This window comes from Ipomoea nil, unplaced genomic scaffold, assembly GCF_001879475.1.
Source record: "Ipomoea nil cultivar Tokyo-kokei standard unplaced genomic scaffold, Asagao_1.1 scaffold0987, whole genome shotgun sequence".
NCBI classification, from domain to species: domain Eukaryota; kingdom Viridiplantae; phylum Streptophyta; class Magnoliopsida; order Solanales; family Convolvulaceae; genus Ipomoea; species Ipomoea nil.
The window spans coordinates 383,114-440,790 of NW_017617415.1; the positions used below are offsets into that span (position 1 = coordinate 383,114).

Sequence of the window (57,677 nt, forward strand, 5' to 3'; positions counted from 1 at the left end):
TATTTTTGAAACTAAGAAAGAGAGTATCACAAAGATGTATAGAAAATAGTATAGAATAAAAGAATTATAAATTTGGTGATATAAAAGTAAGATTAACTTTTTAAGTGTGAGAGGGTATTACAAGAATAAAGATAATTTCAAATTTCGAATAAAATTAAATAAATTTAACTTTTTAATTGAAGTCCATTGACATCTTTAGTAAAATATCATTTAAAGTTTTTAGGTGAACTTGATTGTGATGGATTGAGAATACTTCGAACCTGATTTTGATGGATTGAGAATATATGTCTTTTCAAATTTCTGAAGGATCATTGGAAATACTCTCTTCCATTTGATGTGTTTTTTTTTTTTTTTTTGAAAGTTACTGGTTCTATTACATTGTAGTATCTGTTCATATACTTTCTCAACCTACTGAAACACAAAGAACCAATAACGCCTCCACTGAGGCTCGAACTCATAATCTTCCAAATGGAAGTCCAACCCGGGTACCATTGGACCACATAGTCCTGGTTCCATTTGATGTGTTTAGTTTGAGTTTTTTGTATTTTTGATCCTATAACTATAGTGTCACTAATAATTTTGATTCATGATTTTTAAAATTTGTAAAATTGGTCCACGACTATGACTTTCTTAGTAAATTTAGTCCTTTCGGTGCATTTTCCGTTCAATTTTTACCGAAAAGTTTTACTCCACATTTTAACATGGGTAATATTGTCTTTTGGAAAAATGACACTTTTTCCCCCTGAGTTATATGCTTATAACATTTTTTTCCCCTGAGTTATTCATGCATCCACATTTGCCCTCTCAATTATTATAAAAGTGACGATTTTCCTCCCCTGATATATTAAATGAACGTTTCTACCCTTAAAATAAATATTTTATTTATTTCTCTTCTTCAACAAAGTATTGCTTATACGTAGGGATAACCACCCACTATAGCAATCAAATCAAAAATTTTTGTTATGATTCAGAATCATAACTCAATATTGGGTTTCTGTTTATTAAAATCGTGAACCGAAAAAAAGAAAAGAAAAGAAAAAAGGAATCCTGAACCGTGAACCGGAGGTTGAAATCGAAACAACTACTAGCATTAGTTTAAAATTAGAATTATAATATTTACAAATAGTGTATGTTTTTTTTTCGCATTTATTCTGATTCTCCCATATAAGTATATATAACCGCGATTTGGTTTTGATTTTGAACCGTCAATTCACGGTTTCAGATCCAATTTGAACAGCTGGTTCAAACTTTCTTTTAAATTTTTATTTTTTTATTTTTAAAATATTCTAAATTCAACAATTAATGTATTTTATTTTTTCAATTCAGAACATACATGAACTGGCAGTTTTGGTTCATGATTTTAATAAACTCTAAATATCGGGTTTCGGTTCTAAATTGTCATCATAACCTCTCTGTTTGGTTGCTATAGTGTCTGTTCGATTTGAACCAAATCGTGGTTATAATTTGTTGGAGAAGAAAAATAAATGAAATATTTATTTTAAGGGTAAATATGTTTATTTAACATATCAGGAGAAAAAACTGCCACTTAAATAATTAAGGGAAAAAAATGATAGAAGTATATAACAAAGGGGGAAAAAGTTTCATTTTCTCTTGTCTTTTCCATCTCACAAACTAATGACATAAATAAATAAATAAACAACTAACAAATTTTGGCGTTTAGCGAGGAGGGTGAAACTGAAAGTGGAATTGGAATTGGGTGACTTTTATTTTCAATCACCGTATCGTACCACTGGCTATGTTTAATTTATTTATTTATTTATTTATGTCATTAGTTTGTGAGATGGAAAAGACAATATTACCCATGTTAAAATTGAGAGTAAAATTTTCCGACAAAAATTGAACGAAAAATGCACTGGAAGGACCAAATTTACTAAGAAAGTCATAGTCATTGACCAATTTTACAAATTGAGTTTTTTCCACTTTTGGTCCCTTGACTTTACTTGTGCTGACAAATGTGATTCATGACTTTTATTTCAGACAAAATTAGTGCCTAACTTCAATTTCTTTTCCACATTTGGTCCCATCCGACCAAGAATCCGGCCAACCCACCGGAAATTTACACATCTCTTGTTTTTCTAAGGGTAAATTAGTCTTTTCTTGCCATGTAAAAAATAAAAACTAAGAGATATTTAATTGCTTCATTGTTGTCTTTGCTCGGCGGCGCCCTCTGAGCTTTGAACTTTTTGCAGAACGTCGTGTGGATGTTCAGAGCCTCTTCACTGCCAATATGCCGCTCCGACCTCGCTCACAACCCGCATATCAACCGCCCTTGGTTTCGCTCTCGGACCTTCGCTACGTACGCCTCCATGCACTCTTCCGTCAGTCCGCAGCACTCGCATTTCGCGAACAACATCACTTCGTTCATCTTCGCCGCCGTCGCTGTCGCCGGCGCCTCTTTCCTCATCATCATCATCTTCGCAGCCATTCTCGGTGAATTCCACATCCAAACCGCTCTTCCAAAATTTACGCACTGCATAACAACACAGAGTATTCAAAAATCAAACACAAAATCAGAATCCTCTGATAAATTCCACGAATCAAATATATATCCCGTAAACCTACACTCTAAACTTCTCAAATCTACATGCAAGTTTACACTATATCTGCAAAATTACATTATACATACATTTAGCAGACAATCTGGAGAGAATTTGCAGCAACGATCCTCGTTTTCTGTTTGAAAATTAATTTTTTTTCTCCCACTCGCCTTTTTCTTCAACAATCTTGCCGCCGATGATCAGGAGCTTGAAGATCATATACATTTCAGAGAGCACTGTATGGCTTCTCGCGATGACTCTACTCCACCGAACAAAGCTTTTTTCTATCACCGCCGTCGAGGAGACGCAAATATCAGTTAGCAGAGAAGCTTCGGGAAGAAACTGGCAGTGACATTGATTTATAGGATGAGGATGAAGGTATAAATAAATAAATAATAGGAAGCAACTTTAATTTGACGAGAATGAAGCAATTAAATATTTCTTAGTTTTTATTACGTATTATTTTACAAGGGCAAGAAAAGACTAATTTACCCTTAGAAAAACAAGAGATGTGTAAATTTCCGGTGGGTTGGCCGGATTCTTGGTCGGATGGGACCAAATGTGGAAAAGAAATTGAAGTTAGGCACTAATTTTGTCTGAAATAAAAGTCATGAATCACATTTGTCAGCACAAGTAAAGTCAAGGGACCAAAAGTGAAAAAAACTCTTTACAAATTTTAAAAGTCGTGGATCAAAATTGTTAGTGACACCATAGTCGTGGGGCCAAAAGTGTAAAAAACTCTGTCTAATTTAATTAAAAAAGTTTGAAGTTTGGCTGAAGTTATTTTTTATTTAGTATTAGTACATAAATTTTTATAACATTAAAAATACTAATAAACAAAAAAATAAAATTTAAAAAAATATTAAATAAAATGAATAAAAAAAGAGTTAATTTGACCAATAAATAATAAAGTGTAAATATTATAGGTAAAATGAGACATAGGAAGTAAAAATTTCTGAACACCCTTGCAAACATAAAAACACTCTTCTTTTGAGCAAATCTTAAATCACCAATAATTCAAGGGCATTTGTAGCAAATGAACAATTTATTCTTCTTATTCTTTTTTTTTTTTCCAGAAAATACAAACCAAAATTTTTAAAATAAAAATATGTATTTAAGTTGAAATATTCTTTGGGAAAACATAAAAAAAAAAATTTCCAGAAAATACAAACCAAATTTTTTTTTTAAACATTTTTTTTTCTTTGGGAAAACATAAAATTATTCTCGAAATGAAAAAGGCAATGAGCAATACTCTCACAAGTCACACCTCACGTATAGTTCCTCTGGCTTTTTCTTTTAATGGGTTTACTGTTTCCTTTATATATATATATATATATATATATATATATATATATATATATACATATATATATATATATATATATATATATATATATATATATATATATATATATATATATATATAGACTTGCACTCGGGTGCGAACTGCTCGCCCAGGCGCGAAATAGGAATGGATTCTGTTCGTCCACGTGTCCAGATCTAATGGATGAGAAACACTGATTTTAAAAAAAAACGCAGTGACATTTTCGTAAATAATTGAACATCGAGGTGCAAGTAAAATGTATTACAAGTGCATGTAAAATGTATCATAGGTGCAAGTAAAAATTTACACTGAGCATCAATACTTAGTTGCACTTATAGTTCTAAGTAGTTGCACCAATAGTTCTAAGTAGTTGCACACATAGGTATAAGTAGTTGCATCTAGGTGTATGAATGTTTGCGAGTGGTTTTCAGGAGTATTACTACCCGCGAACTCAGATCAATGAATGTTAACAAGGCAAAATTACATGCACTTATAGGTGAAAGTAGGTGAACATCTAGTTATAAGTAGTTGCACCTATAGTTATAAGCACACCCAGGTGCATGAATGGTTGGGGAAAGTGAATGCTAACAAGGCAAAATTACATGCACTAATAGGTGAAAATAGGTGCACTTATAAGAGATTTTACTTGCACTTCGATGTTCAATTATTTACGAAAATGCCACCGCGTTTTTTTTTTAAGTTATTAGATCTGGACACGTGTCGCGCGCTGATTCGTTCACATTTCCTTCCTGGGCACTTATTCGCACCTGAGTGCGTCCCTATATATATATATATATATATATATATATATATATATATATATATATATATATATATATATATATATATATTCTTCAATTTGGAGAATAAAAACCCACTTTTTTGTTTTGGTATTATTATTATTATTATTAGTCATTTTACATGTAATTAATTAAAATCAAACAGATAATTTAAAAATCACATTTTTTACAACTAGTTACTACTATCATGTGGTCAAATCAGATAACCCAATCAAGAATTATCTATTAGCCATTGAACTATACGTTAAAATGCAACTAAGCCATTGAAGTATAAAAAAGTAGGGGAGTGCATAATTCGGTCAAAATTCTGTTAACTAATGCAACTGATAAATTTTGGTTAATGGTGAAGAATTTTTAAAAACTTAGGTTAATGGTTTATTCGATTTCTAAAGTGTCAATTAACCAAATTGTTTACACACACAGGGGAGGGCCAGGACCAAATTACAATCTAGTCCTCTTGTAAAATGTGAAGACTAATCTTAGTCACCGATCATGATTCATCAATGGTTGAGTGTTTTAGTAAAAGAACATAAAGTTAATTTTATAATTCTTGTAAATTTTCAAGTTTGAAATATTTAGAAAACGATCCCGACCTTTTTTTCCCCTTATTTTTAAGTAATCATCGACCGTTGATCTATTTAGATAGATGGATCAGATTAGTCATTACTTTTTACGTTAGAATTTACGCTATAATAAACATGCCCTCACTATCCATTTAACTTTTGAAATAAAGTGCGAAGTATATATATATATATATATATATATATATATATATATATATATATATATATATATATATATATATATATATTTTAAGTTATTGAATAATTAAAACTTAAAAATGTGAAAAGATTATTACTATTAGGTTATCCAGATTAGAGATAATTCTTCGTAGATTAACCAGAGAATAGGAATACAAGAGATATCTAAAATAACTATCTCTAACAGCCCTGACTAATAGACTAGACTCACTACACACCACATATTACATAACTATATTACATAGATATAACATAACAATAATAATAATACTAACACACCCCCTCAAGCACAAGGTGTGGAAGACACAACATTGAGCTTGTCACGCAGAGCGCAGAACCTTGATGTAGACAGCGGTTTGGTGAAGATGTCAGCCAGCTGATCAGTGGTCGAAACATAGTTGACTACAAACTCTCCTGAAGCGACCTTATCGCGTACAAAGTGATAATCAATTTCCACATGCTTTGTCCTAGCGTGAAACACGGGATTAGCACACAGATATGTAGCTCCTAGGTTATCACACCACAATGTAGTCGGGCCCCCTGAGTGTAGTCCAAGTTCCCGTAATAAAGAGACTACCCACGTCACCTCGGCCAACACATCAGCGAGAGCCTTGTACTCTGCTTCTGTGGAAGATCGGGCTACCGTACGCTGCTTCTTCGACTGCCAAGAGATAAGATTAGATCCCAAATAAACAGCAAACCCACTAGTACTCTTTCGGTCTATCGGACAGCTAGCCCAGTCAGAATCTGAGAAAGCGTGGATAGCGGAGGAGGGTGACGGAGTGAGGCACAACCTGTAGTCAAGTGTCCCCTTAATGTAGCGTAGTACCCGCTTAACTAGACCCCAATGTTCGACCGTGGGTGAATGCATATGCTGGCAGAGACGATTGACAGCGAAAGCAAGATCAGGCCGCGTGATCGTCAAGTACTGTAAAGCGCCCACAATACGGCGGTATTGCGTGGGATTATCAAACAACTCATCAGACAGGATAACCAACTTCGTCACGGCTGCAGGTGTGGTAAGTGGTTTGGAATCAATCATGCCGGACCGCCCTAGGATATCTGACATATAACGCCGCTGTGAGAGTATGACACTATTCTCTGTTGTGACCATTTCAATGCCCAAGAAGAAGCCTGGTGCGCGAAGATCTCGTATCTTAAACACTGTAGCGAGCTGGTGTAGCAAAGTACTGACCAATTTAGAGTTAGTGCCCATCATGATTATGTCATCGACATAAACCAATAGAAATACCTGTGAAGCCCCTGATGTATAATAAAAGAGGGATACGTCAGTTTTGGACGAAACGAACCCGGCAGATAATAAGAAGTCATGTAACCATTTAAACCACGCCCTCGGGGCCTGTTTCAAGCCATATAGGGACCGTTGTAGATGACACACGTGTCCCGGTGCAGTAGGGTCCTCATACCCTGGAGGCTGTTTCATGTATACGGTTTCTTCTAGACGGCCATTTAGAAATGCATTATGGACATCTAGCTGACACAGAGTCCACTGACGTGACACAGCTAATGAGAACAACATGCGAACAGTCGTTGGTTTGACCACAGGACTGTAAGTGTCAAAGAAGTCCTCTCCTGCTACCTGGTTAAACCCTTTTGCTACCAATCGCGCCTTATAGCGCTCAATGGACCCGGTGGCCGTGCGTTTGGTCCGAAACACCCATTTGCAGCCAATGATGTTCATATGGGGTTGCGGTGGTACCAAACGCCAGGTGTTATTATGTAAGAGAGCATTAAACTCTTGGTCCATAGCTTCGCGCCAATGAGCATGACCCACTGCCTGGGAATAGCAAGTCGGGTCAGCCACCACATTTAAGGCATGGAACTGCTCATCCGTACCCCGTGTCATGTGCCGAAGCCTCATGACATGATCCCGACTTTGAGGTTGAGCCCGTGTTTTGCGTGTCCTGGCTGGTGCGGTGTGAGTAATAGCCAGCCGTGGGGGCTCCTGAGCAAGCGGTACTGGATTACCACTGTAGGAGTCAGCATTAGAGGACACGGGGACCTCCGTTGTAGTAGGTGATTGGGCAACAGGTATAACCGCCCAAGGCAGGGGTGGTGGTGTACACGTTTGTGGTGATGAGCCTGTAGCAAAGGGAAATGTAGATTCGTCAAAACGAACATGTCTGCAAATATAGGTCTTTCCACTTGTCAAGTCTACGCATCGATATCCCCTAAATGAAACAGGGTAACCTAGGAAGACACACGAGGTAGTCTTGTACTCAATCTTATGCCTATTGTAGGGGCGTAGATGTGGGTAACAGCGACACCCAAAGACTCCAAGAAAAGTGTATGGGGGATTGACTTTGAATAGTTTTGAGTATGGGCTTTCGAAATTTAATGCCGAAGAGGGTAAGTAGTTGATAAGGCAAGTGGCTGTTTCAAAGGCATAGTCCCAATATTCATGTGGAACTTTACCTCCGGCGAGTAGAGCGAGGCCAGTTTCGACAACATGTCTATTGCGCCGCTCTACTTTGCCGTTTTGTTCATGCGTATAAGCGCAAGATTGACGGTGATTTATGCCAAGATTTTGGAAAGTGGTGTGGAGTTTTCGGTACTCACCCCCTAGATCCGACTGGATAGATTTGATAGAGCGCGAAAATTGGCGCTCTACCAGAACGCGAAACACATCAAAAACTTTATATAAATCTGATTTTACCCGAAGTGGATAAAACCAGCAAAAACCCGAATAATCGTCTACAAAGAGGCAGAAATAACGAAAACCACTAACTGATATTATGGGAGAGGGACCCCAAATATCAGTGTATACTAAGTCTAATACATGTTGACTAGTTCGTGGTACGCTGTCTAACTTGAAACATGACGATTTTCCTAAATGACAAGAATTACAAGAGTCAATTTGGCCATTTTTATTATGTGACACCGGACAGACTTGTAACACTTTATTTAAAGCTTGCTTGTGTGGGTGACCGAGTCTTTGATGCCATATTGTGGGAGTAGCCCGGGAACTGACGAACGCGAAACTCGACCGACACACCGGAAGCTTGTATAGCCCGCCCGATGTGGAACCTCTAAGCAGAACCGCCCGAGTTGTGAAATCCTTCACAATGAAACAGTTACTGTGAAATTCAAAAAAGACATTATTATCTACAGTAAACTTATGAACAGATAATAATGGGACCGAAAGACTAGGAACGTGTAATATATCGTGCAATTTCCAAACCTGCGCCATTGCCCACCCGTAACACGTCCGAACCACCGTACTCCTCGGACTGCCCCATCATCGCCGCGTCAGGGGTAGCGTGGGCTGTTGCACCAGTATCCGGATACCAAGTGTCTGCCGGAACGGGATGCGGGGCTACCGGGGTGTCGCCGGAGATCGCCACATGGGCCTGCGCCGGCGGTTGGGTGGTGTAGCGCTTGTAGCAGTACACGGTGGAGTGACCATGCGACCTACAGATCTGGCAACGAGGTCCGCCCCGGCCACCACGACCACCACGCTGTCCTCCGCGGTTTCCGCGTCCGCCACCACCACGCTGCTGGTTCGACGAATGGCGACCACCACTGCCACGCGAACCTCCGCCTCGGTTGGTTCCGGCGTACAGCGCCGTGTGGGAAGCCGTAGCATCAGCACTCGGGAAATCATCCACGAGGATGAATTCGTGAGCCTGCAGGAACTCCGACAGACTGGATAACGTCACCGATGCTCCGGACGCCGTGAGGCTGGTGGCTAGCGCCTTCAATTCCGGTCGGAGACCCCTAATTATATATAGGGTCTGCTCCATCTGTGACAGAGGACGCCCGGCCTGGATGAGGGACTCGACAAGAACTCCGGCACGCGCAATGTAGTCGGCGATGGTGGCGTTGCCCTGTCGAAGCTGTTGGAACTGCCCAAGCAGATTGATGCAGCGCGCCTCGCTGGTGGAATCGAGCGCAGACGAGATGGCAGCCCAGATGTCAGCGGAGGTATCCCATCCGAGAGCGAGGTGTAATACCTCATCCGTCATCGCAGAGATGAGTAGCGACACTATCGTCTGGTCTTGCTTGATCCAGGCGTGGTACGCCGGATTCGGAATCAAGGACGCCGGCGTGGTCGATGCGGAACTGCCGGTGGTGGATGGCGCCGGGATCATCTCTGGTGGGCACGGGTGGCTTCCGTCTACGAAGCCGGTGAGCTCCTGGCCGCGAAGAAACGGAAGAAGCTGCATCCTCCAGAATATGAAATTTGTGGATGTAAGCTTCATGGTGACATAGTGATGTGCATCGGTGAGAGCGTTGTCGGCAGCCGGCGTAGGAGAACCGGCGGCGGAGTGAGTACGCTCGGAGGAGTTGGTCGACATATTTGGGTAGGGGAGGGAGATTTCACGGTGGAGATAGGAAGAATTTGGTTGTTTCCGATAACCTGTCGTCTGATACCAGATTAGAGATAATTCTTCGTAGATTAACCAGAGAATAGGAATACAAGAGATATCTAAAATAACTATCTCTAACAGCCCTGACTAATAGACTAGACTCACTACACACCACATATTACATAACTATATTACATGGATATAACATAAAAATAATAATAATACTAACAATCCACACCCAAATTGTAAATCTAGGTGGCAAGGGCCACCTAGCTATAAAGATTACTGTTTTTTTTTTTTTTTTTTTTTTTTTTTTTAACTTCTCCACTTGCAATATTGCAAAATATGAAATTGTAAATCTAGGTGGAAAGTGCCACCTAGAAAGATATTAGTGTTTTAAAAAAACTTTTCCATTTGCAATATTGTAAAATATGAAATTTGATTTTATGAGTCGTTTGATTGAAGGGATGGAATTAGGTGGAACTGATTTTTTTTTACCAATCAAACGCCACGTTAAGGTTGCAAATGTACTTTTTTGAGCCATCTTTTTCATTTTATAATATTGTTGTTCTTGTTGTTCTTGTTGTTCTTGTTGTTGGTATGCAATGTGAAATTTGAAAGTGAGTTGAAATGGTATGCGAAGTGAATAGTAATGAATTGAAAATGTAATGATATAGTAATATGACTCACTTTTAATTGCGAAAAATTATTGCATAAATGTAGATCAAATAGCTTTACAATGTTTGGACTATCTTTTTAGCTAGATAACTTTGGGTCAACTAATGATGTCAAATTATACCATGGATTATGAGTCATGTACCTTGTATCGTGGACAATAGTTCATTATTATAATATTGTAAGTTCATTATAAACTTAGATATATCAAATATAAGTGTAAGTTCATTATAATAATATTGTAGGTTTATTAAAATGGACATCAATTTATTAATTAGCAATTAAATGTATTCGTTTTTTTTATATAAATAAAATTATGTTAACAAAATATTTATATATTTTGAAAATATCTCATTGAGATTTTTTAATGACACTCATATTAATATACTTTTTTAAGTATATCGATTCAATAATTATGTGTTTAGTTATAGTAGTGGCCTAATGAATTTGTAGTCCAGATTCATGATGATATTTAATGAGTGATTACATAGAAATGACTTGCTTTCTATTTGAGTCTTAGTTGTTTACTGATCGACTTGTAATATTTTGCTAAAATGAACCTTTAGTATTTCCTTAGTTGTAATTGCATTATTAATATTATTATCTAATAAAAACATAATAAGTCTCAATCAAAGTTATATCCCTCATTTATGTGTATGTTTTTAATGCTAATCATTTTGTACATTGTGCTTTTAGAGTTGTACTATATAATTTTTTTGATAAAAATACCCCTTTCGTTATAACTTCCGTTATTTTCTATTACCATGCACATGCATCCACCATATATTTTCTTATATTCTTTAATGATAATAATATTTGTAGACATTATATATTGGATTATTATAATAAATAAATATGATTTCATATAAATTTTAATTAGTAAGAATTTGTTAGTTATTTTTAAAAATATAAATATCAGGCATATGTTTTTGCGCATAGAAAAGACTAGTTATTATTATAAAGATTAACCTTCCATATTGTATAAATAACCTATTTTAATAATGTGAAAATGAACATGCAGTATTTCATTAATGAACCTAATTGAGATCCATTATTATAATGTAGTTGTGTTATAATTGTGAAAAGAAATGAGCAAATACTAATTTTGGTCCTACGAGTATTAGCAAAATGATAGTTTTGGTCTACATGTTTAATTTTTACCAATTTTCGTCCACGACTATTGTTTTAGTGCCAAAATTCATCACGTCCACCACCTCGATCTTCGTTTAAGACATGTCAAAATATGAAGTTATTAAGGGTGTTTTCGTCCTTTTCAAATTAAGATAACAATTTGAGCATGAATAAATTAAAAGGATTTAAACCCTAAGATCGATCCTAATTTGCAATTCTCCTCTTCAAATTATGATAGAATGAGGAGAAGAACTGCGAATTGGGATCGATATTAGAGCTTAAATCTCTTTATTCATGCTCAAATTGGGATATTAAATTGAAAAGGATGAAAATACCCTTAAAATTTTAGATTTATGCATTTTTTAAACGGAGGGGTGACCGGCGTGATGAATTTTGACACTAAAACAATATTCATGGATGAAAATTGGTACTAAAACAATAGTCGTGAATAAAAATTGGTAGGAATTAAACATGTGGACCAAAATTGTCATTTTGCTAATACTAGTATGACCAAAATTGGTATTTGTTCAAAAATAAACATACAAAATTATCAAAAAGAACTTATAATATTGTGAAAATGAACTTGTTGGATATGCTTAATGAACTTATTTGATATCCATCAATAAAATGATGTACTTGTATTATAGTATTTTGAATATGAACCTGTAGTATATATATTGAAAATAAACCTGAAGTTGTGGTTTAATGTAATTGTATGTTAATTAAAAATATTAATGTGTCATATATTTAAAAAAAATAAATAGAGCTTCTTAATCATATTTTTTAAAATTTTTAATACAATAATCTTATTTGCACAAAAAGAAAAATATAATAAGTTAAAAAAAAAAAAAGAATTTAACTTGTTTTACCTTGCAAAATAGACCATGGTCCTTTGTATAACAATCCACCAATAATGTGATTGCTTAACATTAAGAGAAGTTTTTATTTTTTTTTCTTTTTAGCAAAATTATTCATAACAAACACATTCCTTAGAGTTACTTTTCTAGAAATTTAATTTAATATTAGAACAATCAAATTAAAAGCTCAATGTCAATGAGCTTGTATATATTTTAGTGGTACGAAGTGGCTCTCTCAAATGAAAGGTCATTTCGAAAAGTATAATATTTTGAGAAAAATTATAATACTTTTAAATCAAAAAATGTAAAAGTATTACATTTTACACTCAAAATTATTACACTTTTATTCTTGATTAATATTATATTTTGTAGTATAAATATTACATTTTACCATATAAATGTTCAATTTTCATCTTAACTGTACACGTAGAGTTTCATAAACAAAGATCTGTGAGAGGCAGTCTCACACAAGTTTTTATCATAATTCTTTAGTATAGTTAGTATTAATTGAGATTATAAATACCGTTCATAATGTAATAGTATGTATAAACTGTATCTTAATTATTGAACTGAGACATTAAACGAGGTGATTGCCTAGTTGTTGGTCCAAGAAATCTCCATCTCTATCCTTAAATTCTCTCAATTCAGAATCATCTTCGATTATCTGTAGTGTATGCTGTCAAGAACAGTTGTGTCAGCATTGAAAATCTGAACAAAAAATCTCCATCTCCATTATCCTTCTCCACAGTATAAGATGCAAGATCAAATTGGGATTCCAGCTTGCTTTTCGTCCAGGGAGAAGCTCACAGACGATCCCGCCGCAATCACCAGTTCCGGGCAGAGCATTTTCGTGTCGGTTTACCGGACCAAGTTTTCCGACCAGCGCAGGCTGGTCACGGTCACCTGGTGCAAGAATCTGCTGCTTCACGAGCTGTCAGTTTCGGTAGATGGCGACGGCGGAGAGCGGCGGCGCACGACGGCGTGCAAGGTGGAGCTGAAGCCGTGGTGTTTCTGGAGGAAGCAAGGATCGAAGCGGGTGGAGGTGGACGGAAAGGCCGTCGACGTATTCTGGGACCTCAAAGCCGCGAAATTCAACGGAGAAACGGAGCCGAGGTCGGAGTACTATGTGGCGGTCGTGTGCGACGACGAGGTCGTTCTGCTCCTCGGCGACATGAAGAACGACGCGTATAGAAAAACGGGTTGCCGGCCGGCGCTGGTGGACCCGGTTTTGGTTTCCAGAAAAGAGCACGTTTTCGGGAAGAAGAAGTTCCAGACAAGGGTTAAGGTTGAGGAAAAAGGCAAACATCATGAGATCTCGGTCGAGTGGAAGAACAGAAACGGGGAAGATCCCGAAATGGAGATCAACGTGGACGACAACTCCGTCATTCACATCAAACATTTGCAGTGGAAATTCAGAGGCAATGAATGCCTCGATCTCACCGACAAGGTGAGAATCCAGGTCTTCTGGGACGTCCACGACTGGCTATTCTGTCCCGGTTTAAGACACGCTCTATTCATTTTCAAACCCGTCCTAAAATCTCCTCCCTCTTCGTCCCCGTCAATCTCACCCTTCTCCTCGTCGTCATCCTCGACCACATCGACGCCATTTTCGTTACAGACTGGGAGTTCGAGTTCTTGTTACTCATCAACAAGCAGCTCATATGAGTTTTGCTTGATTTTATATGCTTGGAAAGGGGAATGATTGGAAAGTCCATAGTAATGCATGCCATATAGCTTAGTAGTTAGTAGCACTAAGCTACCAGAAAGCAGAGGGTAGTGGGTGGGGGGAAAAGTGTGATATTGTAACTCATGTCATGGGCTACTGGGCCCACAAGATCATGTGGTAAGGTACAAGGGGATGCCCAACCACATGAGGGTGTAGTCAAGGTGGGGTCCATTAGAGGTTCCAGCCTTGATGTGGATAAGGAGTGGCCATGCATATTTGGATAATAATAATTAATAATAGCTTGTAACACTATTATTTTGAAAAATATTTCTCTTGAGAATATATATTTTTGTCATGCCATATATATTAATTGGAAGCAAAAAATATTGTAAAATTAAAAGATCACTTTTATTCGAACCCAACTAAAAGTCTAAGCTGGTAGTTAGATTGCACTTTAATAATTATATGCTCAACAAAAACGACCTTGTGGTTGGTGGCATGTATAGAGTGACTCTCTCAAATGGAAGGTTATGGATTTGAATTGCCGTGGATGCGGTATTGATCCTTTATCGTTTAAATTGTGTTTTTAGTTGTTGAGAATAAATGCTCATAGAGGGATTAAATCCAAGTTTAGATTTATCCCTTAGCTCTATGATATTTGTATGTTTAAAATTCCATCAATCAATTATATTATTTTAGATGAATTAGTGGACAAGACAATTTTGTCCATTTTTAATTTGTCTATATTTCAAAATCTTCTTATTTTTGTTCGGACTACACCAGTAATTCTTCTCATGTTAGTCAATTTCATTGCATATAGTATATAGATAGTTTAAAAAACATGAAGTGATTGAAAAAACAAAGAGAGTTATGATGCATATATTATTGGTTTTAAGGGTGATTCTTTTTTTTTTTCTTCCTTTTTGCTTTGTCTTTCATCGTATTAATATGAAACACGTGAAGAGAGTAATAATCTTATATTAGAACACACTAACATTTTCAAAAAATATTATGAATACAAAATCAATAAAAAAAAAAAAGTTAAAAACACAAACTTGTCAAACACGTACCCTCTAAAAGAATCAAATTTGTACTAACTTAAATGACACACAAACTAAATTAATGACACACAAATTAAATATGCAAATTTGTACTAACTTAAATGCTAATTAATCATTTTGATCCAAATCCAAACCATTTTGCCAAAAAGAATCTGTTCTTCGGACGAGGCGGATCGACGGCGGCCTTTGGTGGTGTTGGGGCAGTAACCTCCTTGGGCGACGGCGTTGGTTTCCCTGCTACAGACAAATGTTGATTTTCTTCAATCACCATATAGTTTCACTTTCAATAATCAAAACCCAAAAGAAATATGAAATATTTGACGTGTAGTATTTTATACGCTATATATCATACTTGCTCATCAAAGTTAGAAAAAAAAAAAAAAATTCTTGATGGAGAATAGTGGAAACAATTAATTAAAATATGAAATTACCTGTGTTAGATGACGCTTTGCTACTTCTTGAATTCTTTGTGTCACTACAACTTTTATCGGACTTTGATTTACGACGATTAGAGTTCTTCACTGAAACCTGTTGCTCCAATGCTTCTTCGTTATGGTTACCTGCACTCATCAATATATATAATGTATTTAAGTATATGATGATGAATAATCAGTAAAATATTAAAGTGCAACCAAAATCTTGACCTCTACAAACTTATAATTACCTTCGGCGGGAGGCTCCCCATAACTCTTCTGTAGAGCTTCATTGAAACTTTTATTATCATTGTGATCTTGCATTACTGCAAATAACACCATATATATTAATATATAAACTAAATTTATAATTTTTTGAATGCTACTGACTCTATCAGTATCTGTTCACAAAGAGTCAACAATGCCTCCACTGACGCATGGAAGAAGTCACTACATGCCATTTGAGCACAAGGTGCTTCACTATAAAAATTTTAGCCAATAATTGATAGATTTGATCTTTTACTGACCTCAACAAAACACTTCACCCTTACAAGAGAATATGAAGCAGCATGAAAAATATACATACACTGATCAAAAAGTGTGTTTCTATAATCAGGGGCACTGCCAACCGTGAGAAGCTGCACAGCTTCTGCGTCTCTGGTTTTCATGGGCACCTTAGCAGCAGACAACATCATCAAGTTTCGTGTGTCTAAAAGTATACCTGCAAGCTGAGATCAAGACCGGTTTTCATGGTTTCTATGTAATTTGTAAATCAAGAGGATCTATGGCAATCAAAAAGATTCTTGAATCATATATGTTATACCAATAGCTTTTTCAGCATAGGGGTTTGAAGCAGATCATAAGCTTCCTCACAATAGTTGTCTGTAAGAACAGTGCATTCAGACACAACCTGCACATATATATTATGCTAAATATTATTTAAAGTTTTTATACTTAAATATTAAAATTATACTAATCGCACAGAGGGGAGTCAACAACGCCCCTCCCACATAAGAGAGGTCACTATATGCCATCTGAGCACAATGTGTTTGGCTGCCATCCTTAAATTAGAAATAGAAATACCTCTCCATTGGTTTTTAGGACATCTTCCCCTAAGACTTGGATGATCACTTGTTTAGACTCTGTTAACGTTTCCAAATCCACCTGATTTGAATATAAAAACAAAATATTAAAGGTTCATCAATTTAATTAAAAGAAATGTCATTGTAATATGATGCAATTAAAATTTAAAGAAAATGGGTAAAAATATGTTATATGATCGAATTCTAGTGGTGGGCATTAATTTTTTGGACAAAAAAAGATACCTCATCAAAAAAGAACAAAGCCTTGACATCAAGGCCAACGTGGTGAAATAGCCAAGCCGCCTGGTGTTGCTTCCACATATTCGCCCTTGTACTGTTCATCACAGGCACTACCACCTCACAATCTCTACTTTCATCTCTCTCATTATTAGCCCTCCTTCTATTCTCCAACAACATTGCATAGCATATTGCTGCCACCATTGAACTTGTACCTGCATCCACCATTTCCAATCCCAGTAAGCTTTTTGCAGAAAAACCAAATCAATACTGTATACTAATTCCAAGTATGCATAGTTGTTGGCGGAGGCCGATAAGGGCCAAGTCAACACTGGCTATGAGATTATTGGGCGGAGGCTGATGGCCAAGTCTAGCATTCTGGTTACAAGAAAATAAAGTTGCATCCCGTTGAGCATATAATTAATCCAACTACTTTTAGCTGACATAGAACACGTGCTTCAATTTGGTATCAGTCTGCCGGTTCAAATCTTAGCGCCACTCATAAGCGACTACAGTCAATGTGTTGCTTGAGATAGTCGTATAAACGCTTATCATTACTCGTTAGGGGTATCAGAGCCAAATTAGAAGGAAAATGTTGTTGGACTCAACTGTTTGAATGTCCTGACAGCACAATCCTGGCCTTCAAATCAATCTCTCTGTTCAAAATCATTCCAATTTTTTGCCTCTGATCCCTCAAGAACCCGTTCAATTCTTCACCCTCCTCCGTGCTTTTCTCCTTAAGCTGGACACTATTATCCTCTCCGTTCTTTCGGTATATCTTGTCCATGGAGCAAGTGGACGCAGATATGCATCTCCGGTGAACAGACTCCACCAGTTTTCTCGGCGGGGACAGAATCTTGTCGTTGGGAGCCGAGGAGATCGATCCCCTGCGAGACGAATCGAAGAAATTTTTGGGTGGAGAGACGACCGCCGGATCATCGGGAAGGGCGTTTGTAAAGGCGGGAGGTTTAAAAGTTCGCTTGGATGGGAGTTGATTGGTTGTCTGATGAGATGCATTTTGGAATCGGGACTTTCTGAGCGTTGATTGGCGGGGCGGGAGGGCTAGGTTCGGGCTTGAAGGTGAGTGGTCGCCGGCGGGGGGGCTGTCGGGAATGGAAATGGTGCTATTGGGTGGTTTGAGGATGCCGGAAAACCACTTGTGGATCGCCGTTGAAGGGGAATCCGGTGATGACTGGTCCAGTGGGGTTTCGGATTTGTTCCGGCTATGCTTGCCTGACTTGATCAGAATTTCTTCACTGAAGCCGTCCACTGTTCTACCTCTGCTCAAACATTAAAATTTATATTACAAGTTTTATTAAATATAAAAATTAAAATTGAATTTAAAAATTATTAATATTGATCCAAATCTACGGTCTCATTCCTCATAGGTGTATGAATAAATGAAAAAGATTGAAAATGTATATTACACTTTTGATCCCTGATTAATATGGTAATAACAAATTCAATCTCAATGACATAAGCACTATTTTTTTTTTTTAGTTAGTAGTAAGATTGAATTTTTATCACTTTACCAATAGTTTTATTAAAAATAAGTTTCAAATTGACTACTGAACGTAATCTGAAAATGCAATTAAGCCACTGAAAGAAAAAACAAGTGCAATTAGACCACTGAACACTCCAAAACAATGCAATTAGGTCACTGGACACTCCAAATGTATGCAATTTCAACTGATAGCAGGTTACCATCAATTTCAGCAAGTTACTTGCTTACGTAACAGATGAGTTGACATTTTTAATAATTTTTAATAATAAATTTTTAAAAAATTAAAAAAAAATAAAAGAAAAAAAACAAACAAAAAACTACGGGATGGCCGCCAGCCACCCCCTTACCCCCTCTTCCTTCGTCTATGGCGGAAACGAAGGAGGGGAAAGGGGGTGGTGTGAGATGAAGGACTTGTCTCACGCCACCCCCCTTTCCCCCTTCCTTCAGCGAAGACGAAGGACTTGTCTTCGTCTCCGGTCAGAGACGAGCTTCTCTACGTCTCTGACCGGAGACGAAGACAAGTCATTCGTCTCTGGCGGAGACGAAGGAAGGGGGAAAGGGGGGGGGGGGTGGCGTGAGACAGGTCCTTCTTCTCACGTCACCCCCTAACCCCCCCCCTCCCCACCCCCCTCCCATCTCCTCTTTCGTCTCTGTCGGAGACGAAGGAGGATGGGGGAAGGGGTGGCCGCGTCGTTTTTTTTTTTTTTCTTAATTTTTTTTAAAAAATATTTAAGTGGCCTAATTGCATTTTCAGGTTCCGTTTTGTCAATTTGAACCATATTCAAAATTTAATTAATATCACCTTCTGATACTCCTACCCCTTGTCTAATTTACACTATTCTTGGTGTTGTTTGTGGGAAACATTCAAATCGCAAATTATGTTGTGCAACCGAATGCACCGTGCGCATGGTGCATACGATGCAAAACGACGTCGTTTTGGTTAAAAAAACGCGCGTCCCACTTAAAAAAAAAAAATCAGGTTCGATCCCCGACAATAGCATTTTTATCTATCCATAAATTCATAACTATATATCCACAAATTCATAACTATATATCTACAGTGAATGAATGAAGTAAAAATCCACAATGAATGAACTAAATATCCACAATGAATTGAATGAAGTAAATATCTACAATGAATGAACTAAATATCCACAATGAATGAACTAAATATCCATAAATTCATAACTATATATCCAAAAATTCATAACTATATATCCAGAAATTCATAACTATATATCCACAATAATACTATTGTCGAGAATCGAACTTGAATTTTTTTTTTTTTTTTTTAAGTGAGACGCGCGTTTTTAGTCAAAACGACGTCATTTTGCATCGTATGCACCATGCGCATGGTGCATTCGGTTGCACAGCATAACTATTGCGTTCAAATGATCTCATAGTTTCTACCTCAACAACATATTTTGGGCTAGTAGACGAACCAAATTTGAACATTTGCATTAATTGTCACTAAATTTCTTATTAACTCTAGTAAGAGAGAATGGACCAAGCAAAGTGGTGTCAAGATGGTTAGAACCTCTTATCTAGTGAGTTGATACAAACCTCTTACCCAACTGGTTGAATTATTTATTTATTTTTTTTCTGCCATGGCTAAAGTTTTTTTGCTCCCACAAGTTATAACCCTTTTAATCCCATGGTGGAAGCCTTAGTTCCCATGGTTGAATCTTTATCGTCTGACTGGTCAAAACATTTTAACTAATCGCGCGGAGTCTCTACTCTTATGATTGTAGCCTCCGCTCCCTTAGTCGTGACCCTTTTATTCTCACGGTTGAAACCTTAGCTTACATGATTGAATCTTTATTGTATGGTTGGTCGGAACCAAGCTTACATTGACCCCACTTGCCTCAAGCATCATTCCATTGGGTTGGGTATTAAGTATAAATAGAGATCCTCGTTGAAGCATCATCTTCTACCCTCTCATTCACTTGCACTCTTGTAATAATAAGTTAGATTGTTTTTCGAGTGACGAGGAAAACCCGTAGTCACTACTTGAGGGTATGCACTAGGTAAACCCTTAGTTGTGACCTTAGCTGATGAAGAACCACACGGAGATAAGCTAGTCAAAGTTGTCCATAGCTGACCGACTCAAACCAAGAAGGCCCCTCGTTAAGAGTTAAACTTATAATAACCTTGTGTGGTTACTAATTAAGTCAACAATCTGACTAACTTAGCTGGAGTAGTTGTCCCAAAGTTAAATTGCTTTGGTTGGCACTACACATTGACATTGTACTATTTATACTAAACTTTTGTATCTTGTGCTCACTTGAATTGTTCCGACTTTATTATCGATCAATCAATAGTCCAACGAACTTGTCTTCAATCAATGCGTGCATTATATTATAATATCCTAATCTCTTATCTTGTAGTGTAACTCTAGATCCTTACAATTGATCCAATTTCCGGTATTAAACCTAGAAATACTAAATAAACTTAGTAATTGAAAGATGGAAAGCACTATAAAAGTAATTGTACTTATATAATATATTACCTTCTAGCAGATCTAGAGAAGGAGTCCCTCTTTTCAGTGTTAGATGAAACAGAAAGCCTCCCTTGAACAGTTGCAAACCTCGGGGAGCCAACTAGTCTCCCCGGAGACTCACGCCCCGGGGACGACGACGAATTAGCCACCATTCTTTTAGCTTCCTTTAGCCAATCCTGCGTTAGCCTACTGCTCACACTCCTCGTGCTAGACTCAAAATCCTCATCCTCATCATCTATCAGCCCCGCTCTGGTGTAACGTGCTTCCCTGCCGGCGGCGCTAGCCCGCCGCCGGCTAGACCGCGTGCTGGAATCGAAGTAATCTTCTTCTCCGCGACTGTGATCATTCACGAAACGCGGCGTTCCCTTGCGGGGGGCATTGCAGGCTTTAACAGACCCCGAATCGTAAAACTCCTCGCTTTCTTGACGGCGATTATTATTGTCGCCGGTAAGGTTGTACTCTTTCTTCTCCACCTTAATCGTCCCGAAGAACATGTCGTTTATGAAGTCCGTCAAGTCGGGAACGTTGTTCTCATCGTTCCTGCCGAATCTCCTCTCCATGGCTTCGATCTCACAAGACTTCGAATTCCCCTTTTCTTGGCCGGGCTGGGAAGAAAGGAGTAATGGCGGTCGTGAAACAATGCGGCCTGGCTGAAAGTCCAAGAAGTAGACGATGATATTGGATTAGGAACTAACATTGCTAACAATAAACATTAAATGAATTAGCCAATTCTAAAACCATGGCCGATTGGCCGGCATGAGTTAATATGATGTCTTTTTCCTTTTGTAGTTTTGTGGACTACTTGGCCTCGCTGGGGATAGCCGATAATGGCAATGGCTTCAAATGGGTATAAAGTTTTAGTATTGTAGGTTGCATTGTTCGTTGTTGAACATTTCATAGGAAGCTCCAAACAATGTTTTTAATTAGTTAAAGTTAGTGAAAATGGAATGTTAGTACTTTGGTCTCTTAGTTCTCACAATGTTCCCCTAGTTCTTGACTGAGTCCAATGCATGTTATCCTCATTTTTTTTTTCCCTTTCAACGAGTTCGGTTTACAAAAAATAATTCATATGCAACAAGGTCGAACCCATAATATGTTGAATAAAATTAACTTTGATACTAAATTAAATGATGTATTCCATCTCAACTAGAAACTAAATTAATAATTGTGTTGTAATTTGACCTACTCATTAGCTCAATCTACTGGGATTGTTGTACTGTAACGCGTCGATGGTACATATGAATAAGATTGCAATATGGAATGGAAGAGTAGAGCGAAAAGTAAAACACAAGATATATCAATCTCAAAAACACCTTTCTTATTAATCTATGAAGATGTGTGTATATATATATACACAAATACAACTCTTCATTCTCTCAACATAATAAAGAAGTTAGAGGAAGGGCAAATGAAAAGACTAAATGATAATTGTTATTCAATAATATATTTATAACAAATTGAACCATACTTTTATATATATATATATATATATATATATATATATATATATATATATATATATATATATATATATATTTTATATGTTCACATGTAACAACAAGTACATTTATTTTCTGATACAAATGCTTATCAGCAGTGGAATTATTTGTTATATTGATTCTTAGATGTTTACAGCAACGCACCAGTGGTCTAGTGGTAGAATAGTACCCTGCCACGGTACAGACCCGGGTTCGATTCCCGGCTGGTGCATAGATTTTTACGTCCAAAATTCTTGTATTCAGTACTGAAATTATGCTTTTGTTGCATCAAGGCGAAATTCATAAATATAAATCTCACGCGGTTTAAATTGAATTCAGAAAAGAAAAAGAGAATGCAAATTTGAGGAGTAAGAATTATACAGTGGATGAGTTCCAGACGATTTTGATAACATTGCAATTGGCTTTTCTATTCTTACTCCATCCTTGTTAAACTATTGATAGACATAGTCTCTATTACTGGTTTTCTTCATGCCATATGAACTTTTGAGTTATCATCCGAAACGGTAGTATTAAATCGCCAACTACTATGTGGTGTACTAACGAAGCGGAAGCGAGAATGTCGGCTTGAGTAACGCCAAACATAATTCAATGTCACGAAAACCTAAGGATTGCTCTGCAACATTCATCCACAGAGAGTGAGTCAGGGCCTAAAATCAGGCCGAAAGGCGTAGTCCATGGACACATACAACAGGTGAATATTCCTGTACTATAGCTTTGATGGGTCCCGAGGGACGAAGGAGGCTAGGTTAGCCAAAAGATGGTTTTTGGTTCAAGAACGTAAAGTGCCCTTTCAGGGTAAGAATTAAGAAGGGGTATACCACAATTGGTGCATTGGTCTTTTGCAGTGTTAATGCTTTTTGCTGGTTGGTTTCATTATCATAAAGCAGCTCAAAAATTGACTTGGTTTCAAGATGTAGAATCTATGTTGAATCACCATTTGGCGGGTCTACTCGGACTTGGGTCTACTCGGACTTGGGTCTCTCGCTTGGGCGGCATCAAGTACATGTATCTTTACCAATTAACCAATTTCTAAACTCTTGAGAAAATGTTGAGAGGCAATGTTCGAGTACGAGGCGCTACGGTGCTGAAGTAAGGCTGACCTTACCCCTGCAAGTGTACCCATTTGCAATCTTATTTGGCATGCCACATGGAATTATTTTTTATTTTTATTTTTTTTTTTGTTATATGATGTGTAATGCAAACTTGCATCTTTTGCAAGTTTGCAAAGTACAAAGAAGGCTGCCGAATGGCAGCCTTCTTTGTACTTTAGTATTGCAAGGCAGCCATGCTGCCTGCAAATATGTACTTTTCTTTACTTTTTTATTCTTTTTTATTTTATTTATTTATATATATATAATATAAAATAAAGGTGGGACCCATTTTTTAGAGTAAGAGAGATTTGTAGGGATGTAGTGTGAATAGGAGATGATTTGCAAATAAGATGATGTGGAAGTGGGACCCATTTTTGAGAGTGGGAGATGTTTGCAGGGATAAGGACAGCCTAACCCATGCGGCCATGCCATACTTTCAGGAAAAGCTTGAATGATCAACCACAAAAGTGTACTGTACATGTACCTGATGATGACACCTACCATTCTAAATAGATAGTCACAGATTAAAAAATTGAGAAAGTATAAAACAGATATTTCCATATACAGAATTAGTGTAAAAAAATTGCAAATTCTCAATTGAAGTTAATGCTTGAAAGTTGAAACTTAAATAACTAAGATCATATAGGGACTAAATTCCCTCTTGCGGCATATGACTCAAATATTAAAAGTGTAATTTTTTTTTTCTAAAATTAAAACACCATTAATTAATCCAAATCTCCAATTTCAAATTCCAACTCAAAAATATTTTATTTTATTTTTTGAAAATAAAGTTGAGCTACTTGTATTACTGTAATAAAACTGAGACAAAGCCAGAGAGACAAAATCTCAATACAAGTTACAACGAGTTTGCCTGAGATCGAGTAGGCTATTGAAACTAAAGAGCGTGCTAACATATTAGAAATTCTAGAAACTAACGAAATAAAACAAATATGAAATAATGAATAATGGTTCTACAATCATGGCTAGCAATGCCAACAAATATATAAATAAAGTCTTTTATATTAATAAATTTGTTTTTGTTTAAAATTTTAACAAAAAAATTATTTTATTCACATTTGTAATATAATAATTATAATAATTTTTTAAATAATTTTCATAAATAATAATGATAATAATAATTTATTTCGTAATGAATTTATTAATATGTTTATTAAAATTGTATTTAAAAGCTTAATTTAAAAAGAAACAAGATTAAAGAAAAGCCTATGTATGTAGATGCTTCTTGTGAAATAAATAGAAGTCTTGAGTTATTTGGGCTGTCCGGCTCACTCGCTATATTTCGTGCAAGCCTACTACTTCGATCATCAACTTTATCAATTTCGTACTATCGAGTAATTCTTTTATCACATTTAATTTTGTCCTCCTTAACCCATTAATATATATATATTTTTTATATCATTTTGGGTCAACCATTGGTTTTAAGTTAAGGCTGACATTTCTAATTGAATAGTTATGCTGTGCATCCGTATGCACCATGCATGGTGCATACGGATGCAAAAACGACGTCGTTTTATTAAAAACGCACGTTTTCCCTTTAAATAAAAATTCAGGTTCGATTCCTAGCAACAACATTATGTTGTTCATTCATTATGAAATTTTAGTTCATAGATTATGGAATTATAGTTCATCGATTATGGAATTGTAGTTCATCGATTCTGAAATTTTAGTTCATAGATTCTGGAATTTTAGTTCATTCATTCTGAAATTTTTAGTTCATAGATTAGATTCTGGAATTATAGTTCATCGATTATGGAATTATAGTTCACCGGTTCTGGAATTTTAGTTCATATGTTGTTGCTGGGAATCGAACCTGATTTTTATTTTAAAGGGGAGACGCGCGTTTTATTAAAACGACGTCGTTTTTACATCCGTATGCACCATGCATGGTGCATACGATGAGAACTGATTGTATTATATTTTCTGAACTTGATTACAATGAGATCAGATGATGTGAATATATAGAATAGAGAGTCACAGTGTGACAATGATAAGAAGTAGAGAGTCACAGTGTGACAAGGATAAGAAGTTCTAAACAGACTCATATACATAAAGTCCTAATACTCCCCCTCAAGCACAGTGTATACTAGTAACCTGTAGCTTGTCCCTTAAGGAAGAAAATCTAGGTCCAGGCAGAGCTTTGGTGAAGATATCAGCAAGTTGATCCTTTGTGGAGATGAAGTTGACTTGGATATCGCCCGAAGCTACTCGATCACGAACAAAATGATAGTCAATCTTCACATGCTTGGTGCGGGCATGAAAGATTGGATTGGCACTCATATATGTAGCTCCTAGATTATCACACCATAATTTTGGAATGGAAATACCCGGAATCTGTATCTCACGCAATAATGACATAATCCATAGAACCTCAGCACAAACATCTGCAAGAGCTTTGTATTCAGCCTCAGTGGATGACCTGGCAACAGTTCTCTGTTTCTTGCAAACCCATGATATAAGATTACTCCCCAAGAAAACAGCAAAACCACTCGTGGATTTTCGATCGTCAGGACAACCAGCCCAATCAGAATCAGAGAAAGCATGAATGTCTCTAGATGAGCACCGTCGTATGCGTAAACCATGATCAACTGTTCCCTTAACATACCTGAGTACCCGTTTGAGCTGCTCCCAGTGTGATATGGTGGGAGCATGCATATGCTGGCATAACTGATTAACTGCAAAGGATAGGTCAGGTCGTGTGACAGTGAGATATTGCAGTGCTCCAGCTAGACTCCTGTACTGTGTGGGATCATCATATAGATCTGAATTGAAGGGGATAGTTTTCGAGACAGAGATAGGTGTAGAAAGGGGTTTGCATTCAGACATTCCAGCCCGTTTTAAAATATCATTCATATACCGTTGTTGAGATAAAATAATCCCATTGTCACTCTTAACTGTTTCAATACCTAGAAAAAAATTTGGTTCACCAAGATCTCTGATTTTGAATGTAGCAGACAGTTTGGACAAGAGCTGAGACATAATACCCTGATCACTTCCCATTACAAGAATGTCATCCACGTACACCAATAGATAAACCAAAGCAGAGTCTTTAGAGTAATAGAACAGAGAGACATCTTTCTTGGATGCTTGAAAGCCAACCGATAGTAAGAACGTATGTAGTCGATTAAACCAAGCTCTGGGAGCTTGTTTTAACCCATACAGAGATCTTTTTAACAAACAAACATGATTCGGGAAGTTAGCATCAATATAACCAGGGGGTTGCTTCATATAAACTGTTTCAGCCAGATTACCATTCAGAAAAGCATTATGAACATCTAGCTGTTTGATAGACCACCCAGATGATAAAGCTAGAGATAGAAGGAGTCTTACAGTCGTAGGCTTTACCACTGGACTAAAAGTGTCAAAGAAGTCCTGACCTGGAACCTGATTAAAACATTTCGCAACCAGCCTGACTTTATGCCTTTCAATAGCACCATCAGCCTTTCTCTTCGTACGAAACACCCATTTACAGCCAATAATATTCATACCTGTAGTGGGTGGAACTAGAGACCATGTGTGGTTATGCAGGAGAGCATTGAATTCTTGGTCCATGGCTTCACGCCACTCAGGATATTTGACAGCTTGAGAGTAACATGTGGGTTCCGTGGGATGCACTTGAGCTGCTAGAGCAAAAAGAGGAGCATCTGCGTTGCTGCGAGTGGCCATAGAGTGAATACGAACATTGGGCCTGATGGACCGCCCACGTGGACAGCCTCGCCGGCGAGCAACAGGCTCCACAGGATCACCCGACGAGGCAGCCTGTCCGGGATCCACTGTTGGTTCGAATGAAGCAGGTAGCGGCGGTTCTGGCAGCTCATCATTGGACACGGCAGGAATAGGTGTGCTGTGACTGAGAACAGATTCCGCCCAAGGTCCAGAAAACGGAGTAGATAGATCCTATAAAGAAATTTTAGTAGCAAAGGGGAAAACTTCTTCATCAAATCTGACATGCCTGCATGTGTAAATCTTATTAGTATGTAAGTCCATGCATCTGTACCCCTAAAGGACCCAGGATAACCTAGGAAGACACATGTAGACGACCTGTATGACATCTTATGATGATTATATGGCCGAAGATGAGGGTAGCATAAACACCCAAAGACACGAAGAAAAAGATAGGAAGGAGGGGATTTATGTAACAGGAGATGAGGACTGGAGTTATTTAATACAGAAGATGGCATTCTGTTAATTAAATAGACAGCAGTCTCAAAGGCAAAATTCCAAAATTTCAAAGGAACAGAGGCATGAGCTAGAAGAGCCAGACCAGTTTCAACAATGTGACGATGTTTTCGTTCAACACGACCATTCTGTTCATGTGTATAGGCACAGGATTGTCTATGTTGAATTCCTAATTGAACAAACAAAGAATGCAACTTTTTGTACTCAGCACCTAAATCAGACTGAATGGCCTTTATTTTGCAATTAAAGGACCGTTCAACAAGAGTACGAAATTTATCAAAGATGACATAAAGATCAGACTTTAATTTCATAGGGAAGAACCATGTATAACAGGAATAGCCATCCACAAAGATCACAAAATAACGGAAGCCAGAAGTAGATAAAGTGGGCGCAGGACCCCAAATGTCTGTGTAAATAAGATCTAGGACTTGAGAACTAGAGGAAGCAACACGGGGGAGGGGAAAACGGGCAGATTTGCCTAATTGACACGCATTGCATAAAGAATTATGACAACGAATATTATCACGAGACCCACTAACCAAACAAGAACGAAGTATATGGCTAAGAACACGGATATGAGGATGACCCAGACGATGGTGCCAAGTGGAAGCCGAGGCACGAGCGGAAATAAACGCTGACGGAGACGAACTAGGTAATGAAAGTGTGTATAGTCCCCCCGAACTATTGCCCCGAAGAAGTATTTCCTTGGTATTGATATCTTTCACAACAAAAAAGGAGGGGTGAAACTCAAAAAAGACTTTATTATCGGATGCAAACTTCTGAACAGATAATAAAGAATTAGACAAACGCGGAACGTGAAGTATATCAGACAATGTAAATGATCTAGAAGGGGTATTAAAAGAGGCATGGCCAACATGACTAATAGATAAACCCATACCGTCACCGACACGTAAAGTGTCATTACCAGTGTACTTCTCCGTTGTAGAAAGGGCAGCGATGTTCGGAGTTGCATGATTTGTGGCTCCAGTGTCCGGAACCCAAGTATGAGAATTTGACGAGGTTTTAGCAACTAAACCATTCTGAAACACCAAATTAGCCTGAGAACCCGGAGCCTCTGAATATCGCCGAAAACAGTTGACTCCCGTGTGACCGAAACTTTTGCAAATTTGACACGGATCATCATAGCGCCAAAAACAATTGGCTCCCGTGTGACCAAAACGTTTACAAATTTGACACGGATCATCATAGCGCCAAAAACAATTGGCTCCCGTGTGACCAAAACGTTTACAAATTTGACACGGATCATCATAGCGCCAAAAACAATTGGCTCCCGTGTGACCAAAACGTTTACAAATTTGACACGGATCATCATAGCGCCAAAAACAATTGACTCCTGTGTGGCCGAAACCTTTACAGATTTGACACGGATCATCGAAGCCACGTTGCTGACCTCCACGGTAATTAAGGTTGCCATCGCAGCGCTGCATCTTCTTGATTTTATGAATCACAAAACCCTAGCTAACTGATACCAGATGAGAACTGATTGTATTATATTTTCTGAACTTGATTACAATGAGATCAGATGATGTGAATATATAGAATAGAGAGTCACAGTGTGACAATGATAAGAAGTAGAAAGTCACAGTGTGACAAGGATAAGAAGTTCTAAACAGACTCATATACATAAAGTCCTAATACATACGGATGCACAACATAATTTGCCTTTCTAATTGTTTCCTTAGAAATTTTACTGATAGTGCTAGATCGATTGAACATATCCTTTGTAAATGAATCTTGTTATCCAAAAAAATAATAAAAATAAAAATCAAACAAAATAATGACACATTAAGAAGTGAAATTAAATAAATAATTTTAAAAGGAGAATGTATTGCTTTTATAGGGGAAATAGCCATTCTGAACAGACCCATATTATTAGTTACGTTATTCGCGACTCCAAAAGAATAATTTTTTTTTTCTGTAATATTAGAAAACCCATTACGTGCGCACACACATATAAAATAAAAAAACATTGAACAACTTTTATAAAATATATAAATAAAGTTTTATTTATACTAATACTTTTTTCGTTTAAAATTTTAACAAATAACAAATTAATTTTTTCATCAAATTTGTAATATAACAAATAGTTTTTTTATTATTCGTTATTTATTTTCATAAATAATTATTTATTTTGTAATAAATTTATTAATATGTTTATTAAAATTTTATTTAAAAACTTAATATTTAAAAAAAAAGCATGACTAAAGAGAAACCTACATATATACATTCTTCATATATATTTTGTTTTACATTACGTGTGAACAAAAAAAATACTCTTTAAGTGTCTCGAACTATCATACTTAGCTCATTAATTTTTAGCTAGTCTACTTGGATCATCAAGTTTATCGGTTTTGAATTATTGGGTGATTTTCTTATAGGGTTCAATTTTTTCGGCCATAAACAATTGACCAAATGGACAGTAGCAACTATATATGTCAAGGGTATATATGAATGAATTGATAAATAAGAAAAACGAAAAGGCTAAAACTGGTGCATATGGGATGAGAAGCGGCCGATCGAGCAGCCTTAATTATCAATTATCAACTATATAATTCATTAAAATATCTTTCATCAGAAAGTTGACCTGGCCTTAAAAGCTAATAGCTGGAAGGACGATGTTTACTTCGCAAATTATGCCATGGAATCGTGTTCACCGAGAATGGTGAACACAAGGCAAAACGACGTCGTTTTTAGACCAAAAAAAAAAAATTCGCGGATGTGGAGTTAACGGCGCGCGTTTGATCAAATTATGAATTTTCTGTTATGAGATTATGAATTTTATGAAAATTCATAATCTCATAACAGAAAATTCATAATCGCATAACAGAAAATTCATAATCTCACAACTGAAAATTCATAATCTCATAACAGAAAATTCATAATCTTATAACAAAAAATTCATAATCTCATGGTTCCAAAGTGAATGTGTAGGCATGGTTCCAAAGTGAATGTGCAGGCATGAATTCATAATTTATGAATGTCCGAAATCTTTGTTCACCTCAAATTAAAGTGAAACCGCAAAATGTGAAAATAAAGAAGAAAAGTCACACAATTAATTAAAAAAAAAAAAGATAACGGTGTACTAACACCGTTAGAACCGTGTTCACCATGAATGGTGAACATGGTTCCATGGCATAACGTCTGTGTTTACTTTAATTTGGCCACCTGAAATTTTATATTGCTGGGTGATGACATTCAGAAATTCAATTGTTCGATTGTTATGAAACAGCCTTAAATATCTAGACTAGTTGTTTCATCTTTAGAGATATTTGCAATTCAGCGAGAGAATTAATTACTGTATTCAACAATGGAAGCATTGGATTACACCGAAAAGAAATCATATAATCACCAAATATAAGGAAAATACAATTCTTAATAATGAGACTTTCTAATACAAGGAGTTTTTCCCCTAAGGCCCTAATAATGATGCTTTTAAATCTTATTTTTTAATTAAATAGGAATAGTTTGAAATTTAGTTCCCACACAAAATACTTTTAGGGGTGAGTCTTATTTGCCTCACAATTGCCTTGTCACCTGCAATTTATACGTTTTCATAACAACGTTATACACCTTGTCATGTCATCTTCACCCCATAAAAAATTTTATTCATGCATCGCACAAGTAATTTAAAAGTGCACGGGTAATTACTATAGGAAAGTTGTTAACTATTTTCTTATTTTACTTAATTCCTTAATTCCATTGCTATAACTAACTGGACCACTTTACTATCACTAACGCCTTTTGGTTAATATATATATATATATATATATATATATATATATATATATATATATTTTGTGTAAGTATTGAATTATTTGAAAACAAAAGAGTTGTAGGAGTGTTTTGTTTCTAAATGATACATTACTTAAATAAGATATTAACAAAAAAAAAAAGGATTAATTGTAGGTGAAATAGGCAAATATTTAAAATATTATATAAAATTTATTATTTAATAAAGTAAAAGTATCATTGTTTGAAAATACACCACCCAAAACAGAGTAAATAGAGCCCTGTATCACCAAACACACATTATTAGGTGTGAGTAAAAACACCATACACTGTTTGGAAATACACCATTGGAGGTGGTGAGTTATATGTTGTATTTTTTTGAGTCTGTTGTGTATTTTGTGATGTTTTATTACATTTCATTGTGGTGTGCTTTTATTACACTGTTGGTGCATATTGTTAACACTGTTGGTGTATTCTAGAATTCCGCCGCACGCGAAGACCTCACCGCATTTGAACTTTATTATATATATATATATATATATATATATATATATATATATATATATATATATATATATATATATATATATATATATATATATATAGACACTTTATTTTATTTACCCTATACAGTTCTATTCTTTTCTTCTCTTCTATTATATTAGGAGTGATTATTATGGTTCGAATTATCTGATTTGAACTGAACCTAACTATTTAATTTTGGTTTATTATTAAACACTGTACTGATTTTTTTTTTTTTTTTCTTTTCTACTTGCATACATTTGGATTGCATTGGACCTTGGTTATTGAACTTCAATTCATTGATTTGCTCTTTCCAAACTACTGCTAGGCCGGGGACCAAAGCTACCTATATTAATGCTTGGTACCACATGATAATTAAGATGATCGTCATACATACAATCCGATCCGTACATCTCAGTAGTCTATTTGCCTAAAAGTCAACTCTCTAAACTTATATCTTCTTAATTAATGACACCTTATTAATTACTCATAAAGTCACCTCATCAACTTGATTTAGAGCCAACTCCCATTTTCCAATTCCTGTATTTAATATGTATTAGTATAACTAATTAAACCTGCCAAAAAAATAACAAAAATAATTGAAAGTAACCTCTTAACACGTCTCTTAAGCATCATAAAAAGTTTAACTACTGGGCAGTTGTGTTTGACTTTTCATGTTAAAATTAAATTTACAAATTAAAGATTAATTTAAAATTAAAAAGAAAAAAACAGCCACTTGTAAGTTGTAAATAAAGGTGATCAAGTGAGTTCTCTGGAGTCTATATAAAGCAAGCCATCTTCATTTCCAGCAAATATCTCTCTCAGCTCTTAAGATTTGTGTTGGAAGATTAGATTGATCTAACCAAATTAAAGGGCAGATCAGAAATGGCGAAAATAGGAGGTTTTCTGGTGACTTATTCACTTCTGCTTTGCTGCTTGGCAGCCACTGCTTATGGGGAAGTCTTGTTTTCTAGCTTGAAGAGAAGCCTTGATGTTTCTGTCAAGCATAAACAAGGACAAGGTAATTATATGAAACTTCAATTCACCTCTTGAATAAACAAAATTAAATTTTAAGTAATTCAGATTAATAAGTTGTTTAATTTGGAATCTCCTCGATCAGTTTTACCCAGAATATGTTATTTTGATTTTTTATTTCTATTTCTTTTCCTTGTTGAGTTGTTGTCCATAGCCTGGTGATAGCTAGCCACATGATTATTTCATATTTCAACTTAATTGAAAGAATATACATTTTACTAGCTAGAAACAGGAATTGTTATGAAGAAAATCTATAGATCAGATCATGCACTAAATCAATATATAATTGCAAAATTTTTTAGTAAATCAAATATATTCTTAAATGTAATCATCAAATATGCGTACATATACATAGATATATACACTGTACTCACACATGCACATACCTTATATTCTTTTTTGTTGATGATCTAATTAAGTTGAAATTTTCAATAACAGCTAATTAACATTAATTAATTATTTAAAACTTTTTAATGAATCGTCTTATTTTACTTCTTTTCGTCTATTTTTTTATTTAAATTTTAAATATAATTTAAATAATAATTTTAGAATGAAATATGATAGTCACTTGGAATAAATTAACATTCCATAAGTATATTACTCTACTCTCCAAAGAGAACATAACAGTATAAGAATTATTGCACATTTGAACTAAGCATTGATGTTTAATTTATTGGCTTTTAGTTATTGTTTTTATTTTCCAAAAATTTGGTTTCTTAACAAAAAAAATTGCCTTTGTTAATTTTATATTTATATCAACCTTACCAGCCGGCAGGTTTGGAATATTTTATTCAAATTATTATATTGTTTAATTGATCTAGGGATGACAACGAGGCGGACGGGAGTATACTCCCTGTCCCCATCCCTGAAACCCCAATCCCGTCCCCGTCTTCATTCCTGACAGGGAATTTAAAATAGTCTCCATCTTGGTTCTCGGTCAAGCTTAATAAAAATGATAATATTATTGCATATGTGTAGTTCTGAAGGCTGGGGATGACGAAATCACAATAACATGGTCATACAACAGCAGTAGCCCGGCTAAGACGGACTCAAGCTACAAGAGCGTGAAGGTGAAGCTGTGCTACGCGCCGGTGAGCCAAGTGGACCGCGCGTGGAGAAAGACGGAAGATCATCTGAAGAAGGACAAGAGCTGCCAATTCACCATCGCCACCAAGCCCTACAACCCCAAATCCAACACTCTCAAATGGACGATTGAGAGGGACGTGCCCACCGCCACTTTCTTCGTCAGGGTTTACGCCTACAACGCCGACGATCACGAGGTCGGCTACGGCCAAAACACCGACGCCAAGAAGACGCAGAACCTGTTCCAAGTCGAGGCCATCACCGGCCGCCACGCCACGCTTGACATCTGCTCCGTTGTCTTCTCTGTCTTCTCGGTTGTCTCGCTCTTTGGCTTCTTCTTCTTGGAGAAGAGAAAGGCCAAGAGCGCACAGAACAAGTAATATAATAAGGATTGCTGTGTCCTGGCCTGGGGATTGTGTTCTGGCCGCGCTGTGTCAACATATATTTCTTTTTCTTAACTTCTGTCTGCCTATACTATTAATATCATATCATATCATATCATATCATATATGTATTAACTTCTGTTTTTTACGTAGAGTTGCCCTTGTTTGAATTGAAAAGATCAATTTTCATATACTTTGGAAAATATTAAGAGTCAAGTGTAGCATATTAGAGCCATGTTCAAGTGTAAACTTAGGTGCGGGCACCAATGTCTTTACAGGTTAAGTTATGTCAAATTTTAATACCTCAGAGTCAGTTCGAGTGTAAACTCTGTTTTACCATTTGGAAGTTTTAATGAATAGTCACTATATCACTATTAACTATTTGGTTTGATTGACTATTCAGTTTGACCAAATGGTTGACCATTCGTAATCTTCAGGCGACTATTCGTGGGTACTGCTTGAACTACTGTTCGAAGTATTATTCTGAAAGTGTTAATTCTGATTAGTATGAATTAATTTCAATAAAAATTTTAACAATTAGCGGTCATAACAGTTGTGTTAAACTCTAGATTAAAATTGTCGTTAGGGGGGTTACATATCAAAACTTATTTAAGATGTTAATGTCGTTATTAATGCTATTAACTCTCCATTCTCCTATAAATACTTGGTATTGACACTTGTTTTTGGCTGCTAGATTTTGAACTCTCAAAATCTTTTGCTTTGTCTCGTCCCTTCTCTCGTTTTTCCTTGAAAGAAAATTCTGCCCACACTTCCAATAAAATATCCAAGTGCTCGATCTTGGTTCTAGTTTGCCGGACCTTTTGTTAGAGTGCTCAAACTTAAGGTCGTGATCCATTTTATCTTGGGAGATTGACGCTGTAAAGCTCTTAGCCCCCTCGATAGGCAGCGAATTGATTTTAAGAAAAATGTGTATTACACAAAGACTTGAATCTTTCCTTGGGTTTATAACCTTAAGTTTGAAAACCCTCTTCGTCTTTATTTACTTTTATATAAATTATTTCGGTTCCTTTGGTTTTGGTTGGATTAATTTTCTAAAATTAAATTTCATATATATATATATATATATATATATATATATAGTACATCGACTTATTTACCACCTACAGTTTTTATGTTAGATTAAGCTTATTAGATTTAAGTTCTTTAACATTTTGGAAGTTTATATTAAAGGACTTACACTTCTATTTGAAGACTTTGGCCCTAGTTAGCATATCAAGCCAATTTTGGCTTGTTTGACTATTATTAGTTGTTTGACTTGGTTAAATAGTCAATATGAGTGTTTGGTTAATCAGCTTTTTGTAACAACTTATTCCTCCAAAACGCTAAAATTCAAAAAGCTGCTCAAAGCAGTTTTTTCAATCAGTTTTTGATTTACCAAACACTTTTTAGTTTCTACAACCAACTAATGCTTTCCGCTAGTCAAACCCGCTAACCCAATCTTCTAACAGTTAACAACTATTATTTGCCAAACACTCCATATATCTTTCATTTCAATAGGTAAGTTTCTATTTCCTTTATCTGTATTTCCATCATGCTATTTACATATTATTGTTGTGTTTTTATGCTATTTGTCCATTATCATTAGTTAGTTTTAGGGACTGGGTTAGAGTTGTATTATCATTCTAGATGTTTTATTGTTGATTATTGCATAAATGGTAGAATTCATAGGGTTCTTTGATGTTATGAAGGATTCGCAGGAGAATCTTGTTAGTGTTTTATGTATAGTACAAGTGTACAACATTCATTAGCATTCATTTGGAGGATTTTGGCCACAACAATGAGAGTTTGGTCAATATTTTAAGTTACTCCATAAATATTATTCCAAATATGCCACTATGAGAATCGAGGAAATGGGGTAATTATTTAAATTAGATGATTAGCTTTGTGTGTTTTTAGAACTTGGAATTGATGCATATCATAACTCGTGAGAGTATGACAATTCCTAGTCCATATTATTATATTTTTTAAATAATCATGAAAGTGATTTTTAGACTATAATTCTTACATGCCTCTCAATTCTTTGGTTTGTTCTCCTCCAGTCCTATAAGTTTACTTGCATCTAGTAGATTATTCTCCATTATTTGTGTCATATTTCCTTACTTCGTGTATGTTCAACACTTGTTAATAAGCATTTGCTCTATCTTTCTTGTTATTATTTAGCTTCTTGTTTATTATTATTATTTTTTAAATATTAGCGTTTAGTTGTCAGTTATCACATATTATCTTAGATATTTCTCAATCTCCTAAAAACAACATTACACGAGCCTCCCTATTTCCTACATCATCATGTTCTCTAGCTAACTCTTCCTTCCACATGAATGAAAGCACTTAAAGTTAAAATTTTACCTAACATAATCACGTGAATCTCCTCAAAAAGAATTTTATCGCTAACATCAACAAACTTCAAACTTTGCATTGTACTCCGTAATTACGCAAATTATGCTGTGCAACCGAATGCACCTTGCAAGGTGCATACGGTTGCAAAACGGTGCCGTTTTGGTTAAAAAAAAACGCGAGTCCCACTTAAAGAAGAAATCAGGTTCAATTCCCGGCAATAGCATTTTTATATATCCAGAAATTCATAACTATATAACCACAATTTCATAACTATATATCCACAATTTCATAACTATATATCCACAGTGAATGAATGAAGTAAAAATCCACAATGAATGAATTAATGAAGTAAAAATCCACAATGAATGAATGAATGAAGTAAAAATCCACAATGAATGAACTAAATATCCACAATATATGATTGAACTAAATATCCACAATGAATGAACTAAATATCCATAAATTCATAACTATATAACCACAATTTCATAACTATATATCCACAATTTCATAACTATATATCCACAGTGAATGAATGAAGTAAAAATCCACAATGAATGAATGAATGAAGTAAAAATCCACACTGAATGAATGAATGAAGTAAAAATCCACAATAAATGAACTAAATATCCACAATATATGATTGAACTAAATATCCACAATGAATGAACTAAATATCCATAAATTCATAACTATATAACCACAATTTCATAACTATATATCCACAATAATGCTATTGCTGAGAATCGAACCTGATTTTTTTTTTTTAAAGTGGGACGCGCGTTTTTAGTCAAAACGACGTCGTTTTGAACCGTATGCACCATGCGCATGGTACATTCGGTTGCACAGCATAACTATTGCCTTAATTACTAACTACAGTACGTACGCCTGACCTCATGGGCTCCTATTTATCTAATAGAAGAAAACTAATTAATTAACAATAGTACTAAAGTCATTTAAATGCATAACAATTGAACCTCCTTTTACCATCTTCTAAGTGAAATAGTTTTTCATAAGAAATAGAGTTAATTCCATTTATGGTCCTATATTTATAGGTACGTGAAAAATTCAATTTTAGTCTTTTTTATTAGAACATCATCATTTAGTCCTAGTATTATTGTGACATGATCATTTTTAGTCATCCTTCAATAAAATTGTTAAAATATTGTTAAATACAAAAATATTTCAATCTTTCTTATATAAAGTAGGTTGAACCGCTATATTTTTTATGTTTTTTTTTTTTTTTTTTGAAAAAATCCATAATTAAAGACCAAAATACCCTTATATTTACCAATATTTAAACAGTTTTGTTGATAAAGACTAAAAATAGTCATGCCACAATAATACTAGGACCAAAAGTGAATGTCTTAATAAAAAAGGACTTAAAGTAAATTATTACTAATAAATCTAGAACAAAAAATAAAATTAAATACGTTATCATTTGCAAAAGGCTTCTTGTATGTGTCACATCTATTGAATGATGTGTTTCGTCTAAATTGATGATTGGCCTACACATGCTGAACACACCCTCTCACATGTACGGTTAGTTACCAAGCACGATCCTTTTTAATTGGGTGACGTGGAAGATATTTTGCATGTGATTATGTGATTGGCTTTGATATCAAATTTAAAAGATATATTCCATCTCAACTGAAAACTAAACTAATAATTAAACTATACTTTTATGTTTATATATTATATGTTTCACATGGAACAAGAATTACATCTTATTTTTCCAATACGAATCCTTATGAGCAGTAGAATGTGTTGGGTAATGTATAAAGTATTCTTAGTAGAGTATATTAACGCACCAGTGGTCTAGTGGTAGAATAGTACCCTACCACGGTACAGACACGGGTTCGATTCCCAGCTGGTGCATTGTTTTTATCCTCTTCTCAGTTTTATGAGTAGAATGCAGGCGGAATACCAACAGCTCCAAGCAGAACTATTGCAGAAGAGATCATAATGAGTTTGAGAAGGACTTGATATTTGATAACCCACTAGAGCTGGCCTCTCTACTCAAATTCTCAATTGAAGTTAATGCTTGAAACTTACATAACTTTGATCATATGGGGAGTAAATTCACTCTTATCCTATAACTCAAAGACAAAGTATAATTTTATTTTTAAAATTATATTAAAACATCATGTAATCAATCTAAATCTCCAATTATAAATTTCAAATCAAAAAATAATATGACAGTTATTTGTTAAAAATTGGACTTCTTCACTTAATCTTTAGATGTAATTCTTGTGTAATTGATACTCAAAGAATTAAATATATATTATTCTTAAACATACCCATTATTTATCATTTGTGCAACACAAGCTTTATTGTCCTAATACGGAATAGTTGGAGTAAAACAAAACATAACCAGTTGGGACTTGACATCATTGAGATCAAATAAAATAGCCAACCCAAGTAGCCCATTAAAACCACATATTGGTTTCTCGCATAAAACACTAAAATCTTTTGTAACTCGAAGAAATTTGAGGACGCGTTAAATACTAATCTAATATTTCATTGTATGAGGGGCACTGGATGTTTCTACTAATTTCATCGCAGATACAATATCAGGTCTGATGCGGTTATGAAACTTTTGGTCATAAATTGGTGCTCCAACACAATGAAGTAATGGACTTTTGGCCCCAAAATATCCTCATTATCCTCTTCGAGTCTTAATGATTCATTATCTGCTTCTAGAGACTGGAAACCATTAATGTGATAAACAAATGCTACTTATATATCCTTCTAAAATATCTTCAAGACGTTTCTCAATGTAAGCTAACTAGTGTGTAGAACTTCTTCAAGTAGACGCTCGATCTTCGGGTCGAGATAATACTTGGATTTTCCAAGTCTTTCATTTCAAAACTCCGTCTTTAGGCATGAGCTAATATCATCAAACTCTTTATGTATTTCAAAATAATGTTCATAACATCAACACATACTGAGATACTAAATAAATAACTCCATTAGCAACTCATTTCTGAGCACATAAAGACACATATCTATATTTACATATTCTTAGTTTAGGATGAAATCACTCAAAGTCAAGTAAAACCTTTGTAACATAACAAAATACATGTGGCGATTTTCATTCTTTTTCTCATTCTGAGATTATAAATCCATCATGGATTTTCTAAAATAAACATTAGCGTCTAAAGACCCATAATTATGCGATCATGACGTTCATTAACTACTTATCTAAATTTATTATTCTGTCAATGATATTATGTAGCGGAACTTAATGTCATCCATTGTGCGAGAGTATATTTGATCAAAATCAATTATGGGCCTCTGTTAGATAATACTAATGAAAAATCCCTTTTTAGAGTCGTCTTAACAGAGACTCTTTTACGCCGGTCTCCAGATAAAGTTGTTCGGAACAGGGCTGAAGAACTTCAAAAATCTATGCTGGAGTGAGACAGGATACCCAGGGGTAAACTCTTGAGCTACTAGTCTCGTTTATATATTACACCACCACATTATCAATATTTCTTTTTCGTACAAACACCCATTTGTAACCTTCAGGGTTAACATTCAATGGTGTACGTGTTATAAAGAGAATAGATTTATGTTACCGAGTTGAGCTATGCCTTAATTGCTCCTTTAGATATTAAACAATGAGGGCGCATATGGTTCCTACCTTTGGATCCAAATTATAATATGAGCTATTATATAGGTATTTGTGTTGTCGACAACTATAATATTTTTATCATAAATTTCTCCCATATTCATAAATGTTTCTGGCAATATCTAAGTCTACTAGATTCTAGTTGTCCAAAGATTTTTAAATATGGTCATTTGACATTCCCTGTATTATGATTATTAGTTGGTATACTTATAAGTTTACTGAGATTTAATTTTTTGTCTTCAGGACGAACATCTTCAGGACAATTCTTTAAGAGATTTCACGAGTGACAAAATTCTTAACTAGATCTAGTTGTTGCGGATTCATATCCTTTACACCGATAGGTTTCCTAACTTCTGGTGTCAAGGAGCGCCGATAGATATATATGGTCAAATTTGGGAAATATATATAGGACATAGTCACTCTTTTTCTGATCAGCATAATCAATAGATATGTTTGGCAGATTATTTGCTAATGTCGCAAGTAGATTATCTTTTAAACTTCCAGTTCAGTCTAACTAGTATGTGGATTTAAATAATGAATATCTTTCTATTCTATGAAACTTCTCAGCATTTCATTAAATTTGTATTTGTGTCTCCCCTAATGCCGTGAACCAATATTTATAAAGTATGTAGTTAGCCTACGCAATTATATTGATCCCCTATCATAGTCCTTAGGTATATAATCTGGATAAAATTCACAATGTGCATGATAAACCATGATCTGCTCTAATGACTTACTCTAAGCCATTGGTTTAACTGCTTCAACACTACCATCCTCTCATACGCGCGCGCGCACAACACTCAGCTCTTAGCCAATATAATTGAGCTGAACTTGCAATTTTGCATACATTTGGATTCGCAAATTATGCTGTGAGGTGGGCACGGTTCCATATCTATAATTTCAATATTGTAGATTCATAATTTTTATAGTGTAGATCCATAATTTTTATACTGTAGATTCATAAAATTTATACTACTTTAGATTTCAATTGTTGAACTCTGTTTTCACAAATCAGAGAACTATATGTTCATAATTTGATAACTATACACTTTAGAAATTATGAATTTACAGTACAGAAATTATGAATCTACAGTACAGATATTATGAATCTGCAGTATAGAAATTATGAATCTACTGTATAGAAATTATGAATCTACTGTATTTAAATTATGAATCTACGGTTTAGAAATTATGAATCTAAAGTATAAATTTTATGAATCTACACTATATAAATTATGAATCTACAGTATAGAAATTATAGATAGGGAAAATCGCATTTTTGGTCCCTCAATTGTTCCCATATATGCAATGTAGTCTCTCATTGTCAATTTTGCTAAATTGGTCCCTCAAATGTTTCAATTGTAGCCAATATAGCCCTCCGGTCAAATTTGTCTCAAATTAGAGTTAATACTATAGACATTTTGGTAATTTGACAATACCCTTAGTTACACCCATTCTCCTCCCACGCCATTTACCCCCAAATTCATTTTACGTAGCCCTAGCTTTCACACCCAATTTTCTGATCCTAATCCGTCTTTGCACCAGTGCTACAAAAAAACTAGCGCCACAGCCGGATGTCGCTGGGAGCCTAGTCTCGTCGCCACCATCTTCTCCAAATCGCGATGCCATCGTCAATCTCTCATTGCAGTGCCCAAGCTCCTCACTGGATTCAACAACGCCATAGAAAAAGAGAAACCAGCGCGACCGGAGAGGGAAAACGTCTATGGCAAACAAGGGAAAATCGACACTATTATTATCATTCATTATACCCACTTTACAAAAAAAAAAAAAAAAAAAGTCTTTCTCTGGAATCAAAGATGCGGGGGTGAAAGGTCGCATGGTGTTTTATGTATTCCAGCGATTCTCAAGTCCATTTCCGGCGTTCGCATTCCATGTTTATCACTTCCCGTGATGATTTTTTGGCAAGAGGCGTGTATGGGTCTGCTGCTAATCTCTTCCTATCCGTCTCTCTAATTTTAATACTGGCTTCCCCTACTTCAATTCATTAATTCCATAATGTAAATTGATATTTACCTTTGTCTGTGCCTCTTTTGTAAATTGATATGTTTTCTGTGACAGATCACACTTGATTTTGAACATTTTCGCTATTCTCATTCCCAGTGTTGTTGGAGAAATCTGGACTTCCTCTGTTGCCTTTGCACCATTATATTCATTTCTGGAACATTTTCAGAATTTGTAGATTCCGACGGCCGACCGGCTGCCGGACCGCCGTCAGTCGGCGACCACGGCGGCGTTGCCATCACTATGGATTCAGGTGTGAGTGACAAATCTAAAAAGCCAATGAGAGAGGAAAAAGGAAATTGGGGGTAAAACTTAGTGTTGTAAAATTACTAAATTGTCCATGGTTTTAACACTAGTTAGTGACAAATCTGACCGGAGGGCTACATTGGCTACAATTGAAACATTTGAGGGATCAATTTAGAAAATGAGGGACTACATTGCATATCTAGGAACACTTGAGAGACCAATAGTGCTATTTTCCCTTATAGATATAGAACTGTGTCCACCTTGCAAGGTGGACACGTGCTCACAGCATAACGTTCCACTTGGATTGCGGTGGACCTTGTTTATTGGGCATATACGCATCTTAATTATGTGATATGATGAACTTGTTAAACGGCCCATATCGATCAAATTGACAAATTATTGGTCCACACAGTGTTATGTGGATCATAACAAAAAGTATATTTTTAATATACTAAATGTACATTATTTTTTGTACTGAATGTACATTATTTTATTGTATAAAAAAATATGGCACACACAGATTGAATTCCTCTCATATAACAATACCAAAATCAATATGTTTGGAGGAGCTGAGGCAACTTATTCATTGCTTTAATTTGCTCTTTCCAAACTGCTAGGGGATCATGATAAGATGACAATCATACAATCCGTACATCTTAGTAGTCTATTTGCCTAAAGTCAACTTTCTAAACTTATCTCCATACGTGTTCTTAATTGATGATCACTTATTAAGTACTCATAAAGTCACCCCATCAATTTGATTTAGAGCCAAAGTCCATCCCCATTTTTCAATTCCTGCATGTAGTATTTATTTATTATTATGTATTAGCAAGTATAATTAATTAATTAAACCTACAAAAAATAACAAAAATAATTTAAAGTATCCTCTTAACACGTCTCTTAAGCATCATCAATAGTTTAACTACTAGGCAGTTGTGTTTGACTTTTCATGTTAAAATTAAATTTACAACGATTAATATAAAATTAAAAAGAAAAAAAAAATAGCCACTTGTAAGTTGTAAATAAATTAAAGGTGATCGAGTTATCTAGCTAGCTAGAGTCTATATAAAGCAAGCCATCTTCTTTCCAAAGGCAACAACATTAATTCCATCAAATTAAACATCTATCTGATCTCTTAAGATTTCGATCTCTTAGATTGATCTAACCAAATTAAAGGGCAGATCGAAATGGCGAAAATAGGAGGTTTTCTGGTGACTTATTCACTTCTGCTTTGCTGCTTGGCAGCCACTGCTTATGGGGAAGTCTTGTTTTCTAGCTTGAAGAGAAGCCTTGAGGTTTCTGTCAAGCATAAACAAGGACAAGGTAATTATATGAAACTTCAATATAATTCATCTCTTGAAAACAGGAATTGTTATGAAGAAAATCCATAGATCTGATCATGCACTAAATGAATATATTATATTCTCAAATATATTCATCAAATATGCATACATATACATAGATATATACACTGTACTCACACATGCACAGACCTTATGAACTTTTTTGTTGATGATCTAATTAAGTTGAAATTTTCAATGACAGCTAATTAACATTAATTAATTATTTAAGACTTTTTAATGAATCGTCTAATTTTACTTCTTTTCGTCTATTTTTTAAATTTTAAATAATAATTTTAGATTGAAATATGACAATCACTTGGAATAAATTAACATTCCATAAGTATATTACTCTACTCTCCAAAGAGAATAGTATAAAAATTATTATATTGCCCCTTTGAACTAAGCATTGATGTTTTATTGGCTTTTAGTTATTGTTTTTATTTTCCAAAAATTTTGTTACTTAACAAAAAAAATTGCCTTTGTTAATTTTATATTTATATATATATATCAACCTTACCAGCCGGCAGGTTTAGAATATTTTATTCAAATTATTATATTGCTTGATTGCTCTAGGGATGGCAACAAGGCGGGCGGGGAGTATACTCCCCGTCCCCTTCTCTAAAACCCCGACCCCGTTCCTGTTCCAATCCCTGATAAGGAACTTAAAATAGTCTTCATCCTCGTCCTCAGTCAACTCTTAGTCAAAATATTAAATTAGATTAATTTTTAATTTTAAAAACTAAAAACCTAAGTCTTTATATATATATATATATATATATATATATATATATATATATATATATATATATATATATATATATATATATATATATATATATATAATTAGGTTCGGGTGCGGTTGTGCGGTTAAATCTAAGCCATTGATCTTGCTTAAATCAACGTCTAAGATTACCAAAAATTTTTTAAAATAATACGGTGACAATTTGGTAATTTTTGTATCTAGATAAATTTAAGGTGCTTGGGTTTGGGCTTAATATGCTTGAGTTTTGTGTTTAATGTGTGTGTGGTTTGTGCTTAAGGTGCGTGAAGTTGGTGCTTAATGTGAGTAGTTCTGTGAAATTTAAGGTGTGTGAGTTTTGCGCTTACGGTGCGTGTGTTACGTTGTGTGCTTAAGGTGCGTGATTCGTATGCTTAAGGTGTGTCAGTGTTATAAACTAAGATGCGCGAAGTTAATACTTAATGTGCTTCATTTTAATGCTTAAGTTGCGTCCAACCGCACGGGAAGCCATTCCCGTCCCTGAACCCTTCCCTATATATATATATATATATATATATATATATATATATATATATATATATATATATCGGAGACGGGTATTCACATTTTGGACGGGACAAATTATCATCCCTAAATCGATCTGAGAAGAATTTTACATACAATATAACTATTATATTTTTCATAAGTATACATCTTAATTTTGATACGATCAGTCTGATGGACAAAGTTGTATGAGACGGTTTCACTAAAAATGATAATATTATTGCATATCATGTAGTTCTGAAGGCTGGGGATGACGAAATCACAATAACATGGTCATACAACAGCAGTAGCCCGGCTAAGACGGACTCAAGCTACAAGAACGTGAAGGTGAAGCTGTGCTACGCGCCGGTGAGCCAAGTGGACCGCGCGTGGAGAAAGACGGAAGATCATCTGAAGAAGGACAAGAGCTGCCAATTCACCATCGCCACCAAGCCCTACAACCCCAAACCCAACACCCTCAAATGGACGATAGAGAGGGATGTGCCCACCGCCACTTTCTTCGTCAGGGTTTACGCCTACAACGCCGACGATCACGAGGTCGGCTACGGCCAAAACACCGACGCCAAGAAGACGCAGAACCTTTTCCAAGTCGAGGCCATCACCGGCCGCCATGCCACGCTTGACATCTGCTCCGTTGTCTTCTCTGTCTTCTCCGTTGTTTCGCTCTTTGGCTTCTTCTTCTTGGAGAAGAGAAAGGCCAAGAGTGCACAACAGAAGTAATAAGGACCGCTATGTCCTTCTTCTCTTAAATACTATCTATTGAACCATTGAGGCGGACAGAACTGCTATGTGTGGGCTGGGGATTGCTTAGTCAATATATATTTCTTTTGAATTTCTTCTGTCTGGCTTATTAATATCATATAATGTGTATTGAACAAATCACCCTCTTGCTTATGTCTTACATACCAAGCAAATTAATTAACGTGTCTATGCTCCAAATAAACATATTTTTCTTAATTGCCATTAATTCCTACTCAAAAATTTATTTCATACACAATGTTTATATATATATATATATATATATATATATATATAAGAGCAGAGTTTACTCGGTACATATATATTTAAATAATAGCTACCAGTTTTATTGGTTGTCCTAAAAAAAAAAAATTACGCACCATAATAATTCAACGGGTAACCTACTCGAAGACAAAAAGCAATTAAAGTACTAGATTTACCGTAAGTGCTGTAACTTACGTATGCCTTAAACCAAAATTAAAAAATTCAACTCTCAGCGTTGATTTTCATGTCCGTGATGCCCTCATCGATACACGCAGACCAGCTTTACAAATACAGTTGGTGTACTTAAGCATCTATAATATGATATTATTAGTTCAAAAATTGTTGTCGGGCATTAGTTTAAAAGAATTGTTACGTTATTATCTCATTTGCCTCTAAAAAATCTATTATTCAATTGCCAATTAGCTGATCGACTTGGTTGACGGAGCATTGCAATTATTGCCGTTCCAATCCCGCTGTTATAGTAAGAATAAGTCGTGTGTGTGAGAACGTTTTACTGTGAGATGTATGATGTATTAAATTTTAATTAAAAAATATTACACGTTTAATATGAGATGATCTCATATAGGACTTATTCATGAAGTAAAAGAGTATAAATGTGAAATGTAAAAAATTTGTGTGAAACCAAGATGGATTCGGTCCAGATGAAAATGTAATATTTATATTGGAAAATGTAGTACCAGTCAAGAATAAATTACTTATAATACTTATATTGGAAAATGTAGTACCGAGATGTATTACATTTTTCTTTATAAGTAACAATCACTTTATTCTTTGATTAGTATTATATTTTACACTTTTCAGTATAAGTATTACATTGTGAGATTAACATTTTTTCAGTATAAATATTACATTGTCACTCATGTGAAATTGTGAGATACTGAGATTCTAATTACATATTTTACGATATTTAAAAGGTTAACACGCTCGACTGGGCCATCTGGTGCACACAACGCGCATCAAAAAGCAATGTTTTTGTGTTTCGTTTTCCTAGTGGACACCACAAAAAACTCTAATTTGGAGGCACACCTCACCTTTCCCTCTCTTCTCTTTTTCTTCACCTTAACCTTGACCCTACAAAAAACTCTAAAAAAATCGTCGGTTGTCATGCTCTTAATTGTAAATTGTAATAGGTACATAATTTATTAATTAAAGATACATAATATATTAATCACATGTACATAATACATTAATTATAATAGGTACATAATCTATTAACTAAAAGTACATAATATGTTAATTGCATATACATAATTTAAATGTGGTTTTGGATTAGTCCATATTGCTAATCATATGAGAATGGTTATTAGGGTAACAAATGAGAAAAATTCATGAACATCCATTCTATTTGAACAAAAAGTTCTATTTAGGCACTACTAACTTTATAAATCCATCATTTTAGTGTTGTTAGGGCATTGTTGACTTTTATCAATCATATGGTGCACTTTTACATTTATGCATTATCATTTTTAAAATTAGACTTAATATCTCAATTAATGTGGTTAAGATGCTTTTTTTTTATTTTTTTTATTTTTTTTTATTTTTTTTTTTAATATCAATGTCTATATTGTATGCACTTTCAATTGCACAATGTGCACTTTCACATTGATACTAATATTTCAATTAACATGGTTATCATGCACTTATTGTACTTTTTAAAAAAAACTTTATTATACTCGTGGTTTATATTGCTTAGCTATTTATAAATGTCTTTTATTTTGCACTATTTCCTTTCAAATTGACGCTGTTGGTTTAGCTGCCATGTTAGTATAAACAAACCTGTCGTCGTTTAGTTGGATCGCTGGTGGTCAACTGTTACTAAATTAAAAAATATAAATAAAATTCCCTGCCCCTTGATTAGTTGAGTTTTCCATCAACATGGCTGCACGCCGATCATCAAAACTAAGTCAAAAGAGTGACCCTTTTGTGAGATTGTCTCAATAATGATTAATAAGACGGGTTGAATCAATGTAATATTTATACTAAAAAATATAATATTAAGGGAAAATGGCACTTTTCCCCTCTAAGTTATATATTTATAGCACTTTTCCCCCCTCAATTATTTATGTAAGCACATTAGCCCCTCAATTATTTTAAAAGTGGTGGTTATCCCCCCTAATATATTAAAATGACATTTCTACCCTTAAAGTAAACATTTTATTTATTTTACTTCTCCAACTAATTATTGCGTATATGTAGCGATTACCACGGTTCGGTTCGAACTGAACCAGACACTATAGCAATCGAATTAAAAGTTTTCGGTTATGATTCAGATCTAGAACCCAATATTTGGATTTCAATTTATTAAATTTAAGAATTAAAAAAAAAAAAAAAAAAAAAAAAAAAAAAACTGGATCATGAACCATGAACCGGCGGTTCCGGATCCGATTCGCGATTTTGAACCGTCTTAATTTTAAAATTTTATTTTTTATTTTAAAATAATCTAAATTCAACAATAAATATATTTTATTTTTTCAGTTCGGAACATGAACCGGCCATTCCGGTTCGCAATTTTAATAAACTCTAAATATCGCGTTTTTATTATAAATTGTAATTGGAATATTTTGGTTTGGTTGCTATAGTATCTGTTTGGTTTGAACCAAATTATAGTAATAATTTGTTGGAGAAGAAAAATAAATGAATTATTTATTTTAAATATTTATTTTAAGGGTAAATATGTCCATTTAACATTTCAGGGGGAAAAAGAGTCACTTAAATAATTCGGGGGGAAAAAGTACTATAAGTATATAACTCAGGGGGAAAAAGTGTCATTTTCCCTAATATTAATCAAGAATAAAATGTAATACTTTTGAAGAAAAATGTAATTCTTTTAAATCAAAATGTATAATATTACATTTTTCTTCAGAATATTACACTTTTCCTTTAAGGAATACTTCATTCTAATATTAAGGCCCTATTTGGTAAAAAATTGGCCTATAGGCCAATTTTGGCGCAAATTATGCTGTGCAACCGAATGCACCTTGCAAGGTGCATACGGTTGCAAAACGGCGCCGTTTTGGTTAAAAAAAAAACGCGCGTCTCACTTAAAGAAGAAATCAGGTTAGATTCCCGGCAATAGCATTTTTATATATCCAGAAATTCATAACTATATATCCAGAAATTCATAACTATATATCCACAGTGAATGAATGAAGTAAAAATCCACAATGAATAAACTAAATATCCACAATAAATGAACTAAATATCCACAATGATTGAACTAAATATCCACAATGAATGAACTAAATATCCATAAATTCATAACTATATATCCAGAAATTCATAACTATATATCTATAAATTCATAACTATATATCCACAGTGAATGAACGAAGTAAATATCTACAATGAATGAACTAAATATCCACAATGAATGAACTAAATATCCATAAATTCATAACTATATATCCACAAATTTATAACTATATATCCAGAAATTCATAACTATATATCCACAATAATGCTATTGCCGAGAATCGAACCTGAATTTTTTTTTTTTAAGTGGGACGCGCGTTTTTAGTCAAAACGACGTCGTTTTGCGTCGTATGCACCATGCGCATGGTACATTCGGTTGCACGGCATAACTATTGCAATTTTGGCTTATTTGACCACTATTAATTGTTTGATTTAGTTAAAATATCAATATAAGTGTTTGGTTAATTAGCTTTTTGCAACTCCAAAATGTTAAAATTCAAAAAGCTGCCCCAACCAACTGTTTCAATTAGTTTTTTCAGAAAAGCTATCCGCTAACAACTAATTTACCAAACACTTTTCTACAACAGCTAATGTTATCAACTAGTTTTAATTAACACAATCAGCTAGCAGCAAACAGTCATTTACCAAACAGGGCCTAAGTGTTACGAGTACATTTTTATTTTGATCCAATCCATCTCACGGACAAAGATCTATGTGAAGGTCTTACACAAGTTTTTGCTGGGCCAAGTGTATACTCAACAACAGTCGTCATTCAGATTTTACAAAAAATCAAGGTGGCGAAGCAATTAAGGATATGAGTATAATAAAAAGAAATAGTATATATTATGAATTTATGATGTTGGGTTGAAGAACAGGACAGTAAAAAAAGACAAGATAACATGCGAGTTAATGTATCCAGAAGAGCAATTGCATCTGGAGTATAAGAAGGATTCAATGGCATGGGAATCCCTCTAAATGTTACTCTCTCTTTCTCTCTCTCTCTTCCTCTCAACCAAGACTAGATGGTAAACTCCAGAAACTGAATTTTCAGAAGGTGTATATATATATATACTAGCTCAGGGAGAGAAGATCATATCGGTAGTCTTCATTCTATCAGTTCCAAAAAGAGATAACTTATCATCAAAAATATCGATATATCCAAAGGCATCTGTCCCAGGAGGGCACTCGAGGGCTGCTTCGAGGACCCGATGATGAATTCCGTGGGAATCAATGGAGTGACCGCCTTTGTGGTCATGTCCGGCTAGACAGACCTTGACACAATTATATCTATATATCACATCCATGACTTCATTGTAATTCCATAATAACGCTTCGTTGGATGATGCACCGGGATCTAAAGGCAGGTGGCAGCAAATTATTACCTTTTGGTTCGCCTTCGTGGCCTCCTGAAGAACGCGATCAAGCCATTCCAATTGTTCGTTCCCAACTGCTCCATTGAACATCAGAAACCTTCTCTCCAATCCCGCCAGCCCATCTGGACTGTTCTTATCCAGATTGGGATTTTTCTCGCCAAGTAATTTTAAGGCCTTCAATGTATTCGGGTGATCCTTAGGCCAACCAATGGCACTTATATCATAACAATCAAGAATTACGAATCTAAATTCTGGAATCGGAGAGAAATCATAATAAGCATAGCCACCATAACCAGGAACCCTTAACAGGGGAAGCAATTCGTCACGGGGAAGATTGTAAAGGCAATGATTCCCAATCATATGATACACTGGGCCCTCGAACCTATCGAATTCATCAACAAGTTTCTTCACAGCAGTCAGAGACTGGTTTCTCGGGCAAAATCCATCCACAATGTCTCCAAAATTCAGCACAAAGTTATGCTTTTGCTGGTTCCATTTCTGCACAGCTCTCTGCAACACGAGAAAGCTATGTCGATAATACCTTGGAACACCACGGAATGAACGACCATCGGGAATATCAGCGTACTGGACATCTGATATAACTCCAAATGAAAGAAGCGGATGCTTAAAGTTTGCACTCACAATGCCATTCCCAGATCCCATTGCCAACCAGTAAAAGATTCCTAAATACACTATGGGAAAAAAATATATACATATAAATAAACTATGCACATTATGAAAAAAGTAGATTAACAGAAAACTCTTGAACAATCATTTAATATGAGCAATTTAAATATATGAAAACGAAATTCATTCTAAGCATTATACATTGATCATCACATCCCAATTTCCCTCTTATTTTCCGCTTCTGGCAATTGGTGAATTAGATTTCCACAAATTAACATTGATCATCACATCCCAATTTCCCTAAAACCTCAAGGCAATTATAAATTACATACTAAATTTTGGCTACATTGTCTAGAACGAAAATTTCAAGCAAAATCTAAGAGCAAAACATAGGATAAATGGAGCATCCAAGAGAATTCGACTACAAATCAAACCAATAGTAACCACAATGAGTCAACAAAAATCGCAAACAAAATCGGGTTCGGGTTCGGGGCCGGGGTTGAAAGAAAATCGGAAATTACGTACCAGTTTAGTTACGGCGAATCTGAAGAACCAAGAACTGCTCGGCGTCTGGGTGGGTGAATTGCGGGTGCAGTAAGCGATGGGGAGTCTGGACGAGAGGAAAATGTCAGAGGACGGGAACAGCTTACCGCGTTTGTTTGGTGGTTACATACGTGTCGTAGGTGGTGGTAGGGACAAGGAATTGATTGTTGTTTAGGATTCTGTTCGATTGGTCGATTAATTTTGCCCCACACGTGTCAATCTAAAAACCTCATTACTAAAATACTGCAAAATATTTAAAAGTGATGTCGGTGTGGGGTTGGTCTTCATAATCAATTATGCACCGCGGTGTATGATATAATTTGTTGTTGGTCTTCAATCGTTATGCGTTGGACTCGTGTCCAGCATGCTTGCTGAACACGGGTAACTGGCACTATTATCTCTCTTTTTTTTTTTTTTTTTTTTTTTTTTTTTTTTTTTTTTTTTTTTTTAATTTCAGACCGCTTCGTTATAGGAGTATATGTTCATAATTTTATTACTATATGTTAATAACTGTACATTCATAACTTCATAACTGTACGTTCATAACTCTATAACTGTACATTCATAACTCCATAACTGTACATTCATAACTCCATAACTGTACGTTCATAATTTTCGAAGCTCTATGTTCACAATTTTAGAGCTCTATGTTCATAATTTTATCACTATATGTTCATAATTGTAAATTCATAATGTTAGAGCTCTTTGTTCATAATTCGATCAATAACTGTACATTCATAATTCCATATTGTAGATTCATAATCTCATAACTGTAGATTCATAACTCCATAACTGTAGATTCATAACACTATAACTGTACATTCATAACTCCATAACTGTACATTCATAATCTTCGAAGCTCTATATTCACAATTTTAAAGCTCCATGGTCATAATTTTATTACTATATATGTTCATAATTGTAAGTTCATAATGTTAGAGCTCTGTGTTCATAATTTCCTAATTGCATAACTGTACATTCATAATGGCATAACTGTACATTCATAACGGCATAACTGTACATTCATAATCCAAAAAAAAAATAACACCGTTAACGGCAAAACGCACACGTTTTTTTTTTTTTAAAAAAAACTAAATGACGCGTTTTTTTTTTTTTTTTTTTTTTTGAAAAACGACGTCGTTTTGGGCCCGTGTCCACAATTCATTGTGGACACGGGTCCATGGCATAATTTGCTGCTGGTCTTGTGTTGGGCCTGAGCCTAGGTTAGCACGGATCAGGATTGCAGTAGGATATTCTGGATTGGTCCCGGGTTAGGTTGAGAATTTTTAAATTTATTTTTATATAAAATTTTTATAAATTGTTTGAAATAAAATTTAAACCATTGATCCCATGATTGACAATTAAAGTTCTTACCACTTACTTCTCAAGATAGACAAAAGAGCTAGACTGACTTGAAAAGAAGGGAATTGGAATTCAAAGTTGGAGATTCTGTGTATTTAAAGGTTTCACCAACTCGAGAAATAATGAGATTTGGAGATAAAGGGAAATTAAGTCCACGTTACATTGGACTATTTGAGATTCTAAGTAGAGTTGGTAATTTCGCTTATGAGCTAGCACTACCACTACAACCAGTTGGGGTTCATAATGTATTCCATGTATCAAAGCTACAAAGGTACATTGCAGATCCGAGTCATGTGGCAGAGTATCAACCTTTGCAAATTAGAGATGACTTAACTTATGAAGAAATACCTCTTTGCATCATTGATCGAAAAAGAACAAGTAATGAGATCCCGAGTATTCCCATTTGTTAAAGTGCAATGGTCACATCATACTCCAATAGAAGCAACATGGGAAAATGAAGATGATATGAATGATAGATATCCTGAACTCTTCAAGTTTGAAGGTATGTAAGTTTCGAGGACGAAACTTATTTTAAGGTTTGGGAGATTGTAATACCCACTCTCTTAGAAATAAAAATATAGGGAAAATGACGCTATCCCGCCTGTGTTATATACTTATAGCATTTTTTCCTCCTAATTATTTAAGTGGTAGTTTTCCCCCCTTGTTAAATGGACATATTTTCATTTATTTTTCTTCTCCAACAAATTATAACCACGATTTGGTTCAAATCGAACAACACTATAGCAACTAAATAGAAAGGTTATGATGATAATTTAGAACCGGAACACGATATTTAGAGTTTATTAAAATCGCGAACCGAAATTGCTCGTTCATGTTCTGAATTGAAAAAATAAAATACATTAATTATTGAATTTAAAATATTTTAATAATAAAAAATAAAATTTTACAAGAAAGTTTGAATCAACCGTTCAAATTGGATCCGAAACCGTGAACTGACGGTTCAAAATCAAAACCAAATCGCGATTATATATATTTATATGTGAAAATCAAAATAAATGTGAAAAATAACATACACTATTTGTGAATAGTTTGTTTACATATTACTATTAGGAATAATCATGATCTTGCATCTCATAATAAAGTAGTAATATTGTTGAGAATCTCCTTCATCCCAATAGAGGTCTCTCTTAAATTTTCATTGATGGAGATATTATTACTTGAATCTTGAAGTTCATCAAGCGGTATGTAATCTCGATGTTGTTCAAGCACATTAAACATTATGTCCTCTTGCGAATTCTTCCGAATATAATTATGTAGTGCAAATGTAGCCATAATAAAATCAATTTGGGTCCACACTAAAGTGTGGCATTTTAGCAAGTATCTTCCATCTCTTCTTCAATACTCTAAACGACCTCTCAATAAAACTTCAAGAGAAGAATGTGCATGATTGAAGCACATGAGAAAAGAAAATGTCAAAAGGGTTTTAATTGGGAGGGGTAAAGGTTGTCATTAATTTAAAATCTAAAAACATAATAAGTGTAAATGAAAGTTATACCCCTGATTTATGTCAATTTTTTCCGTTAAGTTTTTTTGTACATTATGCTATAAAGGTTGTACATTAAAATATTTTGGACAAACATACCCTTATCGTTATAACTTCCGTTATCTTTTCCACTATTATTACCATGCACATGCATCCACCATATATTTTCTTATCTTCTTCATTAATAATAATATATAAACATTATATATTTGAATTATATGTTAATTATTACATAAAATATAACTATCAAATTTATAAAATGATTTACATTATTATTATTATTATTATTATTTAAAATAATTTAAATATCTAAAATTTTAATATAATGTATTAATATTGGGCACCTATTTTTTGCGTATCACGCATAAAAAAAAATACTAGTAATAAGGATAAAGATGAAAAAAAAGTAAGTTAGTGACTTATTTTTGGAACATTACCAAACAGGGCTTATAATAATTAGTAGGTTAAAATAAACTACCGGCTCCTAAATAAGCTCTGCCAAACAGTATGATTGATTTTTTGGTTTTATTTAGTTGGTGATTCGCTTTTTACTACTCTTTTTTTTTGTTGGAAGTAAGAAAACAAAATTCATACTGCTAAACAAAGAGTATAGAAATGTTACATTGTACTTGGCTTAGGGCTCCGCTTATTCTCAAATCCACACAAGTATTGACAAAAATGGTGACAAACATTCAAAGAAGAGGTATTTTCAGGGATTATATTCCTTAATCAACTTCCTCAATTTTTGGCCACTGGCCAGCAGACTCAGCAGTGCCATTACCACCAGCAGCAGCCAACCGGTTTTGTCTAGCCACTCAGTTGCCTCGTCCACCGCCTTCTCGATTTTCTGCTTGTCTGATGGGTCTATTTCCATCGATATCCAAGCAGACATTGATCTGTGGAACCCCTCTTGGAGCTGGTGGAATGCCCTACAATTCAAACTTGCCCAGCAGATTGTTATCTTTGGTTATTGGCTGATTGTCTGAATAAGTGGAGAAAATTTGCTCTTCCTTGGTGGGAATGGTGGTGTTGTCCTAGCCTGCCTTCATCCCTGCAATTGCCCCTGCGTCCTTAGTAGCCTGCCTCTAGGAATCATTGAAATAAACAGGGACAGTAATCACGGAGTTCTTGACTGTCTGGCCCAAGAAAGCCTCTGTGACTTCCTTCATCTTCGTCAAAACCCTTCATCTTTGTCAAAACCATTGGGATTAAGTCTTATGATAATGTTGAATTAATGTTGTATTTATGAAGAAATTTTGTTTCATTGTTATTCAATTATTGTTTTTCGAAGTGTAGGACTAATTTTATTGTATTTTTTTTTTTTTTTGAATGCTACTAGCTCTATTACATTGTAGTATCTGTTCATATACTTTCTCAACCTACTGAAACACAAAAAACCTGTTCATATACTTTCTCAACCTACTGAAACACAAAAAACCAATAGCGCCTCCACTGAGGCTCGAACTCACAACCTTCCAAATGGAAGTTCAACTCGGATATCATTAGACAACATAGTCCTGGTAATTTTATTGTATTTAAATTAATACAATTTAAATTTCAAGTTTATAGCTCACTCTTAAATGATAACATTTTCGTGAGTTTGTTTCTTTTATTTAATATAATAATAGAAAATTTCAGATTTATGGAAAGACCAATTTTTATTAAGTATATTCTTTCGATTGTACATTGTATTGGCCTCTTATTCAATGTAGGTATAACCTAGCATTTAAAAAAATTACAAGTAAAGGGATGTTGCTCAATACAAAAAAAAAAAAAAAAAAAAAACATAACAAAAATGACAAATGATAAAGTGGAATGGTAGATTATCATAGAGAAGCAAAGGTGGAGATCGAACTTACTCAATGAGGACAAGACTGGCTGGGATGTGGAAGTGCTGGAAGATCTGTTTGTCCAGGATGATATAAATCTTATCAGAAGGATTCCTATTGCTGAAAACAAACTTCCTGATAGACCGCTTTGGATGAAAGAGGAGGGTGGAGACTACTCTGTTAAGAGTTGCTACAGGCTATTGCAGAATTCATTGCAGATCCAAGAAATTCCTTACTGGACCAGAATGTGGAAAATGAATGGCAGACAGTGAACAATACTAGAAACCAGTCAATAACTGGTGTACTTCGTGAGGTGCACTGGTTAAGACTTAAGACCTCCTATTGGTTGGAAAAAATTGAATGTGGATGCTGCGCTAGATGATGCTAACAGGAAGATGGGCTTTGGTCTTGTGCTAGGGGATTCAGATGGAGCTTTTATTGCATCCAGGGAGGTACCTTGGTTTGGGTTGTTCAAGCCAGATGAGGCCGAAGCAATGGGAGTGAAGGAAGCATTAAAATGGCTATGTTGAGGTGGAATCAAATGCTTTGAAGGTTATCACTGGAATCAACACAAACTCTTTGCTTACATCTTTTTCGATCTTATCATTAATGATGTTAGGAAAGTAGCTAGTGATTTTATTAATCTTAGCTTTATGTCTGGCAAACGGTCCGCAAACAAGGTCACCCATTTCCTTGCCCGGGAGGCTTTGTCCAAGTCTGGCTGTGTGGACTCTCTTGTCCCGTTTCCTGCTCTTGTGTCTGTTTCGGAGCTTGACTCTTTTAATTAATAAAATCGTTTCTTAGGTTCTCAAAAAAAAAAAAAAAAAAGTGGAATGGAATTATTAATTAATTAGATGGTATATTAATAATTGCCTCTTA

General features: G+C 35.0%; 6 protein-coding genes and 2 non-coding genes across 11 annotated transcripts in view; 6 read left to right on the top strand and 2 right to left on the bottom strand.

Annotated features, from left to right (window-relative positions):
* Nucleotides 1-1,319, top strand: part of LOC109180000 (cyclic pyranopterin monophosphate synthase, mitochondrial) — a 6,368-nt gene extending 5,049 nt beyond the window's left edge. The window contains exon 6 of the mRNA XM_019329481.1: nucleotides 1,285-1,319. Coding sequence (XP_019185026.1) covers nucleotides 1,285-1,303 — 19 coding nt within the window. The 3' untranslated portion in view covers nucleotides 1,304-1,319. The remainder of the gene's footprint in view (nucleotides 1-1,284) is intronic.
* Nucleotides 1,320-13,191: 11,872 nt separating this feature from the next.
* On the top strand, nucleotides 13,192-14,139 carry LOC109180016. Its single transcript, XM_019329502.1, has one exon. It carries the CDS (start codon nucleotides 13,192-13,194, stop codon nucleotides 14,137-14,139), a length of 948 nt encoding a protein of 315 aa, XP_019185047.1.
* A 1,060-nt stretch (nucleotides 14,140-15,199) lies between these two features.
* LOC109180009 lies at nucleotides 15,200-21,562 on the bottom strand. 2 transcript variants are annotated; one of them, XM_019329494.1, is made up of 10 exons: nucleotides 21,508-21,562; nucleotides 20,910-21,464; nucleotides 17,506-18,176; nucleotides 16,903-17,111; nucleotides 16,661-16,741; nucleotides 16,401-16,487; nucleotides 16,164-16,305; nucleotides 15,829-15,903; nucleotides 15,596-15,724; nucleotides 15,200-15,398 (listed from the first exon to the last, which is right to left on the bottom strand). In XM_019329494.1, exons 2-10 carry the CDS (start codon nucleotides 21,458-21,460, stop codon nucleotides 15,277-15,279), a joined length of 2,067 nt encoding a protein of 688 aa, XP_019185039.1. In that variant the 5' UTR covers nucleotides 21,461-21,464; nucleotides 21,508-21,562; the 3' UTR covers nucleotides 15,200-15,276. The 2 variants fall into 2 exon arrangements, with proteins under 2 accessions (XP_019185039.1, XP_019185038.1); XM_019329493.1 differs by having other exon boundaries at nucleotides 15,200-15,401.
* A 977-nt stretch (nucleotides 21,563-22,539) lies between these two features.
* On the top strand, nucleotides 22,540-22,610 carry TRNAG-GCC. The gene has a single exon. It is a non-coding gene; the product is annotated as a tRNA-Gly (tRNA).
* Nucleotides 22,611-32,763: 10,153 nt separating this feature from the next.
* LOC109180080 (high-affinity nitrate transporter 3.2-like) lies at nucleotides 32,764-38,464 on the top strand. Of its 3 annotated transcripts, none has more exons than XM_019329582.1 (3): nucleotides 32,764-32,980; nucleotides 33,973-34,473; nucleotides 38,453-38,464. In XM_019329582.1, exons 1-2 carry the CDS (start codon nucleotides 32,845-32,847, stop codon nucleotides 34,455-34,457), a joined length of 621 nt encoding a protein of 206 aa, XP_019185127.1. In that variant the 5' UTR covers nucleotides 32,764-32,844; the 3' UTR covers nucleotides 34,458-34,473; nucleotides 38,453-38,464. The 3 variants fall into 3 exon arrangements, with proteins under 3 accessions (XP_019185127.1, XP_019185128.1, XP_019185126.1); XM_019329583.1 differs by lacking the exon at nucleotides 38,453-38,464 and adding an exon at nucleotides 34,490-34,532 and having other exon boundaries at nucleotides 33,973-34,459; XM_019329581.1 differs by lacking the exon at nucleotides 38,453-38,464 and having other exon boundaries at nucleotides 33,973-34,551.
* Nucleotides 38,465-38,625: 161 nt separating this feature from the next.
* Nucleotides 38,626-38,696, top strand: TRNAG-ACC. The gene has a single exon. It is a non-coding gene; the product is annotated as a tRNA-Gly (tRNA).
* Nucleotides 38,697-43,814: 5,118 nt separating this feature from the next.
* Nucleotides 43,815-46,263, top strand: LOC109180079 (high-affinity nitrate transporter 3.2-like). The gene is made up of 3 exons (XM_019329579.1): nucleotides 43,815-44,043; nucleotides 45,581-46,073; nucleotides 46,157-46,263. The coding sequence occupies exons 1-2, from the start codon at nucleotides 43,908-43,910 to the stop codon at nucleotides 46,063-46,065; spliced, it is 621 nt and encodes a 206-aa protein (XP_019185124.1). The 5' UTR covers nucleotides 43,815-43,907; the 3' UTR covers nucleotides 46,066-46,073; nucleotides 46,157-46,263.
* Nucleotides 46,264-50,375: 4,112 nt separating this feature from the next.
* LOC109180078 (manganese-dependent ADP-ribose/CDP-alcohol diphosphatase) lies at nucleotides 50,376-52,207 on the bottom strand. The gene is made up of 2 exons (XM_019329578.1): nucleotides 52,086-52,207; nucleotides 50,376-51,625 (listed from the first exon to the last, which is right to left on the bottom strand). Exon 2 carries the CDS (start codon nucleotides 51,594-51,596, stop codon nucleotides 50,637-50,639), a length of 960 nt encoding a protein of 319 aa, XP_019185123.1. The 5' UTR covers nucleotides 51,597-51,625; nucleotides 52,086-52,207; the 3' UTR covers nucleotides 50,376-50,636.
* Nucleotides 52,208-57,677: the final 5,470 nt, after the last annotated feature.

Coding starts and splice junctions, on each gene's coding strand:
- LOC109180016 (XM_019329502.1), top strand. CDS start 13,192: ATGCAAGATCAAATTGGGATTCCAGCTTGCTTTTCGTCCAGGGAGAAG.
- LOC109180009 (XM_019329493.1), bottom strand. CDS start 21,460: ATGGAGAGGAGATTCGGCAGGAACGATGAGAACAACGTTCCCGACTTG. Junction 16,488..16,660: donor TCCTAAAAACCAATGGAGAG/GTATTTCTATTT, acceptor ATATATGTGCAG/GTTGTGTCTGAATGCACTGT. Junction 15,725..15,828: donor TGGGGAGCCTCCCGCCGAAG/GTAATTATAAGT, acceptor TGATGAGTGCAG/GTAACCATAACGAAGAAGCA.
- LOC109180080 (XM_019329582.1), top strand. CDS start 32,845: ATGGCGAAAATAGGAGGTTTTCTGGTGACTTATTCACTTCTGCTTTGC. Junction 32,981..33,972: donor CAAGCATAAACAAGGACAAG/GTAATTATATGA, acceptor GCATATGTGTAG/TTCTGAAGGCTGGGGATGAC.
- LOC109180079 (XM_019329579.1), top strand. CDS start 43,908: ATGGCGAAAATAGGAGGTTTTCTGGTGACTTATTCACTTCTGCTTTGC. Junction 44,044..45,580: donor CAAGCATAAACAAGGACAAG/GTAATTATATGA, acceptor CATATCATGTAG/TTCTGAAGGCTGGGGATGAC.
- LOC109180078 (XM_019329578.1), bottom strand. CDS start 51,596: ATGGGATCTGGGAATGGCATTGTGAGTGCAAACTTTAAGCATCCGCTT.